The 72,089-nt window shown below is 39.0% G+C and overlaps 1 protein-coding gene across 1 annotated transcript; it reads right to left on the bottom strand.

Moving 5' to 3' along the window:
• Nucleotides 1-20,807: 20,807 nt before the first annotated feature.
• LOC140236197 (uncharacterized) lies at nucleotides 20,808-65,846 on the bottom strand. The gene is made up of 2 exons (XM_072316199.1): nucleotides 64,715-65,846; nucleotides 20,808-20,989 (listed from the first exon to the last, which is right to left on the bottom strand). The coding sequence occupies exons 1-2, from the start codon at nucleotides 65,844-65,846 to the stop codon at nucleotides 20,808-20,810; spliced, it is 1,314 nt and encodes a 437-aa protein (XP_072172300.1).
• Nucleotides 65,847-72,089: the final 6,243 nt, after the last annotated feature.

The following is a 72,089-nucleotide window of genomic DNA, read 5'->3' as shown; positions in this document are numbered from 1 at the left end:
AAAATAGTATGTCAATGTGGATATTGGCATGTCTAAGTGTACTGTTTTGGATATCTTCATGTTCTGCATTGCCCAGTAAAGGAACCGTGTGAAAGGAAAAACAAAATAAACCGAGCAAACACTTAATTAAGTCAAGTGAAGAAGAAAAAAATGATTTGATGTTAAGTTCAGGGCTGTATATTGCTATATTTTTATAGCGGATATACAATTTACATGCACTTCGTTGTTTAAGGAACATTGAATGACTATCAGCAGATTCGATCTATTCTTTTAAAAAGAAATACGTCTTCTCTAAAGACAGATAAAATTATATTCTATCCACTGATAGCTGGAAAAATAAAAACGGGTTATGTGATAGGTTCAGATATAGTTGTTCTTACGCCTGTGTTGGTAATTCGTAAGTATGTCACTTGTGCGTGCTTGCTTCGTTCAAAGACTACTGCTTTACAATGTAATTTTGAAGTTTCCCGGTTCATTCGTCTGAATTTCAGGCACGCGTTCCCTGATCTGTGTAACTCCGTCAATGAGTTAACGTTTTCATAGCCTGTTTGATCGCATATCTTACTTTTGTTTATACACACACACACACACACACACACACACATACACACACACACACACGCACATACACACAAACATACACGCATACATACATACACGCGCACACAGAGTGAATAGATATATACGTGTACATGGTTATGATGATATTGTTATTTTTTTTATAGTTATCCGCTCTGTTCTTTTTCTCTTATTTACTCGGTTATAGAAACTTTCCTGAATGGGAATGTGATTGTTGAAGTGACGCGTGCTAACTTTGCTCTGTTGGCGTCGAAATTGTTTTTATTTTTCCCATCCAAAGTTCATAACTATTGATGAGATCTGTGTATAGCAAACTGTCATTAATGTTATTAACAGAGGAACCGAATGTGGAACACAAAGAAATTCAAGTAAGTGCAAGGAGATATGAGGCTTTGCAAGTACATGTAGATTTCTTACGCTGTGTGATCACTTTAAAACTGAAAATCAGCATACAGCAGCTTCCACCATGTTTGTCCTAGTGATTCAATTGTCTTAAGCCCTCACATTTTTCTTTTTCTTTCACTTTTCGCATTTTTTTTTAGGGGGGGGGAGACTTTCCTTGTCAAAACCAAAAACTTTGCTCTTATACTCCTTTTTCGACGAACTATATCTGACGTTGCCTCTCTCTCTCTCTTTTTCCCCTCATGTTGGGTTCTTTTTCTCTCCAGTCTTGGACGTTTCTCAACTCACGTCCAAAACCCCGCATCAGACTGAACTTCGCACGACATCTGGCCGGTGGTGATCTATAACATTTAGTCCTGCCTGTTTATATATTAGCCTCAAAACCTATCGTGACATCTGTCACAAAGGAAGGCGGAGGGAGCGGGGGGGGGGGGGGGGGCGATGGGGCTAAAGAACTCTATATCGCAGTTCCCACCCGGGCACAGTTATTACAACAAAGTCTTCAGAAAAATAGAATAACATGGGTGGGCAGAGCAAATCATGTTGCTATTATACCAAGAGTCAGTGGTATTCATGCCATGTTGTTTAGTTTGCGCTCGTTTTACCGGCAATGTCATACAATCGCGGATCGGAGATTTAGAAAGAACAACACACAACGGCCACGCCATGGGCCGGCTTTTTTCAACCAAATAACGATGGTATAACGATAGTGTTGTTTTTGTATCATCGTTGTTGCTGTTCTCTTTTTTTTTTGTAAGCCTTTATCCCATACCTTTGTAGATTTTCGTTAAACATGAGAGTATGCAGGAAAGCCCCATTGAAACTGAGACCGTGTTTCGTTATATTTTGTGGAGCTTAGACCATTCATGGCGTCAAATTGAGAAGGGGGGACGAGGATGAATAATACCGCCATCATTCTAGATTAGTGTAAAAACTCCATCGAAGCACCGAGTTCATTCAACCATTTTAGGTGCGTATTCACGTATAAAGCGTGAGATATTATCGCATTCAAAGGGATCTTTCCAGTTTACTGTCGAAAAAAAAACAACAATTACTCCTTCATATATCGCTATTCAAGACGAGAAATGATGGAATACAGAAGACAATTTGGAAAAGATTTGATTTTATGATACAATTCTTCATCAAATCGTACGTTATACGATATGACTGAGAATGATCGTCGCCACGCCTTGGACTATTCCATTTGATTAGCCCTCAATCCCATTGCAAACGACAACCCTAGTTGTACACAACGTCAATGGCATTTTTTTTTTTATAGGCTACAGTCCTGTTCGGGGTGAAGGAGAACATTTTGTCTAAATGTTGACGATAGCAGAGTAGTGAACATTACGGTGTGTGTGTATCCTAACCTTATTTGATATGATTTATTTCAATTTCAATCTATTTCCATATTTCTCAGTGAAAAATACATCAAATATAACAAAATGAAATACAACTGTAATACATATAATCCAGCTATAGAAAGCATAATAGAATATTGCAAACTTAACAGAACATGGTGGTCAATCGGTGGTCAGTATGATGGAACCTACTTGAAAGGTACTGTTAACATAAAAGCCAAAACAACATACAACAGAACATGGTATTCTTTATTTTGCTAAAGTAATGAAAACCGGAAAGGCGAATCTGACTTAAACGAAATTCATACGGAATCCATGGGCAACTGTGTGAAACAAGCCAAAACTTAATAATATGATTAATAACCATATCTAAGATCACATAATTCACACCGACGAACTTTAAATAGTGCACTGCTCTGTTCGGTTAGCATTATTCATAACCAACCACATAGATTGTCTTTGAATTTAATTTAATTTATTACTCTGTTCAGTTCAGTTCATTTACTCAAATTCAACAACAACAACAACCAAATAAAAATACAATACATATTTCTGGACAAAACAATATAAAAATCATAAACATATACAATTCGATGACAGAACCAAAAAAAAAAAAGCAATGCATGTAAGTAAAAGACGATTTCTTCGCTTGAATGCGTCCTGATAGGGAACACGATTTTCACGAGATTTGTTATACACTTAAGTAAATATTTTTTGTGACGATGTAAGCTTTTGCTGATATCGCAAATACACACACACACACACACACACACACACACACACACACATACACACACACAAACGGAAAGAGAAGAAAAAATAAGAACATAATGTTTACATTACTTTAAAATGAGAGTTGAGGGAAAAAATTGTGCATTTTGGTTTCAGGTTAAAGCGCATAATATCCACTTTGATACTGTTACTCTTTAAGACTATCACGAAAGACAAGAAAGATGTTTAAGGGGTGGAACTTAATCGGTGCAGACAAAAAATAAGCAAGCAAACAAACAAACTAACAATGAATAAAATCCGTGATTAACATTTTGATCAATCATATCCAGAATTTATGATGTGTAGATCTATTCTATCAGTGGAAGCCAACATGGACGTGAGTATAGACAGGGGTCCTTTAAACACCAACCCACGAGCTTAAGCCCAGGCAGAAACACGCTTGCTGGTAAATGGAGCATCGCGAATTGCGTTGTCAAAAGACACATTTCGTTGCATTCCCTGCCATAAAGAAGCAGCCTGCATCGATGGATTAACGTGTGAATCCAACCAAAAACCTCATCAACGAACCTATCATACTGTCACTTCGTAATAAAATCAGCCATTAGATAGAAAATGTATGAATTATTTCACGATATCACACGACCTTAGACATGTTTAGGGAAGTAACGGCAACATTTGATATACATTCAAAAATTGCGTGTGTGTGTGTGTGTGTGTGTGTGTCTGTGTCTGTGTGTGTCTGTGTGACTGAAAGAGATGTAATGGAATATGCAAATTAATTCCACGCTTGTTGATTCACAAGTGGCTTCATCATCCTGTCATGGAGTTTATGCATGTGCAATTAAATACAAGCTGGAGATATGAGACAACAACAAAAACAACAACGTACGTGACACAGCTTGTCCGTTTCTATGCGACAGGTGGAGAGCTAATGAAATATTCATTCCACGCCCGTGTAGATTCACAAAGTGACTCCATCACGCTGGAAATGAGTCTGTGTAGCAAAAATTGATTAGAAAGCACACTGGCGGTATTCAATGAAGGATGGGGGGGAAATGATATGAAGTGAAGACATATTTGTTATCAGAGTAAGATTATCTTCCGAACAGAGTGACGTGTGGAGAGTTAACAGAGAGGCAGAGTTCAATTTCGTACAGAAGAAGTAGAGGTGTATCGAAATCGTAGTAGTATTGGCAGTAGTCAGGTAGTAAATGATAACAGGTAGTAGTAGTAGTAGTAGTAGTAGTAGTAGTAGTAGTAGTAGTAGTAGTAGTAGTAGTAGTAGTGGTAGTAGTAGTAGCAGTAGTAGTAGTAGTAGTAGTAGTAGTAGTAGTAGTATAGTAGTAGTAGTAGTAGTAGTAGTAGTAGTAGTAGTATAGTAGTAGTAATAGTAGTAGCAGCAGCAGTAGTAGTAGTAGTATAGTAGTAGTAATAATAGTAGTAGCAGCAGTAGTAGTAGTAGTAGTAGTAGTAGTAAGTAGTAGTAGTAGTAGTAGTAGAAGTAGTATAGTAGTAGTAGTAGTAATAGTAATAATGATAATAGTAGTAGTAGTAGTAGAAGTAGTAGTAGTAGTAGTAGTAGTAGTAGTAGTAGTAGTATAGTAGTAACAGTAATAGTAGCAACAGTAGTAGTGTAAGTAGTACACAAATATACTTTGCCTTGAGAGTCTCTGGTTAAAACTATGGGCAGAGGTATACAACATGACTCCAAAATACTAGTAGTCATGGTAGTAGGCCTACTACAGTTCGACCTCGATTATCCGGTCTCTTTTTATCCGGAAATCTCTATTATCCGGACGCGTTCACGCAGTGAAGGACTTTTTCATCCAAAAACTGAGAGTGACTTTCATGGATCTATTTCACTAATTTCATAAGATGTGCATGATAGGTTTCTCAATATCTAATGAGGTAAAACATGTATGATTTTCACATAAAGATATACTTTATTTTTGTGAAGAAGGGACTACAATTTTGCGCAGGCTAGCATAGATTACATCACCGTTGCGGGGTACGCTACCTGCCTAGCTGCCAGTGCACTGGGACGGCAGCTTGGACGGCAGCTATATACATTAACACTGTGTCTCCCATATCCGGCCAATTCGCTTATCCGGATGAGCGCTGGTCCCGACATGGCCGGATAATCGAGGTCGAACTGTACTCAGTATTCATTGAGGAGCTTCACATAGGGGCGCAGCCCTGTAGTGAATACCAGTACCTGTAGTTCTTTTGTAGACACCGATCGAGGCCCATATTATTCTCACCAGAAACTCGAAATTAGGCAGATTACATTTTGTTTTATATTTTAGATCAAAATTTAAGACAAAAGAAAGGGGAAATGTGAGGCGAGAAGTCGTGTGATGGATGCAATGTTGTTGAGAGATCCTACAGTGACAGTGTGAAACAGGGAGCGATGTCACGATTTTTTTTTTCATGTAAATGTGTCATTTCTCAAAGTGACCGACGAAGAAGTGCACAATGTCTGAATTCCTTTGTGATGTCACAATTGCTTTTGTTAGAAATTGTTTTTCACAATATTGTTTTCACAGAGCGACATACGAAACAGCGCGCAATGTCAGAACTGCTTTGTGATGTCACGATTGTCGTACAAAATGTAGCATACGAAGCAGCGCGCGATGTCAGAATTGCTTTGTGATGTCACAATTATTTAGTTAGAAATTGTTACTTTTTCACAGAGCGACCATACGAAGCAGAGCGCGATGTCAAGTTCGATTGCTTTGTGATGACGCAATTTCTTTTTGACATCGTTTCACAAAATAAAATAGTGCGTTATTTGGAAAGCGTCGTCATAAGCAGTGACGTCATTTTCCAAATAGTAATATAATGGAGTGTCAAACAGGCCAGCATAGAAAAATACCGAAATAGTTGAAAATGTATATAATCACGTGAAACTCTTTCGGCCAATCACTTGAGGATTAAGTTTTGATCCAAAATATAATAGTAAGACCTGGGCCCCGTTTCATGAAAGATGTTAGGATGTCAACTCTTGCTGGAATGGTAACTTCCCATAGCAACAGCCAATCAAGAAGCTCGGTTCTTGTCGTTACCATGACAATTGCCATTCCAGCAAGAGTTGCTATCATATATCAACTTTTTTTTTATGAAATGGGGCCCTGTTTAGCAGCAGCAGCACCAAGAAGTGGTAGTAATAGTGGTAGCAGCAGCAGCAGCAGTAATAGTAGAAGAAGGTCGTAATCCAATCAATGATACTTAGTAAACGAGGACATCATGCTGTATTGCTATGTCTTTAAATACAAGAAGAGAGAGATAGTAGAAAGGTAGATAGATAGATAGATAGATAGATAGATAGATAGATAGATAGATAGATTGATTGATAGATAGATAGATAGGTAGATACCGATAGACTACTCAGGGTCACCGCTCCCATTACGGCGTGCATACCACATTGCCAAGTCTAATGTCACACGAGCTGACGATAAGCCGACGCTGATACGAAATGAACAGTCACAAATTGCCTGATTTATTAGGACACGACCGCCTATCTGTCACCGTACATGCCGTCGACCTACAGAGAAACGGAATTATGACCACCCCCACAACAGCAATTACAACAGCAATGAAATGGAAAATAAGAACAATAACAACAACATAAAACGTGTACAATGTTCGTCGAACACATTTAACCTGCGACGTCTAGCCAAGATCAGATATAACATCTGTTGGAGATTCATCATGTTGAACTAGTTCTTTGGGATTTCTCGAATAAAAAAGGAGATAAAAAAAGGGTTTGGTCGACTTACCAGTGAGACAGCTGTATGTAGGCGAAGTAATACCGTCTGAGGACTCACGTATTCATCCGTTTCATTATTTTTTTCAAGATTTATAATTCTCCATTTTTTTTAATAAACTTGAAAAGAGAAAAAAGCAATTCCCAATAAACTCATTCGTCTTGCATTCACGTGGCAATCTCCGTGCATCAGCGAGTTATAAATTGCGTATTTATTAATGAATTTTTTTCAGCAATGAAGATTGAACCTCGATATATCAGAGAGTGTGCAGTTGACAAAACAACAACAACAATACGCGCAGAAAAGAAACCAATCATAGAGGGAGAATTGTCGGAGACACGTACTGGCCACACCCCTCCCCCCCCCCCCCCAAAAAAAAAGGAAAAGAAAAAATGCGTTCCTTTGTGAGGTAGTTGTTTAGTTTGTCCAATTGTTTGTTTAGCTGTTTACAGTGGAAAACCTGAGTAGGATGTTTCACTGAACAAATTTAGTTGGATGTCCGTAATCATTATGTTCATAAGAGAACAATCAAGGGTCGTATTTTAATGTAGACGTGCAGAATCATGATGACATAGGTATCGTAGTCAAAAATCTAATCGGCACCTGTCACTTGACTCATCTAAGTGAGATACGAAAGAAGTGAGTGAGAGAAAGAGAGAGAGAGAGAGTTTTCTTTCTTGCTTCCTTGCTTTTGAGGACCACACCCAACGCATGATGCCAAAATACTCGTCAATCTTCGCCATACATCTAAAGATATAGCGTATATAAGCATCACAATTAACGTCAAACATTAGCAGAACAGTACAAACTCTTCTACTCCATGCAGGTCTTCGATTCGTTAGTATATAATTTTCAATGATTTTCTTAGTATTTGTAAACCCTATAATTTTAGATTTAAAAAGCATATAGCTCATCAAACCGCTATTTGACAATAATGACTTTGTAAAACAAAGTTGAACGGAGTTGCTGTTGCTGATTGATGCTAAATGATTTAGATATATTAGATGATTTTAAACATATTGCGTGTAGTGCAGGCGGAGAGCTGAAAGACGATGACATCTTGGCTTGTCTTACTGGCATTATTATGTGATCATGACACGTATCACTGCTTCACGAAGACGTTTTACGCTCTGAAATTGCATCATATTTATCATTAATCCTGTCCGATTTTGCTAAATCTATTACCATCTTGTCGGTTAAATTTATTCTGTCATGAAAGTCAACTTGAACACTAAAACGAGATTCCCTGCTTGACAAAAGAAGGGAGATGAGTGATACATAGCTATCTCTTCTGCTTCAAATTAAATGATGTAACAATGATATCGCCACAGGATAAATACCTACAGCCGGCGGAAGGACGATTCATTCGTCTGACAAATTGGACCACTTTGGCGTCTCGGTGCCGCTATTAACCTCAAAGTTCGGGACTTTTACAAATCAGAAGCCGCTCATTGGATTCGAAGGCTGTTAAAGTTTGATGGGCTCATCCCTTTTATGCCCCGCCTTCGTTTGCCCTCGCACACCTTTTCTTACCCCCTTTGATCTTTCCAATCCTTTCGACCGTGGAGAGTTGTTCGCCCATTGATCATTTTGTTTGCCCTCAAATTGAGTTGAACACACAATGCCCCCGCTATAACTGGTCCTAATAAGAGGGTTATATAGTTTGCTTATATTCTCGCTCCAAGGCGGAGATTGGATTCGAGGCACGAAACACGCCCAGGTTAAAAAAAAAAAATAGAAAAGCTTACTGTGTGCATAAGTTGGTAAAAGGGGGACAGGGGATCAATTAGCGGTCAGTCGAAGAAACGAGGGTGTAAATCCACCTATTCACAGCTGAGCTGTGTACAGAAAGGTGCACGGTGCAAGTCACGTGATTCTGCTATGGGACCTTTCCCATTCAAGTATACACGAACGAGTACAATACAGTGTCGGGTAAATACAGTTCTATTTGCTCGACGAAAACTCCGCTGTTTACGAGCTACCGGAATTTTTTTCTTCCGGAAGAAGGAAATCATTTAATGCCGAATTTCTCTTAAATCCTTCATCAAAAGCGAAGTATTTCAGCATGGGCAAGTTTGTGAATAGATATAGTTTGTAATTGTAAATGTTCATGTTAAACGACTAATTTTATTATCATTCACATCACCGAAGTTTGAATATTGAATATTAATAGGAAAATTGTGTTAGAAATCAGACATGAAAATGGCTTCAACACTATGGTGATAGCAATATTTTTGACCTGTCTCAATCATTAAAAAAAAACACGAACGAATGATGCCGACCACATACTCGTGGTTCGCCCAAGGTGACAAGCAATAGTCAGCAAATGGTATCAACCACGCATGTTGTGCCATATACGCTTGAATGAAACCCATACTGTTATGTAAGTGTTTTAATGTTTTGATCGGAGATCTTGTAGAATGGTGAACAAAAGTTATCTTAAGATATCTTGGTTTGCTCTTTGTTCACATTTTGAAAGTTTAATGGTTTGAATACCTTGGTTCAAACATTCAAGCAACAACACGTCCCTTGGTCTATTCCCTGATTTCGATGTTCACAAGTACTCATGCCTCAAATTGTATTTCTATATTTTCTTTCAGCAGAGAGTTTAAATCACGTGCCATACTGCTTCAATACCTTTCTTAATAAAGGCTACATTTTTAATTAATTATTTTTCGTTTTGTTTTTGTTGTAAGTCTCTTTTTATGTGTGTGTGTTTTGCGCTCTTCTTTTTTTTTTTCTTTTCCTGCTTTTTTTCTCTCTTCTGAATCATTTCCCTCCTTTTTATTATGGAGAGACATTTTACTTTTTGAATCTCTCTCTTCTCCTTGCACTATACTGCAAAGCGATATATCCATCTCATTTGGACTAATTTTCTGCAGAAGAGTATATAGCCAAGCAAAGGGTGCAACACGACCACTCGTCGGGACGACGTAACCGGGATCATCTGAGGCCAGTTAAACAGAGCGCAGAGTCTGCGACAAAAAGGGGAACGTGGAGCGGTCTACAGCACCGCAGGAAAAGCGACCACTAAAAAAAAGTGCGCTCTCCCTCCAGCTCACGCTTTTCCCCCCATTGAAACTTGTGTGTCCGTCCGCCGATGGTTGGATGTCTCTGCGAAGGTGCGGGCGATTTTTTTCCCTTCCCTCGTCATTCGCAGGCGAGTGGTGGAGAGTGGCGGGTGCGTCGAGAAGGAAGGTACGGCTTTTCGGACTGATGGTATACGGCAGGCGATATACATCTGTAAGCTTTGCTTTTTCCGTCTTCACCGAGTCGCCTTCCCATACATTTTCGTTATTCCCCTTCGGCTCTCCAATATCTTGGGATATCTTACTGGATTTAACGACGACGTTTCATTCATTTGTTTTACGCCTCCGTAATTTGTGAAGTGATTTCTCTTTTGCAACAGCCAATTGGATGTTCTGGATGTGGAATAAGACCGCTGAAAGGTGAACATCCTTCTTGCAAAAGACTGATACGATTGAAATATTCGACCAATCACAGCTTGATCTATGTCGGTTTTGTTCTTTTACCCATCGAGAGGACACATCCTGACTGACAAAGAAAATGTTGAACTGATTTGGAGCTAGGTTTCTATCGCGAGGATTAACTGCAGCTTGGATTTTCTTTCCTTTTTCCCCCATTTCATTGATTTATTGCAGCTGCATGGAAATGATTAGATAGAAGGGAAGCCGTGTTGTTACTTGAAAAGAAGTTATTTGAGATCAAAAGGAACATATTTTCCTCCCTTTTTGTACCTTTCTACAGCTTGGTTTTCAGCACAACAGCTCTGGTGACCTCTACGTGAGGGGCTGAGAATCTGTGGGATTTGTATAAATCTTCATCCCCATTCAACAAGCCAAATCGCGGATAGAATTTCATATTTGTCTCGCCCTCAGTGTAATGAGCTGAGCAAAAAATATTGTCCCCTAGCTTCCTCACTCCCCCCCCCCCACACACACACACAACACACACATACAAACACCATATACAGTCTTACACACTCTAGAAAAAAAAAAGTAAGGAGAGACAAAACACGAGAGAGGATAGGTTTCAGAGCCAGTTTATGTGTCGAGACGTTCTCAGTCTCGTACTGTTGGATCAAGTTATTCTCCGAGTTTCTATGCTTCTCGCTCTTTAATATCCTGCAAGCCAAAGGCAGAGCGAACGCGAGAAGACTTCATATAAAAGAATCTCAGAGACATCACTGTGATACACGTTTTTACCATCCTGCATGACTTCATTTTAAAGAAAAACAACAGTTTGATGGTTGTCGACGAGTTTTGCACCAATCCCCTTCTGAAGATACTGTAAATAGACTATGACGAGCTTGTGACATGTAAGGAACATCTCTACTGGCAGAATTGCGATTGAATTGAGAAAAAGGGAAAATCGGTAAGAGATGGCTAATTTCCGGTACACCAGGAAGAGAAGGAGCAATGTTCTTCTCGATCTGGGATGGCTTGCCTGCATTTTCACCATCACATGTCTCTTCGTCGTCGTTATGGTCTTCTACGATTCGGGTGACGAGATGGTCGGCGGTACGGGCCCCGGCCGAAATCGTCAAGGGTCCGTGGTTTGGGAAAATGTTGGATTTGGTTCTCGAGAGGAGGAGCTGCTGCAGCTGGCCGACGAACTGGAAACGGAACTTCTAAAGTCGCAGGATCGGATTTCTCGTCGACTGGAGATCCTCCGTGGGAGGAGTAGAAAAGGGCAGATTTCCCAAGACCAGGCCAGCGAGGCCCGGGCGCGCAGCGGGGTAGCTCCCGAACAGCGCCTAAAGCGACGCTTGATGGACGCACGGTCAAGTCGCGTTGGACGTGGACCTGACTCTGGAGTGGGACCGGTTAGCTTCGGCAGCAGCAGCAGCAGCAGCAGCAATGCTTGGGGTGTCATTTACCGAGATCAGTCATCTATGCAAAGTGTCAAGGACCAGGAGAGCAACAAATTTCGCAGCATCCCAGAAAATGCCTCGAAACTTGGATCAACTTCTCGACTCCCAGCGGGGAGGAGAGCGCCGTCCGCTAATAATCTGATCAACTCGAACATGGCGCCCCAAAGCACAAACAGCACGCACCAAATCTCTGCCGAAGGAAATAAGTTCCATGAATTATATCGCACCTACCAGGAGGAAAAATCTCAAAGAAACTCTTCAGAACTATTACCGACTTCGAAAACAAAAGGATTAAGTTATCTTTTACGGAGACCACAGGTGGGAAAATCTCGTGTAGAGGATATAGAACAAGATGTATCGGAAATATTAAATGGGAATATGGTGGAATCGAACGGAAAGCGCAGATATATAGTGAAAATTACTAAGAAAACGTCGAATTCAGAGAGTCTCGCTTTGGAAGAGGCATCTCGGCCGGTGGTCAAAGTGGAGGCCGGGATGCCCTTGGACTCGCCCCTCTTGGGATGTCGGGATTTAGCTCGCGTGAACAGTCGCGAGCACGTCGGATCCGGCTACACCAAGCGGGTTGAGAGGGCGCGGCTGGGCGGGGGCGATGGTCGTCTGGTCGCCCTGAAATCGGTGTGGCGGGAGGGCAAGGATGTGACCGCATGCGTGGAGCTGGGTATGGCGGAGCGGGACTGCCTCCGGCTGGCTAGCTACAAGCTGCTGAAGGAGATTGCCCTTATGCAGCAGTTGAGACATCAGAACGTTCTAAAAGTAAGTTGATCCACATTTTCTCTTTATCTCCGCTTTGTACTCCATTAATCATCGATGTCTCCATTTTCTCTAACATTTATTTTTAGAGATCGATGCATTATCTGAAATCCTTCCGTTTCAATAGTACACTGTCTTCTCGCAATCACTCCACGACTAGGTCCATGACGATAAAAACAAAAACAAAACTTGGTCTCATGTAAGGCCAAATGGATACCATTCTGAGATTCGAAAGTAAACGAATGTGTGGAAATCAGCGTTAAAAGATGAAATGGGCACTGTTTGGTTTTATTCTGCATGCTTATAAGCTCATATCAATCCATCACCCCCCCCCCCGAACAAAAACATATTTTACTTTAACATGAAATCATATCTTTACAAAGATAAGCTAATAATGGCCTTTGTAAAAGTTTTCAGCGCGAGCCCAGTCAATACCAACACTCACAAATAATAGGCCTTCATGATATGATATTAATAACTGAAGTACTGAAAACTTCTGTTTAATTTTCGCAGTAATCGACCATTTACGTTGCAATTTTCGCGCGGATAATACCACTAATAATGCCACATTAGATTGTGTATATGAGTTATATCATCGTTATAATCGTGGGAGCACCTTGGTATAGTGGATAAGACCAAATATTTCTATACAAGGTCTAGGATTCGAATTCTACCCGGTGTGTGCATCCTTGGGCAAGATGCTTTGCCCACAAGATAGGGTCATTCACACTTTATACTCATCAAGAGTATAAATGGGTACCTGGCAAAACTGGGCTAATAATAATGACAGCGCCCAGTGGAAGACCAATGTCTCCAAGTCTAAAGAGTCCACTCTGGATAAGAACATCATAGTATTCTCATTATTGTCAATAAAGTGTCATCAATTTTTCTTTTATAAATGTTCGTCTTTTGCAAATAGGCCTACTTGAATACAATGATAAAACTGGAAATAATCACGATTAAAAAGAGTTCCTGTCTCCTAACAGACAAATCATTTCGCCCGACGAAGATTAAACTAACAGGAGATGATAATTATTATTTTGATAATGGAACTGTGCATACATCGGATGAAACAATGTATGTGTTGTAATGCTATAGTTTATTTTGCTTCAGTTTGATATGTCACACAATGGCTTTCCAATTTATATCATAATTCAAGAGGCATAGCGTGCAACATCCATTCTTCTTCCTCCCCAACTCCCCGAGGGAGATTGTAATGGGCTGGAGGGAGAAGAGGGGTTGGATGTCGGGTGCCACTGTATAAGCTGTTAAAGCTCGGGGATGCTTCCTCTCGCTACTCCTCTGTGCTCTCTCCTGCCTAATTGTGCATCTTCCAGCAAGCTTTATCTGGGAGACGGAATTCAAGGTTGATGTCATTGTTATAACTGTTGTTGTTGTTATTATTGTTGTTTTTGTTGATGTTGTTTTTGTCATTGTTGTGTGTGTGTGTGCGTGCTCGGTTTCTTTTTTTTTTTTTTCTTTTTGTACCTGCTTCCCAGACTAACACAAGGGATCCACTGGAGACAGAAAAAGTGCAGTTACCTTTAAGAGCGATCTATTTGTGGACCCTATTCAAAAGACACTGAGTGATGAAAAAGCTCCACGTAATTTGCGTGATGAAGTCGTGTTACCTTTTGAGTCAATCAGACAACCCTTATTCTTATCCTAGCAGTAAACAAAGTAGTGAAAACAGATCAAATTTTGTCCACTGACGAAGGGATAGTGTCGAACGAGCTGCTAGATGTTCGAAATTTGTAGGAAGAATTTATAGAGTCGTACAGTGGGCAAGAGTGGTCAGTTGAGCCCCCACCCTTATTTTTTCTTTTTCTTTTACGCATATGCCTTTTGGGAGAATAAATCAATACTACCCATTCATGTGATTTGAGAAGTGATCATGCTTTAAAGGAAGAATTATGAAATTGTTAAAAAAGAATATGGCATATGGAGGATGAGAACATCTCTGCCCATGTAACGAAGCCATGTTCATGCATAGTGCATTTCTTTTCGAGATTCCTCGTACACAGCAGCTTGGGCACACTGTGTTCACACTGAGGTGTTCACACCTACACGGACAGGTGTAGAATGTGTCATCTTTCTCTTTCTGTCTGTTTTTTTTTTTTTTTCGCCATTCCCTACAGGGAGTGCGCGCGCTGCCATGGCCTTTCAAGGCATGTTTCCGCAGATTTACCTCACCATTATTCAGGCTACGTCTTATAATACATTTATAGGCAAAAGACATACTTCATCCTTCATACAACCTCGACGAGGGTCCAGGGACTATAATTCCATCATCTTTTTGCTTTCTCTCCTTTTTTTATTTTTCTCAGACCTCTTCTTCTCTCCATCTGCCTCCCATCTTCCCTCAATCTTCCGTTCTACCCTCTCTTGCACTTTCTTCGGGGACACCGCGCTAACCTGTTGTCTTTTTCCTTCATGTCTGGTGTCTTCACGCCGCTGTGACCCGCAAAACTTCGTAGCTCTGGTGGCACAGTTTATTCAGTCGTGACATCATTGGTCGTCACATTAGTCATCCTAGACTCTCTCGTAACCACGCAGCCAAAAAGTGATGCATACCCCGAACACGTTCATGTTCATGCGAAAAATATACACTTTACTTACAGTATGTCATAATATAGACACAAACACACACACACACACACACACCCATACGGACAGTCAAGATGTATGATTATCATAATCATGTACATACATATAGGCCTATATATCAGCTATATATGTATGATATCCATGTGTGTGTGCGTGAGTGAATGTGTGTAAATATTATATATAAATACATGAACATATGGTATATATTTACACAAACTTATATATACAGAGAGACAGAGAGAGATGGATAAATATACTAGTAGACTGCATGGCGTATATTATGTGTCATAATAAAGAGTGAGACGTGCACGCGTCTTGTACTTTTAAATATGTTTATGATTAAGTGTGTCTTTCTCAATTTGTTATATTTCCCTCCCTCTCTCTCCCCGTCTCTCCCTCTCTTGGTGTGGGGTCTCCGTCTTATATCTTTAATTGATTTTCCAATATTTGCTGGTCTGACAACTCTGAATAGATAGGCGTCTGCATGAATGCAGTAAATGACGGGACAAAAGAGAAAAGGGAGAAAAAACGGGAAAAATTGTGAGGGAATGCCACATGGCCAAGCCAGCCGCGAATCGATTTGCGAAATGTAATATGAGGAAATTTCGTAATTACTTTGTGCCCAGCGCTCCGCGAACGAGGAAAGTGAAGTTATATACCACAGTTTTTGCATCATATGAGTGTTTTCATATTGGGTTGAGGAATGGAGTGGATATATGGGCATTTTCATGTTTGTTCATGCACGCATCACCTGGTGCCGTCTCCGCTCCCTTCCTCTATGTCGCCTTCTATTTCTCAGTATCTATCTCTCTCTCTCTCTCTCTTGTCTCTCTCTATATTTCCATCCTTCTCTTTCTCTTCTTTTCTCTTCGCCTTTCTACTTTCTCTTTATCTGTATATATCTTATTATGTATCTAATTCATTTGTTGAGAGCTTGTCATATCAATAGTTTCTATACTTTTTATTTCTATGTACTTTTTATATAATTAATTTTATATATGTAAAGCATATATATATATATATATATATATATATATATATATATATATATATATATGTATATATATATATGTATATCTTTCCTTTGATATGTTCTTTATTTTTGTGCCAGTTTCTTACCCCTTCATGTAATCATTCCGCCGTGCTCCATTCCCATATGTTACCCGTATATCTTAATTGATTAATCCGTTCTTTTATATTTGGTCTCTGTCCGACTTGTTTTAGTTTTCTCATCTTCTCTTCTCTTTCCTTTGCTTTATTTTCCTCTCTCTCTCTCTCTCCCTCTCTCTCTCTTTCTCTCTATCTCTGTCGTTTGTTCCCTCCTTCCTCTCTCTTTTCCTATTTTCAGTTTCCACCAGTGCTGGCAGCAGAAGGCACGATTCTTCAGGTCCTGAGCGCAATTGAATGAATCATGGAGTAATCCATGCGCAAATGTTTGCCTCTGATATTTCAATTTAATAAAAAATGGCGAGAAAGCGAGAGAGGGACAATAAAAAAATCGCATTATAGAGCAATGTACGGCGGTATCCCAATCCTATTACCCATCCCCAAGTGAAAATACGTTTTTTTTTTTTCAAGCTCTTTTCATATCACTTTTGAAAGCATTCAAAGGCAGACGTGTGGCCAACAAAAAAACCAACAACAACGGTAATCTCCTTCAAGGTTGAATGAATCATATCATCACGTTGGGGAGTCCCAGTAGAATTACATTCAAGCGTTTGTCACGTACAGACCCACACGTCCACTATCTTATTATTACTATTATTATCACAAGTCCAACCAACCTGCCGCAGAGTGTAGAGAGACACTACATTATGGGCTGGTATAGAACAGTAGGGACAATTTCACACTGTGTTCATATGCTCTCACCACAGTGTGATGCGCAGAGTTTCGGCACATGTCGAGAAAAATCCCAGTATACATCATTGTATTTCAAAAACACATTAGTATAGTGTGAACTTTCTGCCTCACACTGTACTACATATACACCTACAGCCGTTGTGTAGGTCACTGTACTGTTATCACCGAGGAATACATTTACCGCTGCTCCATGCCTTATACACTTACAGCATAGTGTAAAGTTGACGTGTTCACACTCCGTTACACAGTGTAATGATCTCACCTTGAGCAGAGACTATCACAATAGCCATGCGCAACAACAACAACAGCTCCTTTTACGGTGCCGACATAGAAGTACGATATTCTTCACACTCTTCACACTGTACGACACATCAATCTATTCATTTCTGCACTAAAAAGTCCACATTGTGGTTTAGCATGCAAACGTTCCCCCGCTTGCAAAATATATGAACATCCAGACACACGATCATGATATTGAACAAAAAAAAAAAAAAAATCAGCAGTTTTTTTTTTGCTACACTTAAAAAAAAAATAATGAAAAATGATTAGAAAATTAATGAAACAAAAGTTTCATCATAATTCGTAGTGAAAGCAATTCTCAGTTACAATCTGTTTATTTTCTGGGTTTTTTTTTCAGAATGATAAAAAAGTATGTTTACATAATACATAGTATTATGTACAATTTGCCTCATCAAAAGCGGATCACATTTGCACAATGATTCAAGAAATACAATGTAACATGTAACATGAAGTATATAATGTAATATAAACGGCATATACCACTTATTCGTATGTGGTTACAATCTATTTATCTATTCATTTCTTTTCTGTCTATCTAATTGTTTCTGCCAAAATACGTGTCCACAAAACAATAATTAGTTTGCGCCCCTTGTAGTTGAGGGAAGAGGTTGTCATTTTATGGTTGTTGTTGTTGTTGTTTTTTACTTCATTGTATCGCTCGTGTAAAAACAAATCCATCCCAGGAATCCAGTGATGCGTGATGACATATAAACTACAAATAACGCATATTTCCTCCCTTCTTCATCACCTCACCTACCCACCGCCTCCCCCCCCCCCCCATAGAAAAAAAAATACGCACACAACAACAACAGCAACAAAGAAAAGGAATAGGAAGAAGAAAAGAAGAAGAAAAGAAGAAGAAGAAGAAGAAGAAACTTCTTTGTAACCGCGACCAGCTCGAAGAATCCTTACGCATGAAAAGGGAAACATCTTCCATGTTAAGGGCATGTTAGAAAGGTTTCTGAAATACCAGACACAATGTCTAGTCATTATGGCTCATTGAGATGCTCGGAAGTGTGTGTAATCCTCGGGAGACTTCGCACGACATCATCCCTTGTAATTTCTCGCTTCCTATAGCGCGATCTAACACAGCGGATGAATCTATCTTACTGATGTGCAATTTACCGAACAACATACGCATACATAACTACGTAATTACATAGATTCATCATCAAAAAAAAAAAAGTCATGCTACACGATGACGAGTATTAGTTTAGGCACACGTACCTGTTGCCGATGTTTTTTCGAAGCAGAACTTGTCGAAACAGTTGTTTGATGGGCACAGGTAGTTTGTTTGTTTGTTTGTTTGTCATTTGTTTTCAAGATGGCTGGATAATCCATATTCAGCTGCTCTAGCTGGTCTTCAATGGGGTCCAGTTGTGAGCGCTTTGGCCGAAGATTCACTGGGTTATGATATTGGATGCTCTGCTCTTTGCGATGAATAAGCGGGATTTTTTACGTGCTAGGGCTGGGACTCTTTCACTTACAGGACCTCCATCCTATGTCCTGCCCGAGGAACAGAGTGCTTTTGCCTCTCACTAGAGAGGACGGCATGACAAGACACAACATTGCACGGTAAAATTTACTTATACTCGAACCCATGCACAAACCCAAACCATTCGATTGAAAGGCAGATACGCAACCGACGGAGCCACTTCGCCGCCCTCGATGTGGAGTGGTGCAAGAATATGGAAATTTCCGCATCAATCACAATGTTATATGCCTACTAAAATGATGTGCTTATCACCAATGCAACCCTCTTGCAAATATTGCAAGAAGGAACATTTAGAATTTACTGTGTCATTTGTACTTGTTGGTGTTTAAATTCTGAGTTGACTACATCCAATCAATCAAAGCATATCTTTATTTTCCAATAAATCATCCATGCACATCCAATCCAAGCATATCTTTATTTTCACCGATTGGCAAAACCGACTTGCTCGCTTAAAACTTGTCTTCATGGTAAGGAAATTCGGGTCTCTTTAAATTACGGGGTTTCATGAAATAGTATCACTCAAACTCAACAAGCGGCCTCATACGAGTAAAATAAATGGTGTGACAACATCGTTGATTATTCATCATCGTGGAGAGAAAAGTCACTCTAATTTCACCACCATAGAACAGGATGATGAATGGCGTCCGCTACCAAAGATCCTGTGGTCTGGGTAATATGATGTGACCACAGCATCATAGATCCCTGGCCAGCCATCAGCGTAGCGGCTCCACGTCTCTCCCCCACATGTCAAAAGTGCAACGATTTTGTTAGCTCCTTCGCCGCTTGGGAAGGTGGATGGAGGAGGAGGAGGAGAAGGAGGTACAAAAGTTGCATATTGATGGGAGAAAAGAGGGTAATTGTATACAGTTTACCAAGCAGGTTTTTTGATATCCATTGCATTTGCCACTGTTAGTGGTGATGCCGTTAGCTTCACTTCTGCTGCTATCGACTTCATATTGCTACGCCAACTTTTCCCATCCCAGTTTCTCATCCCCTCTTCTTCACCATCACCATCATCATCATCTTCTTCTTCTTCTTCTATCCTCCTCCTTCGTCTCCTCCTCCTCCTTATTTTCTCATGATCATCTTCCTCCTCCTAAATCTTCTTCTATTTTTCTTCTTCTTCTTAGTTGTGTCGTGAAAACCCTCACAGTATATCATAATCGACGTATATAGCGGCCCTTATCAACATCGGTATTGAACTCGGTAGTTCAGTGGATAAGACAACCGACTCTCAGCTGTGAGGTCGCTGGTTCGAATCCACTGGCAACCTCTAATAGACAAGGTCTTTTCCCATTCTTTGCATAGTCCTTCGAAGAAGACTTGAGCCGTTGGTTTCTAGTTAGATTTGCTCATAAGCATTTAAGTGATTCCCTTATAGTGGTCACATAAAACAGATTCGAACATACACACACACACGTACACGCACACACACACACATTACAGATAATAACATCCTGTGAATTTGGTTTAATTTTCCTTATCGTATAAGACGCCCCAACTTGACAATATTGAATTTCTTCTGGAAATAATTTCATGTTCATTTCATTTCATAAAATCAACTTGATTTAATGAATTTCAGTTCATTTATTTCATTAAATCAAGCTGATATATCTCTCTCACTCTCTTTCATATAAATATAGGCCTACATGCTTGTACATGTATATACTTGACTCGAATAACGGTTTATAATATATTGGTCACGTAATGGTCGCCGTATTCTTCCTGTTCAGGACTCTTGTAGTGGTAGTGATCAAGTGACCTATTTGTTTGCATTTTGCATTGTGTTACAAAAAAAAAAAGGTATTGGATATTTGAATTAATCATTCATATACTTTAACTGTCAGATTATACTGTGCTCAATTAGTTCGTTCATCTGACTTTGTATTACATTTATGTATGAAAAAGAAACTCAGAAATAAAATAAAATAAAATCTACATCTCCAAATTCATACGCACTAGCTGAAATCTCTTACCCCGATTTTTTGTCTCCTTTCCCTCATTCTCAAATTGACTTTGCCATTTCCTGACCTATTGCTCTAATTCAGTGTTAATTGAACCCTAAGCCCCCTCTTTTCTCCGAGTTCGTACCACTCGAAAAGGGTAATTGTTCCGATAATGAGCTCCTTTGCTCGACGGGGTGGTGGTACACCCCCGACTCCCCGGAGCGCACCGGAAATCGTTGCTGCCTTATCGACGTCGCGACCTATTATGAACACTCCTGGGAAATCAAAGCGTGGAAAATGGGATGGTTTGAATAACTTCCAGCATTTTCTGCATCTCCTTTATTTTTCTTCAATTGTTGAACTGCAATCCCACCATGAAAGCTGAAGCTTTGGTTTGAAGGGCGTGAGAACGATACAGCAAAATGACCTTATAGCTGGAGAATGTACACGTGTTCTCGAGTACATCGATTTCCACAGGGGCACGTAACGTTTTTAGAGAGTGTGAGTGTGTGTGTGTGTGTGTGTGTGTGTGTGTTGGGGGGGGGGGGGTTGTGCCCCGGGGTACCTCCCCCTCCCTCCTTTCAACGGGAATCTTTGTACGGAATCCTCGGAAAGTCATGACTGTTGTTGTGTGTGTGTGTTTTTTTTTTCGATTTTTTTCCTTGTTTTTTTTTTTCCAGAGCCAAAAGTACGTGTTGGTACGTGTGTATGCGCGCGCGCGTGTGTGTGTGTGTGTGTGTGCAATGGGGGGGGGGGGGTACAGCCTCCCTTCCGCGGCCCCTGTTCCCCACAAGTAACAAAACATCGAGGATGTAAATGTTCTGTGATGAATGTTAATTTAGCTCTGTGTACAGCGAACCATGAGTGATACCATCCTTATTAGGTTTGTCACCGCAATTGCTCATGGACTATTATGCGGAACAAAAGAGAATATATTTATGTTCAGAGGATTATAATCTAGTTCAGGTCGCAGGAGATGACTTTACTTGTATCATCTCTCATGCTTGTTCGTCGTTTATACGACCGTAAATGGGCATCACGACGCGTCTTGAATATTCTATCTCTACCTTTCCATTATTCGTATGATTATTCTGTAAGAGACAAGTTTGTTATTCATTCCTGTCAGTCAATCTGCCCCAGCGTAACTCCCCCCCCCCCCTCATAAACGGCAAAAAGAAATAATGGCAAAATGCTATCTTTTCCTTGAAACAATGTAAACTATGTTTGCCCTCAATCATCTGTTAATTTTCCTTATAGTAAACTCATTCAACAAGCACAGATGATGATTAGATAAATAACTTTATTGCGAATATATGCAACGATATCCTGGAAGAGGCCTTCTAACATTAATGTAAAGGAGGCATTTTATACGAGACAAAAAGAAAATGTAAAATTTAGAAGTCACGTGCAGTCATGAGAAGTGAATCGATAACTCGGTCATTTTAAAGCGGTTCCACAATACAATTCCCCTGTGCAATGACGCCACACACGATGAGCATGGCAAAGAGTTAAAGGGAAAGTCTGTTTATGTTTATGTGTATAGAAGCGAAAATATATATTATAAAAGCAAAATATGAAAACATGAAAGGAATAGGACAGTGAAAGTTTGAGCAAACTGTGATTAAAACTAAGAAAGTTATGAATTTTGAAGTTGAAGTTGAAGTTGAAGTTGTGATTAATCCAGCACAAATTGGTAACTCCGTGATGTAGCGTGTGAGCTCACCTTCCGTTTGTCCTGTGCATAGTATTCCACAAAATTTCTCTTATTTCGTTGTTAATGATTGAATACATTTTTTTTTTTGCATGTAGGAGTTGTATAGAGAAATGTATGCAATGATTGTATCAAGGGTGCAGGTACGATTCGAAATTTACTTCCTGGAAAGATGAAAATGTCTTATTTTACAGTACAGAGCAAATGGGGGTTGAGCTCATGATTACTATTTGACATCACAGAATTTCGAATTTGTGCATAATTGGTCACTACTTTAAGAAAAATCCCAACTTTCTGAGTTTTCATCAGAATTTGCTCTCTTTTCCATTGCCCTGTTCCAATAATTCTTTTGTTTCTGTTCACACAAACTGATTTTCAGGATGGATTTGCCCTTTAAATATAGTTGACGATATACGGTCATTGCCAGGTGGCTAACGTGTGAATCTCTTCGACAATGTCTTCAATATCATTCTCCGAGACCCGTGCCGCCGCGTCTCCTACTCTTTCTCCTGGTCCCCCTCTCCCCTCTCCCTCTCTTTATATCTTTCTCTCTCGCTATCCCTCTTTCCTTCTTCACGCAGTCTCCACCAAAGAATCGCACACAAATGCTCAAAGTAAATAAATGTCTTTCCCTCTCCGCCCATTAATGGAAGAAGGAAGCATTTAGAATGCTCGGCTTTTTTTTTTTCTACCAGGGTGAAAGAAAAACCGCATCTTCAAAAGGTACCGCTAGAAGGTAGTTTGGCATTCATTCTTCGCATTCGATAATTGTTGTGATTTAAAGGATTTTCGCTTTACAAAAGAAAGGATGACGAGTCGTAACAGAGAGGCGCTTCCATCAGTCGTTTAATCTTCCCGGAATTTACGAACTAAAAATGTTCTCTGTTCTGAACAAATGCGACGGGATGAAGTGGTTTAAGCTCTTTCAAGGGTACACTGTATCTAGAATTTCGTTTTTCTAAAAGTCAATGGGGTGTTATAGCGCCACATTCTATATTGCTCCCTATAATATACAACCATATTCTGACCTCGAAGTCTGGCATTTTGGTGAAATATTTAGATTTATGTGGAATCTAATGAGAATGTTTCATCTTCGATGGACCTAGAGTCAGGGTGACGAAATGATTCTAGGGGCAGTGGAGGGGAGAAAAAAGAAGTGGCATTTGAGTTGCCTTGGGTGCTTGAGTGGTTGTGTTGTATAACATGAATGTGTGCTTGTTAGGATGTGAAAGATGATTATCAACAGTAGGCGGGGGATTTATCTCTCTACATTGATCATGTTGAAGGATACATGTTAGTGTTATGAAATCCATATTGTCTACTACCATACGGGAAGGTGGTGGGTTATGTGTACAAATTCTGAGGGGTATAGGGAAGAGAGGGGGCGTCATAATACTGCGTGAAAGGGGTTAGTAAAAAGCATAAGTGAGACACTTTGTGCGACAAGTGCTTTTCTTGCCCTTTGCTTAATCTGGTGCTGTTTGAGACTCGGAAAATATGTTTATCTTGCCTTTATTTCACACGCGTATAGCTCGTGCATTGAGCATTCCACATCACCTAACATAATATCTTCCCCCTGCTGCCCATGCAATGTTTGCTGAAGCATGGATGTACATAATAACCGCCCTTGTTGTCACAAACTGGTTGCAGGGCTGCCAACATTGGAAACTACTTGAGAGTGAGACTCCCATAGGCCAATGCTATAATTTCGGAGTCAAAATGAGTGAGATCAATAGAAATGCATGCAAATGAGAAATAAAGTTTTAGAGTGAGAAAGGACCAAAATGAGTGAGTCTCACTCTCAATGAGTGAGAGTTGGCAGCCCTGTGGTTGTTTAACCTTCAATGCGCTTCTGTCTGAACCTCCTCCCCCATTCATCATCATGAATTACAAAACCGTACCATTCTTATCAATTGTGCTTCTATTTCTCCCTCTTCCCCTATCTCCACGTGTTTGTCTATCTCTATGTGTCCCACACTTCACATTATAGGCCTAATTATATACCATGATAATTATAGTGAGCCAACAAGGGAGACAATCGAGAGTACTTAATACTTGTTGTGCTTAAAGGACATGTCCACTTTCATATACATGTGGAATGAGTAAATGCATCAATATCTAGAACACATTAGTGAGAGTTTGGGGAAAATTGAACAATCCATTCACAAGTTATGAATTTTTAAAGTGTCTGCACAGTCACTGCTGGATGAGAAGACTACTACGTATGTATGATGTCACATGCGTACAACGTTATAAGGAAAATAATTATAAAGAGAATTTCACAAATTCTTATTTTTTTTGAAAAAAGTGCACATTTCCTCGACTTGTGGCTGATGTATGTTAAGGGTAATATTATTGCCCCTGCCTTCTGAAAGAGGCAAGTCAAGCGTTCTTTTATTATGCGAGAAAAGTGAAAATATGTTGATTTTTCTTCATCTTTTCTTAATATCGTTTAACAAATATGACATCACACGCTGTAGTAGTCTTCACATCCAGCAGTGACTGAGTAGAAACTTCAAAAATTCGTAACTTTTTAACGGGTTGTCCAATTTTCCTCAAACCCTCACTGAATATACGAATATTGCTGCATTCACTCAATCCACTTGTCTATGAAGGTGAACTTGTCCTTAAACGATACATACAAATACATAATTATTATGGACATGTCATCCCCCTCCATCTCCCCGCCCCTCTCCCTCTCCCCCTCTCCTTAAGCAACCCATTATGCTTTCATTGTTTTTACATGATGTCTACCTCTGAATATTTAATCGTTTTTAAACACATATTGGGCCAAATGACACGGGGTATTAACTCGGACACTCGGTGCACGTAACCTGCAACTTCACGCTCTTCCTCTTTCCCTCTCTCCTCCATACTCTGTGTGTCTGTTTCTCTGTCTGTCTGTCTGTCTCTTTCTCTTTCTATTTCTCTTCCTTTCTCTCTATTGTACTCCCTTGGTATGTGATATCCTCAGTAGATAGCAAATCCGCTTAATGGTGACCCTGTCAAAAACAAGACGGAGAGAGAGAGAGAGAGAGAGAGGAGGGGGGGGGGTGGAGGGAGGGTGAGAGAGAGAAAGAACACTTTAAATTCAAATCACCTACATCTGCGGCCAAAAAGCTGTACACCACATTCAACCAAAATTGCATCCAACACGCACGAGCTGAATACGATATTAGCCACTGTTACCCATGAATAGTTTCCACGTGGTCAACTGATGATGTGAAAAGCCATAAAATGTCTACTGGGAGGTTTTTGGCCAAAAAGTATGCAGAATTTTAGATTAATTTGTAGGTCTAAGTCCGTCTTCTGCTCTGCAGGCATTGACCAGAAGCTTAGATAAGGCTTGCTTCGAAATTCTACAATGATATTTATGGCTTCTTTTGAGGGTATGACCCCTCAGTAATGGGAAATCTTAAGAAGAAACAAATATAATTTTCACCCCCCAAAATACTCAAAAGTTGACATTTAGCATTAAAATTATGTGCATCTGCAATTATGGCAATCGCTGGGTTCAATCCCGGACAATTGTAATGAAGGCGAGTTGGAATAAGGCGAAGGGTGAGGCGACGCTTGGTAATAGTATTGGGCCTACCGATTGCCCAAAGTGTGAGAAAACCCGATGATCGAAAATGATGTTTCTATTTATAATCTTTGTCTTTTAGTCTTGTGGAACATTATATTGTGTTTTATTCATGTTTTTATTTAAGTGAGTGGATGTGGTGGTTAGTGTGATTGTGTGCGTGTATGTGTGTGTTTTTTGTGTGTGTTTTTTTTATATCACTTTTGTATACATGGTATGATTTGTATAAAATACTTTATTGTTTGTAATTAAAAAAAAAAGATTGTGATTCAGCAGCATAAGTGAGAAGAATACAGCTGCATATTTTGGTTCATACTTGTTTGTAAAAATTATTGCTATTGAATGCTTGATATTGAATGAAATTCAAATAAAGAATATCATTCTTTAAAGTGTATATGTGTGCGCGTATAATGTCTATATACATATGTGTGTTCGTACGAGTGTGTGTGTGTGTGTGTGTATACGCGCACCCGCAATAAAACTCACGAGTGTAGATGGTTTGAAAGAAAAGTATCTCTGCGACCTTTCAGTCTAAATCCCGTTTTCGTGCTCACGTTGCGCATGGCAATCGCCCAAGAAGCAACTAGTTCTTCCTGATGTGTTTTAGATCCGAAGACAGAGTACGGTCATATGACTCACCTAACGCAGTTGGTCTATTCATTTTCATAAATTGCAAATGTAAACAATTTGTCCAAGTTTAGCGGGAGCGGAATTCCAAATCGCGTCTCCAATCCACCCGGGGGTCACCAATACTCCGAGACTGAAGTTTTAACCACCTTTTCGTTCCCCCTCCCCCCCCCCCCCCACCCCCCGCCCCGTCTCCACAAACCATCACGTTTCGCCTACTGTTTTTCCCTTGATATTTCCCGGTGTATCTACTCCGCTTGAATGCGCATCGAATGTGACACACCGTGCGTTCGCTTCTCTACTCGGCCCGAACCGGCCCGGTAACCGAATGATGATGAATCACAAAACGGCGACCACACATCCACTTTATACTTCCTAAACAGTCCCACAAAAATGGGAACGGGCAAAGATGAATGGAAGTGAAAGACAAGAAGTAGAGAGAGAGAAAAAAAAAAACAAGAAAGGGAAGAAGAAGAAGAAAAAACTTCAGATGCTCGTCTTCGTTCTCCAGTGTGCCGTCCTATTTACATAATAGAATATGGCGATGAATCAAACTGCATTAACCCAGAAGTATCAATACACCGCTATCGCGGAGTCGCACATTATACGGCGGCTGTTGCAGTGGAGGGAGAGACATGTAGAGAGATAGGGATTGCGTGTATCGGGGTGGGGTGGGGTTCGGAGGATTTTTGCACGCCACGGCTGCTCTCCTGTGAGAATTCTAACACCGCCACCATTTTTTTTTTCTTTTTGTAATCATCTTCTTGTATCTTTTTCTCGAAAGTGGAGCGAGATTGGCGCACCTGCATTCAGACCGAGAGCAGGTTTTTTGACGCCAGTGCCAGGCGTCATACATTATTCCAAGCAGGCTATCGCAGGTCCACTCGAAATGCAGGTTTAGACAGCCTTTAACCGACTTCTCATTTCTTACGTGACACCCATGTAGCTAAATTGAAGTACTGTATTTGTTTGTTATTACAAAAACACTCGTTTAGTTTTGTTTTGCTCTGTTCTGTTTTTGTTTTGTTTTGTTTTGTTTTGTTTTGTTTTGTTTTGTTCTAACAACACGTGAGGTGGATGTAATCTCTAGCCTCCTTATTTTCAATTCAAATTCAAATTCAATTCAATTACAATAACATAATATACATCTCACTTTCTTCAGTGACAGAAATCATTAAAACAAAACAATGATAATTGTAAACCTATACAGTAAGGATACATTGTAATGGCGCTGAAGTAAAGTGAAATAAAGTGAAATATCAATGTGCACTTTGCGAAAAATGGAGGAACCCACTGAAAAGACAATGCTTGTAGAGTGTGGGCCCCTCTTGGAAGAAAAAAAAAGCAATGAAAATATTGGTAAAGGTCGACATCAAAACAACAACAAAAAAGTTTGGAACAAAAAAAAAAATCAGATCAAAAAAAATGTTTAAAAGAATTGGGGGAAAAAAGAATTGGAAGCCCACAAAGTGAACTTAAAAGAAGAGAAATTTATATAGTTATCCGGATGTCACAACACAAAGGTTGCACCAACAAAAACTTATCATCAAAACCTGAGATTTCTGACATGAGTAAGACTCGAACAAATTGTTGATGCACAAGTCTGTTCGATTTGCCTGAGGCACTCCTGACCTATAACATCAACAAGTACTTCAGAACAGCCAAGAGGCACTCGGAGAGCTCAAACCTCCGCCGTGGGAAATCGGGTCACTAGCGCGACAGAACTGTGCTGGCTTCCTTTCAGAAATCCTGCATTCGTGAGAAAATATTCATCCGTGTCCACCACAAAAGAATAATCACCAGTTACATAACATTTACATACCACGACAGAACTACACTAAAATTTCCATCAAACCTGAAAGTTCATAACTTTTGGATTTGATCGTGCTGAAAGAAAAAGAAAAAGGACATATAAGCAAAAGAGCAAGTAAACGCGGTAAAATTAATATAGGAAGAAGCAGGAATAAGTTACCATATTAATTGGACGACATTACAAACAAATGCATATCATGATACATATGTACCGCAATGTATACATTTTGAATATGTACACTGTAGCAGTTTGCATTGCTTCCCCACTCACCACACCCTTGTGATGCTCCTGTTCGCCGGGGAAAGTTTTCTATGAAGAAAAAAAAATTAACACACCCATCAGAATACTTGTTTTCCATGTGACAGAAAACAGCTTTGGGTATCTTGGTGTCCTCTTTCCATGTAACTTATAATATCTTAATTTCAAGACGGTCTCTTTGCCCCAAATCACATGTCACACGTCGAATATTCATGAGCCGTTACAGCTTGTATTCATTGCAAAGATAAGTGCTCGATGTGAATTAATGCATAAAATATATGCGGTATGAAGTATTCGAAAGGTGAAGACGATAGAGTAATTGACATTAATTTTGTTGGATATCCTGCGACACACTCTGAAGTGAGTAACGAGAGAAAATTACTTTGATGCCGCTGCAAATTCTTGGCAGCGATGCATGGCCTTTCATGTTTCTATCTTTTCTTGGTCCTGCCCGGTTCTGATACGAATGCCGACAGAATAAAGCGGACATCTCTTTTTTCTTTTCTGTATGACACAGCTTGCAATAGATAGCAAATTATGCCCAGACTTCTTCCTGTGTGGTATTACGTTTCCACTTTCAAACGGGAGGGAAATATCACATTTTCGTGTTAAAATGCCAATTATTCTGATCCGTAACGTGATCATTTCGACAATCGATTTTCATGTAAGACGCGCGAGGGGTGCGATCCGCTTTCCCCCAAATCCAGGTAACACAAATATGATGACAGTGTTAAGTTACGTCTGTGACCGCGACCCGAATTCATTTTAGTCCCTTTTCCACCAGACGATGTTCCTCCATTATTTGATATTCAGACAAATAAAAGCAACAAAAATGGGTTGACTTGTTCTTTTTCATTCTTTTTATTTGGTGGAGAGGAAGGGGTTGAAAAACACATAGAATTATTTCTTTGTCCGCCCACCACCTCCGCCTCTCTGAAAAAAAAAATACAAACTAGAGAGCGGTAACTTCAAACAATTCGCAACATTCGGCTTGTTCTCGAAGCTGCAGTGATGACAAACCCTTATACAGACACAATAAAAACACATGATATGTACTTCGAACATTTCGTCACAAGGCAGTTTTAACCACAAAAAAAGTTCTCACCTTTCACTTTGATGTCTTCGAGAGCAATGAATTAAGCCTCTCCAACGACTTTTTGCTTTTCCTTTCTTAATTTAAAGACAAAAGATGTATAAACCATCATTCAAATATCAACTACATTATTGACTTGGAAAATAAACATGTACCGTACACGCAATACTAGGACAACACATGAGATAACTTAAAAAAAAAAAAAAAAACACCTAACGGACATAAATTACAGAAATCAGAATGCGCATTTGAGAGGTATATGGTATTCCACGAGCCCGCATGATACAGAAAAGATTTCTTCTACAATGATAACATCTATCTTCCTGTAAATTGCAATACACTCTCACCAAGGTGAGTCTTAACATGACACTGTCGGCGAACGACTTTCCAGGTGGCGTGTGTTATGGTGCGTACACACATTTCTGTCTTATCTTCTGAAGATAGCAATGTAGTCCTTGAATAAAACATAAAATATCCTTGGGCGAGAAAAGACAACAGACTGACCTTTTCGTGCCCAACACTCAGCGCTCCTCACTTTCTTTTCTTCTCCTCTCCTCCCCTCCCCCCCCCCCCTTCATCCCTAAACCCCATCCCTTTGCCGCCATTTCCACAGCTTCCTTCATCCGCAGCTGTTTTGGCTTGTTTTCGAAGCGAAAACATAGCTGTTGGCGAGCCGGGCGTCCATGCGGAAAGGACAGGATTTGACCAAGATCCGAGAATGGGGGTAATGCATTCGGAGAGGATGTTCCGTCAGGAGTAAGCAATGTGTAAAGGGGGAGGGGGAGGGAGGGGGAAGTGATGAGCACGAGTTGGCAGGTTGCCATGGTAGATGTATGTCTCCCGCCATTTTTTTTTTTTTCTTCTTTGCATCTCACCGCATGTTTTGCCACGATAGAATCGATACCGGGGCAGTTGCCCACCGACCCGCCTTGCACATTATCATGCAATTTGCACGCTGCTCGTCCGCTTAGTGGATGGGAAGTCCAGAGTCTTATCGTATTCGTGATTATACGTTTGATCAATACAATAAACAGCTGATGTCGACCTATCTTCAGAGCAAATCTAATATGTTCTGCCCTCCCCCTAACACACACACACACACACACTAAAACAAAACAAAACAAAAAAGTGGTTCGGTTCAAAGGCACATGCCAGAATGGATCGAACTGATCGGCTTAAACGTATAAACGAGAGGTGGGGGTTTTCAGTGGCCAAGCTGATGTTAAAAGAAAACATGGTTATGCCAGCTAAGAAATTAGTGCCTGGAATCGAATTTTTGACCAGTCTGCAGAGATCCATGTGTATATGTGTTGGTTGTGATTGTCCAAAATGCCATGCATGCACTCACGTAATTTATGACGTCAAACAACCAGACTAATCCTTGAAATATCACAGACTTACACCGCGGTACAGTGGGTATTGTACGAATTGTATTGTTCAGAGGTCAGAACTGTATCTATATAGGATTTAGCACCTCTGCCGTCATAGAGAAGAAGCTGATCATGAAATGCCTTTTACCACTGGTATGTCGCTGTGAAATAATGCACTAATTTATGAAACAACAGCAGCAGAATTAGTGTACTATTCAGGTTCTGACCATATGAGCTTTGAGAATTAGGATGTTTCTGGGACGAACATCGAACTATAGGGCCTTCCATTTTAGTTCAGTCGATAACTGGTCTAGCAGTCCGGAGCTTTCGGGTACGAATTCCAGTGGAATCCAATTTTCTTCGCTCATTTTTTTTTTTCATTCAAGAACTTGAGAGACATGATGACAGAATAGATAGATTGTCAGAGGTGGATGAAAAGCATATAATAATAGTTTTGTTTTAATCGCCTTATTTGTGCCAGCGCACATTGACTCTTGTCTGTTAAAGCCACTGTTTACCTTTGGGAGCACTGATTGATTTTTTTTTCTTCTCCGAATTATCACATTTGATGCATATGGACAGTTCAGTTGTATCACAAAACATTTTACCATATAAAAAAAATGACAATAGAGCAACAAATATAGGGAGATATCACTATGGCAAGATTCCATACATGTGTTGTATAAAATTTTATAGACAGTTTATTCTAGAAGCATTTTATTGTTCACATTTCGTTTAGTCAACAGTACTTATGATTAGATTGTACTGATTAAATTCTTATGTTGGTTGTTTCCATCCCTAACTCACATTTTAGAACTTTTTTTGAGCTGTTTTTTTTTCTTTTAATCTGCAAATGATAGTGGTTTTTATAACATCTCTGTCTTTGCAGTAAAATAAGTAGCATAACGCCAAAATGTTAGACCCGTTGGGTCAAATAGTTAACACATTGAGTCCCATCGAGTCCCACCGAGTCCCACCAAGTCTGGTTAACGGTATCTGGCACTGAGGAATACACATATAATTTGCATCAAAATAAACTGTCTGTATGACTCACCTATCGTGCTTAAAGTTCTACCTCTCTTTAAATACTTCAAAGCACGAAGTTGCTCTTTACAAGAATTTGTATGTGATTGAAAAAAAAAATGGGGTGGGGGGGGGGAGGGACAAGCCGTGATCAGGTAATAATCCAGACGATGAAGAACCAGACAGGTAGACATACAATGGGATGAAAATAATGATAAATGCAATTTCTTCTGCCGGCTGCGCACAATCGCATGAATGTTAACAGAAAGCTGATAATCGTCCCCAAATACCTTTTATGTCCAACGTCGAAACGCAGTGCGCAATAAAACATCAAATCCATGTTTGACATCCATTTGTCATGGCACAATAAGATCTAGAAAATCTTTCTTCTGGGACTACTGATTCGTATTTGCACTCATCTCGATCTCACACGCAACAATATGCACCTCGAGGAAAATACTGCGAACCAATTTTCCACTCATCTATCATGTCTTTTTTTTTCCTTCTTTCTCTTCCTTTTTTTTTTTTTTTTTACAAAAAGCTTGGAACTCATTTTTCTAAAAGTGGGAAGGGCACACAGGTGAACTGGATAAAGTAGCCGCCAGATATATTCGTGAAAGGAATACTAGGATAGAAAGCAAGAGATAAACAGACAGAGTAGGAGACAGAGGAGGAGGAGGAGGAGAGAGAGAGAAATAATAATATATCAAAGAGAGATATGGAGAGAGATTGATAGAGATACAGAGGAAGAGAGATATAATATATATGGAGAGAAATTTAGAGAGATTGTTGGAGAGACAGGGAAAGAGTGATATATATAGAGAGAGGGAGAGAGGCTGATAGAGATACAGAGGAAGAGAGATATAATATATATGGAAAGAAATTTAGAGAGATGGTTGGAGAGACAGGAGAAGAGAGATATTATAGAGAGAGAGGGAGGGAGGTGGATAGAGATACAGAGGAGGAGAAATGCGATATGGAGAGATAAGGAGAGAGATTTGATAGAGAGATGGACGCAGAGAGATAATATGTATAGAGGGAGATAGTGAGAGAGATGGATAGAGATATAGAGGAAGAGAAATATGATATATGTATATAGAGATATAAGGATATATATGAGAAAGAGAGAGGGAGGGAGAGAAAGTGATGGGGCGATGCCGCTGTTGTTTCGTGCTGTAAAGTAGGTCATCGACTTTTATCATGAGCATTGCGTGTTGGCCGTGTGCCGAACTAGAGTGATGGAACACGATCTATGTCTCTTTCTATTTTGTTTCTTTTTTCCCTCGAATTTATGATATAACAAACGTGTTTACGATGCTTTTATGTCGCTGATAAAAATAAGTTGTCAGGCAGCTGCCTCCGTATAATGTACCCATGAATAAAGAATGACGAATTTGCATCGATCTCTACACCTTCCGTGCGTCCTCGACGAGCGTTCCATTAGTTCAAAGAGAAAGTATAATAAAGATAATGATAATAGAGTCTTCTTTATCCAGGGTAGCCTCTTCAGTGTTGCCACTGTTCTACCAGAGGGCCCTGCCATCATTATTACCCTATTACCTTGCCAGGTACCCATTTATACACCTGGGTCGAGAGGGACATGGTGGATAAAAACATCTTGTCCTTGGATGTAAGCACTGGGCGGGAATCGATCTCGGGTCTTCCGATTGGGAGTCGGGAGTCTTATCCACTATGTCACAGAGTAGAGTTTCGAAAGGTCCATATTTGTTTGTTGTTATTTGTTGTTTTTTAGTTGTTTTCTTTTGGAGGGGGATTCTTCATATCGCTTTTCCATTTAACGAGTGAGTCAATATAATTACCAGTTTGTACTACCATTTCAAGTCACACGAACGCCTTGAAGTCTGAGCGATCCAGATACTGAGTACGGGAATCAAAGAATGGACGTCAACCCACACACATCCAATTAGCACATGCTTGATACCGCCCACCAGAACTATACAACTATAGAGTCGTTAGCATACTCTTTCAATCAAAGTTCCATAAGTCTCATAAACAATGGCGTGGGGATCGGATATCTCGATTCTATTAAAAAAACAAAAACACGCACACACACACACACACACACACACACACACATACACACAAACGAATAAAACAAGAAGACAAACTATATATCCGTCAAATGTCATATAGTTTCAATTTATGCATGTACATAAGATATCGATGATATCGGCATCGGGCGAGAACAAACAGTGTAGTGAGGGTACATGGGGGAAATATATATTTACGTCAGTAGAAGAATTGCTCAAAATACTAGTAGTGTGATATTATTTCTAGATTAATACAGTACCGAGGCATTTTGATATTTCACATTCAGTTTTAAACGTCGACCTTTAAAGCAGCCATTCCTGATACCATCGCTGATACAGCTTTTTCTCACAATCGATCTACCTATGTCTTGATTTTATTAGGCTCCCATCCAGATCCTCCTTCTTTCTCTCCTTCTCCTTCTCCTCCCCCCCCCCCCCCCTCTGTTTCTCTCTGTCTGTTTGTCTGTCTGTCTGTCTCTCCGGCCGGACTCGATTTTTTCTGCCGAGGTTGTGGTAGGGAAAAATGGGAGGGAAAACGGATTAGGCAGAGAAATTGTCGGATGGCGGAAAATTGGTGCCACGGAAAACGCCAAGGTCGCCAGGGAAACACAAGACGTTTGGGGAGGCAAGTCTTGAAAACGAGAACAGGAAGACCGTGGCCAGCGCATTTCGGATCAGTTTCTCCACATAAAGGGAAGAATCACCCCTTTATAGAGAGCAAATATTTTGGGAGGATATGAAATGCAGCGGAAAGAATTGGCGGAAACAAAATTGTAAGTCTTAGCCTTACATCAATGAATGCTAGAGATTTATTTGAGAATACTTTGTTTAGAATAGCATGCGCGCATACAAATTAATCACTGCCATGCTAACCGTAAATATCGACATAAGATATCAAGCAAACAAGGCATTAGTTAACAAATGTCATCAGTGTCCTCTGTTCCAAATTTTCATTAGAGTTCATCTCTTACGTTTGTAACCCACTTTTCTCTAAAGTGGAAACGTTTCCCATGATACCAACTCATTTCCGGGATGAGTTGACTATATAGGCCTACATCCTGTCGTCCGTGAGGAGAGAAGCGAGTTAGATGGAACTCATGTACATTATTTCCTGCGCCGACGAATAGCAACAAGCCATTTGTTACGCCAGAGTTCCCCCGTGACAGTGGTCGGAGAGTGATGATAATGATTATTACTTTTGCCACCACCCCTATCGTGTTTATCTAAATTAAGCTTTTGTGGGGCTTTTGTCAACGATTCTTCTTGTTGTTTTCTTTTTCCCTTTACGCGTCTCACCAAAGACAAAGAAAAACGAGCTTTGCCGAGAACTAAATAGCACAAGCCAACCAGACTAATTAGAGAAATTGAAACTGAACATTAATGGCTAGCAATGATGAATCATGTAGGAATCGTAAAACAAGTATCTCCCGGGTTTAATGGCCCAGAGGGGGGAACTCCAGTGATTCGTTCAAAATTGACCAAGTGGAACGAGACGCCAAAATAAACCCAAGCCTTCGTAATTCCAGCTGAAATCATCTTTCATTCACTGGCAAGATGAATTATTTTCGACAGGTCGACCGTCTGTTCGGAGCAGCTCGTTGGTTGTACAAGCGTGAGTGTGTATACTTTGTCTTTACTATTTTTTTTTGGGGGGGGTGGGGGCATCAGATTCTCAAGCGCAAAGTGAATACCGGTTCCTCAAGTTCTACCCACTACTCTTTCGTTCTGAAAAAAAAAATGCTCCTTTTTTCCCGCTGTGTTCATTATGTCTGAAAGCACGTATGCATTTCATGAACAAAATGCATCATACTTGCCCTATTTCTCACCTAAAAACAGGTAGCAAATTACATAAATCACGTATTATTACACTACCGGTCCGTGAAAGAGAAGACGGATATTATCTTATCATGACAAGAATTAAGATTGACAGAAAGGAATCAAAATTCTCTTTTCGTCATAAATGCAGACGGAATGCTTATCCACACTGATGTGCTTGAGATTTTTGATCAATATTTGCTTTATCAAGAACTGGTTTCAGAAGCATGCCAACAGATAAATATAGGTCATGTTTCCAGACTCTAAACTTGATGTCCATCCATTTAGCCACATGCACACACACACACGAACACACACACACACACACACACACAAACATAATGTATGTTTTTATGCATCTATATGTATTTTATATACATGTATATGGTGAGAATGAGAGAGATTTAAAAAAAATTAAGATTGATGTCAGTCACAAAAAAAAAAGGTTACTGTAATTCGATTTCATCCTCTAGACCGTAAAAAAACATCCAAAACCAGGATCACAATCAGAGAAAGAAATAAAACATGATGTAAAATTTTTGGAAAAAAAAAAAAACACGGCGACTTTATAACCCAAGCATTTGATCACACAATATTCGTCGAAAAGCAATGATACGCACTACTCTCGCCTTTCACTGCAGACGTCTGTATCACTCTGTCTCATATTTATCATCTTCTTTTTTTTTTCATGCGGGAGGATGTGCAAGCTCGCTGTACAAACAGGGGGGGGGGTGGAAGAGCTTCCACCCCTCTATGCTGTTGACCGAATTGGTCCTCATTCTGCAGTATTTCCGAACTACAGCTTCCTCATTAAAACGTGACCCAGTGTAACTACATGTGTATAACACACGTTGATTACTTATGTCCAATAATGTACCATTACCATGGTCAATTTGTTGTGATGTCATTCTCTTTTTAGATATCTTTGAAACCACTGGTATTTTGAAGAAAACAAAAAGTTCTTCATTTCTATAGCCTTATTGTTCTTTAGTTATTGTCTTTTATCGCTCCTCTTGTTGCCAAAAGCGACGACAGTTTTCAAGACGATTGAAAGATATGAAATATGGCCAAATAAATATGTTTTCCACAAAAATTTATCTCAAAATATTCTTCTTCACACTCCTGAAACATCCTTGGCACTGCTTCTTTAGTGCCCTCTATGCATCTTTGCTTTGTTTTGTTTTGTTTTTTGATTATCAGTCAGGGTGTCATCTTGTGAACCGTTTATCACACAGGGTATCCTTGGTCACGTCGTAAAGTTATATGACGCTTTCACATTGCACACCAGTGATTTTTGAAGAACAATGATGCACTATCTCTCATGCCCTCTCTCCTTACACACACACATACACACACACACACACACACACACACAGACACACACACACACCCACACACACGCACACACTCTTTTCTCCCTTCAATTTCTCTACTTTGGTTCGAAACTAAAATCAATATCAGTGTAAACGTAAAAAATCAAAGCGTATTTGGATTATCAAAAACATATAGCCTTCCTGGAATAGAGTTGGTCAGAAAGAATAAATAATGGGCAGTTTTATTGGTGTTGTTGGTATATTCAAATCAAACAAGCAATTCAATATCGATGCAAGTTGAAAGACAATATCCGACTCGCCAGTTTCTTGATGATTTTATACGTGGTTGTATTTCTTAAGTAACAAATGTGGGTCACTGACTTCTGCACTCAGTCAACATCTTATTCTAAAGTTAGGACTGAGACATGTTCGGAATTTTAATGAAGTCCGTTACCACCAGCGTCGGTCACGAGGTTGAGAAAGCATGCATTATGTATTTTTAGTTGAGTCATAATATCGTTGGGGAATGGTTGAGCAGCATGCAAGATTTACAAGCCATTAAGGAGACACACACACTTTTACATGTTTTGAGTCATCGGTCGTTTGGACGCCATGTAATGTTGCAATTAACGGGGCAGAAAAAGGAACGGCACTATCAGCTCACATTGGAAATTATCATTCGTCACTTGTCATCGTCTAGTGGAGTCCGCACTTCGAGTTTTAATGACATTGTCTAGACTTTGAGTCTTCCCATGACACTTATGATATTTTGGAGAAAGACATTTTCATCAGTCCAGGAGTACGAATCGTATCTGGTAGAGGAAGCTGACCACCAATGTGATCGAATGAATACGACATGAAACATACGACAAAGAGCGAGTACCTCTTCTGGGGTGCTAATCATTGGGAGGAGAAAGTGCATTGTCTGCTCGCGGATTCGATTTCAGCGATTTCGGTAACAACATGTAATAAAGCACTTTGGGCACCACCAAATCCCCCCCCCCCCACCAAAAAAAAAGGCAGGCTCTTCACTAGTAGCAGTACTTTGCTTATATCGATTTCCTTCATACTGCTCATTAATCAGAACATGATTTGAGGGTGACAGTCATTGCTTGAGGCAAATTTCGTCTGGAGATGACAGGGTTTTTTTCACGACAGAGTTCATTTTTGGTTCTACTTACACCTTGTGAGTAATGAAGTCGGCGAATTTCGTGCTGTTTTGTGGGCTGTGCTAAATACATTTTGCAGTCAATTTCAGGTAAAAAAGAAGAAAAGTTCCATCCTTCTAAGAAATAATCATAGCATGTCTGTGAACACTAAAATCGGTGTTGTAACACGAATAGGGAGTTTGGACTGAAAACAACCCGTTGTTTCACGATCACAAGAATAGTACCACGCAAGTACTGTAAGTACTGATTAAGGTTAACTCCGTCTGGTCCAGAGGGATTTTTCTTTTCTCTAGATCTCAACAGCCATGTCAGTAATGAGTGCTGCTAACTTTTATACAATCTAGATACTGGAGGAGCTTAGTATTATAGAGCTCAGTCAAGTTCAAACTGTTCACATTTGCATAGTCATCTGAGATCCCCCTTAGATGCTCTTCTGCCTGTAAAATGATCGTTCTGGAGCATTTTTCATGATGGATTATCACGTCTTCTTATTTTCAATCTCAGCTACGGTGCTAAAAAGACTCTTACTAGATCTTTCACGCGGTGCAGCTCCGAAGGACAGTCACAAAAGCCAAATCGCGTTTCAAAAATTCGTCTCGACCTGGAAAAAAAAAATAATTCAAAAAAAAAAAAAAATCTGGCAAGCTCGGCTGAGTGCTATATAGATGTCGAGATTATTCCGAATCCACTAGCGCCATCAAACACCGTAAATACTTGATGTCAACAGACCGGGAAAGCAAACTTAAGATTTTGACATTTAGTATCCTCGCCGGAATTGATGATCGTTCATGGCCGTTCCTGACCCGCCCCATGTGCTTTGAACGTCATCTATAATGTCCTGAAAGAGAACTAAGAAAAAAGAAAAACCGTCATTGTTGATCACGAATGAGGCTTCAAAATACGATGATAAATCATTATTTTTCTCTCGAGTCCCAGTCCTCCCAGTTTTATTGTCTTTTATAAGGTTGTCTTTATTTTGTCTGGATCGTCTGCATTCTAAAGTGATAATGAAAGGAGTGAATGGGTACCGTAGACAGAATTAAAAAAAGAACTCTATTGCAATACAGCGCACCATAAAACGGTCCCTGTATTTATAAACGAAGCTGGCTTTTGTGGCGTCGTAAAGCGCGGTTTACGACTGTAAGATCATTTTCTATTTACAAGGCGAGACTTCTAAATGCACCCATACTGCCAACCAAAGAATTGAATTTTGCACCCGTATCCAGACTTGCTCAATGCGAGCGTAAATTATACAGGATTGTTAATGTCTCAGGACTCTCAGGTCAGGTTTTGCAGCCGTTGAATTATGGAAAGCTGTATCATTTTTCATTATTTTTCTTACCCCGACTGTCAGTTGATTTAGTGGACAGTTAGTCTCATTGCACAGTTACGCAAGCAATACTTGGGACATTGGGTTATGAAAGGTTCTCATCTGATTGGGATAGTACGAATGTGTTGTATGCATTGCGTGTGTGTGTGTGTGTGTGTGTGTGTGTGTGTGTGTGTGTGTGTGTGTGTGTGTGTGTTCGTGTGTGTGTGTGTGTGTGTGTGTGCGTGTGTGTTTGTGTGTGTGTGTGTGTGTGTGTGTGTGTGTGTGTGTATGTCTCTGTTACCCGTCGTCTTTCTTGTGTTTCTCTCTCTTTCAGTGGATAAAGGGATGGTGCATATATACTTCTGATGGATGAATCAGATTTTTTTGGGCAAAATAATTAGAAACCACTTATGAAATATGAAAGAGCAGACATTAATTTCCCAGTAAAACAAAGTGGTCCTCATAAAAGGTGGGTCCCACCTTTTAGCAGCAGGACCTCTTTGTTTTTGGATATCTCAGTCATTTCAAAACTAATTTTCATCAAATGAACTTTGAATTCCTCTTAGAATTGTATAATCTCTAATATTTCGTAAAAGGTTTTTCATTATCTCACAAAAATTTGGAAACCTGAAACCCCCTTTCAACCAAAACTGTACCATTCGTTTAACTCTTAACATTTATGAACTGTCCATTCATCTGCCTGTCTGTCTATTTATCTGTCTGTCTATTTACCTAACAATCTACAGTTAATTACCTATCTATTTATCTTTCTATCTATCTCTCTGCAAGGACGTTATGTTAATGCGTTGCGCGTCGAGCTCTTTCAAGAAAAACAAAACATGGCATGTTCTATCCTTGATGAGAACATGGCGGGGGAAATTAGGTCTTTACTTCGCCAAGTTTCGGAATCATCGTGACATTCAACACCCCCATCCTCGCCGTAGGGGAGCAAATTACGGTTCACTTAACCCCAGCTTCGTGGGAGTGTCTTTATCGCGGCATGCTCCGCTCTTCCACTTCTTGACTTCTTCTTCTTTTTCCCCCCTTCACCTCGCCACCCTTCTCATCACCCAATCACCGGCTTGTAACGAGCCGAAAATTACTCGATAATTCACCCTCTCTCGATGACAATCAGGCCGTGTTGTCATGGTGATGGTTGAAAAAAAGAAGAAGCAAGACTCGGAGTAAGAACATAATAAATGTATGAACATTCATCATGCTGTACATGCACTGTTAGTATGGTTTTGTTATATCGCAATACAAAACGAAAAGTTAACGCTGATTGGAAACCGTGACAACACAAGCAGAGGATAACTCTCCGCCCCCCCTCCAAAAAAAAAAAAAAAAGTCAAACAGCAAATGTCCTCTTGCTTAGGTAAACTGTAAAATGTCATCTAGATTTCAGTCATGAATTGAACATGGAGTGGCTCCATCCTTTGAAGTAGCAGGTTATTGACAACAAAGTGATTATTGTTACACAACAAATTTCATGTTATGCTAATCAGCAAAGGAGAACGAGGTTGTTCTATGAGTATTATTATCATCATTATAAGAAAAGGGTATTGAAGTCATAAATCCGCCTTGTGTGTGTAACTGTGTGTGTTATGCGTCTATCCGAGCTGATTCGTGCCTGTTTCTCCTCTTTGATGTGCGTTCCTATTGCTGGAATTTGCATTATTTCGACTGTGATTTATTATCATATTATTTCATTGAACAACATTCATTTGACATATTGGTCGTGACATGACCTCGATTCGGCATCCCATCCAACATCCTCGCCTCGCCAGATCGCGACCGACCGGGCTAGCCTCGGGCAAACTTCGTGATGGAAACTGGCGTAAATCATGTCTCACTGAAAACGCAATTGAATTAATGCTCATTTTGCCGAAATGTGATGTTTGGCTAGAAACACATACGTGCATTGCCGGGATTCAAAAGATCGCAATCTCGATTTTTTGCGGAATGTGTGTTGTTCTTGTGTTTGCTAATGTAGTTTTTGCTTGTTTGATTCTGAAGACGTGACACTGCGTAGGATTTTGTTATCTCCTCCTGGCGATGGCAATTGGTTGCTGTGTGATGGATCGTCTGCGTCTATTGTTTGGCGGGCTAATTATTTTGAGTGATTTGAGCTGTTTAGTGAGATGGGTTAAACCAACCTCCTGCAAATGCAGCATTGTAGCTACACGATGTACAGCTAGGGTATTGCATAAATTCAAATAGAACGAGGCAGGAGGACAGAGAGAGGGGAAATAGAAAGGAAAGAGAAACAATTCTTATGATGGAAAATACGAACTGTCGAGCGTATTAAAATTATAAAAAAAAATATTGGCAATACGTGCAACTTTAGCACCTTCTTTTCGAGAATTAATCGTCAGATTTAAGTGAACACAATTATCAAGACAATAAGTTTTCGTTTCTGATTTCTCGGTAAGAGTAAAGATGGAACGTATTCATTGTTTATGCCTTCGATGTTTTTGTGTCAGTATTAATATCCTTTCCATTAGCAACAACAAAACATGAGGGAACATTCGTTGAATATCTGTGTTGCTGTACCTGGTTGATTGTCTGTTTTTCATGGTTTGTGTGTCTGAATGATAAGTCAGGTATGCATACCATGAGTGTGAATATAACAGTTACCCAAGAGTGAGATGCTAACATAATATAACCATGCCATTCATTGTTAACACCAACTCTGTAACGCGTTGTCGGTAGTGAACAAATCAGGCCTTTGTTCATAACCATCTTTAGATAAAAATGATAATGATAATGATAATGATTTTATGATCTTGTGTCAAACCCTTTAACCAAGGATGCTGCAAGTCATTTTTCTTCTATGTGATGAATCGCAAATCATTAGCATTTCTTTTATCGGTTGGTGTTCTTAAACTAGGATGGTAATTCTGAGTGTGTGTATGGGGGTGCTTCTCATCTAAGAGTTCAACATCTCGGTAAGACGTACATACTAGAATCAATAAAATCAATCACTGTTACCGCTCGGCTTGAACTCCTGAAATATCGCCACTTTGTCATTTTCTAGAAAGAAATTGTTATGTGCGTTCCAATAAAAAAAAAAAAAAAATTGAAGGCATCACCATGGAGCTATAGCTCCACTGCATCACTGAGCGGTGTTTCGGGGCAGATAGAAACGTAAAGAGCATTCCCTGAATCCGAGCATAGCTTTTGATGTTATCTTGTGACTCAGGAGTGTCGCGATTATCTCGTAACTCTCATTTATTCACTGTAAGCCAATGTTCACGCAGATACACGGACCGGTTCAGCACCACAGCCCACACGTCGGCAACGACAAAGGAAGATCTTCCTCAAACTATTCAATTCAGGTCATAATCACCGGACGTTTTTGGAACGAGGCAAAATCGGAAGAAAGCCGCTCACAAAGTCGACTTCGTACCTTTACGGTGAAGAAACCACCTCACTTCATTTTCCCTTATTTGACTTGGCTCCCATTTCAGCCGGTTACCATGGTGACCGGTATCCTATTTTCCAATTATTGTCTTACAGATCTCATCAAACGTTTTTCCTTGCAATATCAAATCGCCTCTTTTCTCGCCCGGCTCTCGCCCGCGATGTTTTTTTAACCCGTCGTTTTTTACCATTTTACTCTCCTAAGTTTACCGACCGGATATTGAAGATCTAACGTCATCATGAAAGGGGCTAAAGTTGCCGCCTGCGAAATATTGGAAAATCCCTCCAAGGGTTTCATCCTCCGCCTCACCCAACCTGTGTGGCCCTATGAAAGATTACAGTCTTCCTTATGAGACATTTTCAGAGTTGTTGTTGTTTTTTCTTTCTTTTTCTCTTGCTGGCGTCATGTTTAATATCGCCATCTATTGAGCAACAATAACATGCCAAGGAGAATGTGGATCAAGGCACGCAATAAACCTGTAGGTCTTTAACGAGCACTGGGATTTGTTTTGCGTGACATTAATAGGGAAGTTAAAGTTCTTTAACTCGCGCCTGAAGAGTTTTGTGTGGGTCACCTTCCCGCCAATTCTCTCTCTCTCTCTCTCTTCTTCTTTAATCTGAAACAATAGACACGTTTGCACATTGCAAACAATATGTCTGATAATCCAATAAATCAGTATATTGCATACGACGAGGAATATGACGTTGTGGGATTGATGGCGAGCCACCGTCTGGTGTACCTGCGTCCTTTACCGACTCAAGAAAATCGAGACACTACGTCTGTCGTATTCCACGCTGCGTTTGGAAACTGGAGTCATTTTGTTTAGACTACGCAGACTGCGATAAGTTGATGGGCGCGTCCGGAATATCACGCTGGAAAGAATAAAAGGTAGACGGAGATTTATCTGACATTGATTCTGTTTTGCCAGCCTTTCATTACGGTTCACGGTCAATTTCGCTGCGCCCTGAGAGCCAGCATCCCCTCCTCTTCCACTCGCGAGGAAACCGACCAGACCTCGGACACAAACATACGGATCTGACTCCCTATGTTAAGTTGAGCTCAAATACGGCATTTGTTTTCCTAAGTAAAAAACGCCGGATTTATCTTTGAAAAAACATGATTGATGTCCTTTAGCCGACCTCGGGATCGTCCAAATGAATGTCAAGGGTCTGCCGGCGCCATCATTTCCATGGCAACGATTGTTGGCATCCATTAATTAGGACAGACGGTCCATGACGTATTCGTCGTCTGAGCAAAGAGAAAAGAAATGGGACGAAATCCAAGGTTCGAGGGTTGAGTTTCGCGGTATTTTTGGCACGAATCCATCTTAGCATTCTCGGCATGTGCAAACTCTTAAAGGAAGCATCGATCTGGCTTTCTTTTTTTTTCTCCCTCCCTTTCTCTCTCTCTGCTTCAAGAAGCAGAACGACAAATTACTTCATCTAGTTTGACCAATGAGCAGATGGTCAAGAGAAGTCATACGTCCTTGACTCGTTCTTTTTTTTATTGATTTGATTTCAAAGACACTGCAAGCAGATGTTTGGGTGTTATGCGAAGACTGGCAAATATTTGGTTTTGTTTTTGTTTTTTTGGTAAAATGATTCACATCACATTGTGCATCATAATGTTTTGTCGAGCTATATGCTGATAACCATGATCAATGTTGTGAATCGCGTAGAGTAAAACTAGAACACTATGATAAAATGCATCTAATGGGAAATTGTGAGGAAATTTTGTTGATTTTCTGCGAATTGATTGGTAATATGCAATAGATAGTCAGTTCAGTTGTACTACATCACACTCATTACAGCTTACGAAATAACATCATTTTTCAGAAGACCTGTTAAATCTTAAGCTCACCCCTTGCTTTCTTTTTTTTTCTCGAAGAACTCCATCTATTTTGCGCACGCACTGTATATTTATGATGTAAATTACTCTCTTAAAGATTCAACATACATTTTGGTATCATACTTTCTCATGTCACATCAGCTATCCATATACAGAGATCATTGTACAATGTAAGCTACATTCCGTGTCCCTTATTTCATATCTGGCTCTCTATCCGTCTATTCTATGCTCGTATGTAGTGAGGGTCAGGGGAAAGTGTTAAAATTCCCTTGCTGCTGCAGGTGCAGACGACAGGTCTCTTCGCTTCGTTTCGAAAGACCGCCAAACACGCATCACCGTAGCCAATCGCGTTTACCTTTAACCATGCCAGCAACCTATAGTCGCGAAAGGCAATGTGGCAATGGTAATGATAAACCTCGCCGTCACTAAGTACTTTTGAATGTCATGGGATCAAATCCCAACAGGCTTTCCGGGGGTTGAGGAGATTATGTGTCGCAAATCTGTTATAATTCTTATCCGTAGCTTGCACTGTCTATATCCGTAGTAATCCAATGGGCTTGTCGGCAAAAAATACGATTAGTGATAGAGGTGCTGTATATTTGGCATTGTGTATCTGGTTTTGTCGTACTAAGATGCGCTTATGGAAATCATGGAATCATGTTTGGTACATACTAAGAAGACTGATCGAAAATAGTGCAATAGTTTTAATATTGTAGCCTTGACACATTCCAGAATGAAAGATCTTTCAAGTTTCTTTTCATTTCATCAGATCATTTGATATATTTGACATGACATTCTTGTTGGCGAAGAACTGTAAAATCAATGTAATGGCACTTCTTTACTTCACCATAGACAAATGAGATTGCAATATCCCTGTAAAAGTCTCATCCTAAAATTCGACGCATCCTCCATGACCCCCCCCCCTCCCAACAAATCAAGTCTCATACATCGATACCCCCGTACTGCTTTCCAAATGTCCAAGTACACGATATGATAAAAACTCATAACCAATTGTTCATTGCGTTTCCACCCCACCCCAATATGATAGAGACGTCACAGTTGCCAAATAAATCCCCTTTCCTCAGTCAGAGAATGAATGTGAAGTAGATACACCCCGCACGATGGAAGATATAGGAAGGGTTCGTAGTCCCGCACAATTTTGATCAGTTTTCTCCATATCCCGATATTGTATAATAATTACAAGGATGTGGGAAAAGAAGAGGGAAAATCAATCTTTAAACAAAAAATACTATGGTTATTTTTCACTGTTTTAAAATTATTTGACGTAAGATGTGTGTTTAGATTAAAGAGTTGAAATAATTACATTTTGCAGATTCGGGTTCAAATTCTAATAGTTTGGAATGAGGCTAGCAGAAGTTTTTTTTTTTTTTTTTTCTGTAACCTGTCATGGCAGACGAAGGCGCCACCCAGCGCTCACGTGTTTTGGCTGGATTTAGCTCTCACCAAGTTTGATTGTTTCCTGTCCTGGGGGAGGGGATCAGCTAAATCAGCATTGGCTCCCTAGTCGCGGGATGATAGACTCGGATAAATACACCGTCAGTCTAAATGTTTGTTTTTCAGCGCGCTTGATACCCGGCCGCTATGGCACACCGGGTACATGTACAGGGGTGGCCAAAGTCTGCAAAATGGAGTTTCCCCTACAACTATAATATAATTCCACCAAGGAGCTTCTTGGTTCTTTATAGTCTTTTCATATACTATAGCCTTTGCGGAGGCAAGCTGTAGTAAAACGCTTGAAAATGTACATGAATCTCATTCGGTTACCTGATAGTACTTTTGTTAGGTCTCTGTACATTCTCTGACTTCGGGGGATTGAAATGGGTCACTTCTTCAGTGGTATTTTTTTTTTTTTTGGACAATTTAATACAAGATGATATACACTACAGAATCTTGATATCTTACAACTTTAACGCCCGTTGCTGTCCATAATTGATTTCACTTTACCACACACTCATCCTTTGTCCCCCACTGGAAATACAGTCCTTGCAAATGTTAAAACAGCAAATTTATCTTCTTTATTTATCTTCTTCGTAAATGTTACTGCACAAGAGATTATGACAGACGCGAGATGCACACATATTTTAGGTAATATGCCATACACATAACAATTATACTTTTGAAATCTACTTCTGATCAAGTCAAAATAAACCTTTCGATCCCAATAAAGATGCAAAGGCGAAAGCTTGAAGAATTTTTAAACATTGAATTCTTGCTCATTCTTTAAAGCATTTCGAAGCATCTCTCGATTAAAGACATTAACAGTTCCTCTCGTTTGTTGGCCGTCGTCATGGCAACCAAACTCACAAGCCTGAGATGAAGACTCTCAGACGGTGTTGACAGAATAATATTGTCTTCATCTGATGTGAACACATAATCTCCCAGCAAGACGTGGCGTATAAAGATAACAATTATCGAGAGTGGTATCCTGGTGGAAATGTGCTGGCGTTAATCTCTTCCACTCCTCTCAGCGTCACATTTTATCCGTCGCCACAAATCTCCCGCTTTATACAGCTTCCTGACTCCTCCCATTCCGCGCAGCTATACGGACAGAAGTGATGCTTTTAACGGCTTAACATCAGGATCAATGGGTCGACCCGTACGGTTTCAAGTCGATTCTCTATTTCTCCCCCTCCTCCTCTTTTCTTCTTTTTTTTTTTTTTTACTGACTTGCTTTCTTGTTCCTTAAAGTGCTTTAATCCCTCTTTTGATTGGCTTCATATACTGGCCATCTAATAGCTAGTGATTGCCCCTTTTCTTACCATACTTTGCAGGACTTGACAATATTGTCCACACGGATCTTGACAGTGTTGCCAGGGATATTTTCTTTGCCTATAATCTCGCCTTTCAGATAGTAGATCGAAATCCAGAGAGCTAACGGGGGAAAAAAGAAAATAGCTGAAAGTCCCTTCTTCTCCTTCGTTGTCATATGAGTTCTGACACCTTAAATCTCAAATTCTTCCCCATCTGTCTATCTATTATATATCTCTTTAAAATATCTTACATTGTGACACTTCTGTCAGACTCTCCTCACGTCCAGCTTGTTAGCGTACATTATACCTGATGTGTGTGTGTGTTTTCGTGAAAGAGTATAGAGTAACGATACAGGTTATCTAGAAGATTTTGATAGCTTAGAATTGTCTCCTTAACAACCGAAATGATGAACTTTTGGCAATATATATCTTTGAGATTGTAGGAATGATACAATCAATGTAAAAACTGACAGTATACAATGATCACGCATGCTCGTAGCCCATAATATCTGAATTGATTATTCTATACTACTTTGTATGCATGTGCAATGTTTTATTATTAGGGCCTACATGATTGGTCACAAAACATGACCGAACCACGAGCAATCATGTTATGATGATGTTGTTATTGTGTTTTAAAGAAAAGAAGAGAGAGAAAATGTGATGATAAAAAATGAGTATATATGATGATGTCTTCAGACTGACAGCTGCTCAATTCTGATCTTGCACTGAGGAGACTTAATACGCCAATATTCCAAAGCGATCAAAATGAAACGAGAACGAATAAGAATTTGAAAAACATTTTGTTCCATGCAACTGTCTGCAAAATGAACACGTTAGGTGTTGGGTCGGCAAAATCCCCACTACTAACACTATCACTATATTATAAAGGTAGCCAGTAACCCGCAGAGCATTTGGCACCGATTAACATTTTCGTTCAGCCGGCCGCCCGCTCCTGTAATTCAATCAGACAAATCTCACGTATTAGGTTTCATTAAAACTGAATTATGGCTGGAATAATCCGATTATATGACTCTAACTCGCCCTCTTTTCACCCTCCTTTATTCTCTCCTTCTCTTCCTCGACCCATCTTCGGCTCCGCTTTGGCCAGAAATCTGATATTTTGTGACAATGACGGCCACGCGTGAGGCCACGAACAGAAGGTGTTAGAGTATGGTGTCCTCGAACTCGCAGGAGAATTGGATTTTTTGGGGGAAAGGAGAAAAGGACAAAAATGAAGTGTAATGCGAATTTCGAGAGCTGCTAAAGCGCCATTAGCATTTTTCTATTTCATCTCTGTGTATGTGTCGCGGACGGAGGAAAGAGAAAAATGAAAGGTATTATAATTATGTTACCATATCTCACAAATCTCGCAAATAGTTCGCGACACGGTGGGACCAACCATAATCATGGCATAACATATAAATTCTGTCACCCAAGCTCATTTTCCTTTCACTTCTTTCACCCTCTATATCCTCTCTTTCTTACTTTCTTTCTCTCTCTCTCTCCCTCTCTTTATTTATTTATTTCTTTATCCATGCATCTTACTTCGATGTTCAGATTATTATTAACATGATGGCATATGATCGTTCAACACACACATACCCACACAGATGTGTGAATCATATATATATATATATATATATATATATATATATATATATATATATATATATATACATAATCACATACATGGAATATTCTTATATTACATAAATATCCTCTCTAGATGCCAGATTTATGACTCAGCTCTGAGTTGATAACTGGTGCTGTTAACTTAAAACACTCATTGATCAGAATTTTGAAGGATTTTCTTATCACATAAAAATAATCATAATATTCACTTTTCGTCTACAACCCTCTAAACTCGACTCCCGCAGACGAGAAATGCTAGAACAGGCAGTCCGTACAAAGAAGTTTGAAAGACCTGTTTGGAGAAATCATAAAAGGCGCTAATGAATCCTCAAACTCAGATATCCCATCGTGCCCCCGCCCTTCTGCTGGTTTCAGCATGCGAACCTGTTTTCTTTGACCTTGGAGTAGGAGGAGCTCATAAACTCCTAAGGCACGTAACGAAGGTCACGTTTATACTGTCGTAGGACGTTCAGACCGCATTGCCAAAGAAACAACATCATGAACATGCTAAAAGGCAGACAGATGATGTAGAGCGCATTACGGCTGGAGGCGTCTTTTCATCAATAGCGACAGAACAGGATGGGACATCTCAATTCCAGGCAAAATGTTACCTGATGGAGTATGAAATCACAGGGACACGGAATGTGATGGAAAAGGAGTTTTTTCTGATAGCTTGTAAAGTCGTAGATCCCGTGTAGTCTTCAGCTCTTCTCTCCGTTTGTTCTCTCTCTTCTTCTCTCTCCATCTCACCACTTTCTCTCTTTCTCTCACTTTCTTTCTCCCTTTCTTGATCTAATCTACTTTAAACGCTTTGAAACCACAAGCGGTTTTCTGCTGATCGGCATTTTACCGTCGCAAACTGGCAGGGTGTGAAATTGCGCCCATTGATCGTGAGACGAGCACATTATACGGAATGTAATTTCACCAGCATCGATTTTTAACACCCCTTTTCTTTCGTATTCGTGGTTATGCTTTATAGTGTTATTGTTGTTGTCATTGTGGTTATACTCTTGTTGTTGTTTTTTTCGGGGAAATACCTTGCAAGTCATTTTTTCTCTTTAATGTATAATGTTACGTATGTTGGAGATCATTAAGTACGACACACAATATTGATTGATCTTGTATATCTTAATCCATGTTAACATTTACTGTAATCCCATACGCTCCAGCCACAACTTCTCTTTCACTCATCTATATATGTTTTGTAGGTAAGATGTAATCTGCATAAGACCATCATAGCATAACGACATTGATACCTAGTGTAGAACGCAGATCGCCAAATGCAGCGTAAGAGTTTGTAGTAGCTCCGTGTTGATCCCATGGAGCTACTTTATGTTGATACGTTGGTATACATTGTTTTATGCACAGTATAAAAGTGCGAGTTTTTCACCATCGATTTGTTTAGACAAGCGTTGTATGCTTCCGATTTGTACGGAAAAGCTACCGCGTATAGTAAGTTGCTTTGAAGCAAGAGGAATGAACAGTGGCAAATCAGGGTTTGTACTGACGGGATATACGATAAGAATAAAATTGGCTTTTTGATAGCAACATAAAAGTCGGTAACAACAACATTTCTGCATGTGGGGAAACTCGCTATCAGGCTTGGTGGTTGTTTGGCTGTAAAAATCGTTATCATGTTTCTTCATGGAAACGCATCGTCTCATTATATAGTGGAGAATGCCTTTCTTTTTTTTAACTATGAATTCTTCTTTTGATCAGTGACTGCATAACTCAGCAGTATATCGGCTATCACCGACCTCAGTTTCGCCTTACATTCGCTTTGCACACAGCACAAACACTAGTTTCTTTCACTTTTTTATAATATCGCCAAATCCCTGATGCGAAGGACTGTAGTGGATCTAGTATAACGCCATCACTAGCTGTTGTCGAGTAAATCATTTTTCCTTTCTATTTCAGTGGAAATGGCTGACATAGCATTTGCAAACATAACAGAGTTCATGGCATTTTTTTTTTATATAACCATTGCAAATTAGTTTGATCAATGATACACAATTCTACGCTGCTTTTATGTACTGCAGTTCAGCAATTTGATTCGTCGTGTAACTCCATCCCATTATGTACTTATATAACTTGAAGCTCCAGGGATTTCAACTCTTGTGTGAGTTAATAAAAACGAAATATCTTACTTCGCATAATGAACTCAGTGATGTTTTTCGCTCTCGGTCACCAACAATGTATCGAGAAACTCCAAAAAGCATTAGTCACCCTCAAAATTAGGAAGGCGATCGAAATTCCACGTCTTGGAAACTATGTTTGTACAGTATTCGTTTTGGAGTGGAAGAGTGGTGGGTGACTTACTTTGGCCCCCCAAAGACTTGCCAAAATTCATTGAAAATAAATTATTCAGATTGAGCGTTCTGGCGGCGCGTCACGGAACGGAATCAGCGCCCGTACCGCGGAGGACCAGACGTGACTCAGACGTCCAAATATACGCCTATCACGCAAAAATTCTTTCTGCAAACCATTCACGAAGAGAACTGAGGAGGGGGGGGGGGGGAAATGGCGAGTTTTATTTAAGGATATTGCATGCGCAGGACACAAGTGTCGATCAAACAACCGCGATTGACAGCCAATTTCTATCTTAGACCAGAAATGGCGGTGGCGCAAGCGTAAAAAGGGAGTCGCAACCCTCACCCTGATCAGATCGGCCGGCTGCAATGCCGGACCGCTAGCGATCGTGCCTCTGCCGCTGGGCGCGATGAACAGAACGTGAATTGTAGTGCAATTTGTCACTGTTGACTTTGCGTGATGTTCCCGCCAAAGGAAAGGAAGGTGGATTCGAGCGCCGTTCAATTTGAATGCATTCCCTTTTCTTTCTCGCTCAATCTACTTTTTCCCCTTCCCCTCCTCTCTCTCTTATCCTGTCTAATTTTGAGCGCGGTAACATGCTTTTTTCTTGCTTATTCCATGTCCTTTTTTTTTCTTTTCTGATGACTGCGCATCTGTATGTTTGAATAGACTGATGAGATTGATCGATTCGAAGTTATGATAAATAGGTCGGTGTGGAGGGGGTACATGAACGGGAGGGGGGAAAAGGAGTTCTGTCACTACAGGGGCATTACAAGGAGAGGAAATTAAGGGAATGCGAAGCGGCCGGATAGGGGGTAGAGAGCCAGCGGGTAATACGAGCCATTGGTGAGAAGGGGTTAGAGCGAAGTGTACCGGGGGTGACGGAGCAGCGATCCTCTGAAGTTCAAAGGGGACAAAGTGGGAGTTGAAGGGCACGGCGTAGCAAGATGATATGAAGGAAAAAAAAAACAGATGCCAATTAAGAAAAGTGGAGCCGAGTACAGAGAGAGAGAAGGAGAGGAGAGGAATAAACACACACACACACACACACACACACACACACACGGAAGAGAAAGAGAGACAATAATGCCGATATGGATCAACAACAAGGAAACGGGTTGTTGAGAGAAATACAGAAAAATACAAGGTTCCAACAACCGTTCCATAAATTTCGTGGATGTTTTCATTTTTATGGACTTGAAAAGAACAAATGTTCGAGCGCAATAATTTTCTAAGTTGTGTTTGTTACGAAGTGGAGAAAATCCTGTCAGGAAAAGTATAGTGTTTTTTATGATCTCCTGATAGGGTAAAACCTTTTGACACACCGTATATGACTTCTTAAGAAGAGTTAAACGCCCGGTCAGTTTTAAACAAAACTTCACACGGAAAGCAAATGGTTGACCATCTTTTTTGAACACATTCATTTTTAGTGAGACGTTAAATTGGAACAATAATTCGACTTCGCGTCGTCGGTACATGACAATGTACCCTGCCTGACTTAAAAATGTGAATATCTAAGTCTCCGAAGAGACTATAGAGTTTCCCAAGATACGACCAGTCTTTTAGCACATATTACAGCATATATGTGTCCAAGACTGCCTATACCAGAAAAGTGTAAAAAGTGATTATGTATATGATAGTTAATTGAACTCAAAGCATCAATACTTCGAGCTAATTCTCCCCCTCTGCCCATTCTATCCACCCTCTCTTTCTCTTCTCCGTCTTGAGGAGATAATCTGAACCCTCATTTCCCCCATTCTCCATTAAGAAGCTCTCTCTCTTTTGGAGCGACGAATATTGCATCTACAGTTCGACCTCGATTATCCGGCCATGTCGGGACCGGCGCTCATCCGGATAAGCGAATTGGCCGGATATGGGAGACACAATGTTAATGTATATAGCGACCGTCAAAGCTGCCGTCCCAGTGCACTGGCAGCTAGGTAGGTAGCGTACCCCGCAACGGTGGTGCAATCTATGGTAGCCTGCGCAAAATTGTAGTCCCTTCTTCACAAAAATAAAGTATATCCTTATGTGAAAAATATACATGTTTTACCTCATTAGATATTGAGAAACCCATCATGCACATCTTATGAAATTAGTGAAATAGATCCATAGAAGTCACTGTTTTTTTTTTTTCTCAATTTTTGGATGAAAAAAAAAAAAAGTCCTTCACTGCGTGAACGCGTCCGGGTAATAGAGATTTCCGGATAAAAGGAGGCCGGATAATCGAGGTCGAACTGTACTTGCATCTTGTTTGCGAGGGAGAAATGAATGCTACAAAGGGATTAAAGAGAAAGAGGTCCCCTTTTTGCCTGTGTCATGATGCTAATTCTATTCTCCCATTCTCTTTTGTTCTGAATAATCTCAAACGGTAATATAATGACCATTGTCTCGTCTTGGGAGGTATAAATATCCCATCTACGTCATTCCCGTGTCTCCTTCTAAGAATCCCAAACAAAAGTATACCCGGGATAGTGCTTGCTTGCGGTAACAAAACCGATGAAGCGAGGGAAAATGGGACATTGATTTGAGTTTTCCTCCGGAAGGGCATGAAACACGCAGCTCATAGGTGAGAAAAGAGGGAGAGATTTTGCTCTGAAGGCAAACACATCGCTGAAGTTATGAGACCAGCATCGGAAGACGGAAAATATGCAAAACAGGACACACGCAGAAAGAAATGAAGAAAAAAACAGTAACAACAACAACCTCGCTGTAAATGACAAATGATGTCGAACCACCAAGCTAATCGATCAAAATCATATTGATATGTGAATGTTTATTGATATTTATAAATACAAATGGATATACATGAATAGGAAGATACATATAAGTACCTTGGTCCATATATCTATTGATAGATTAATGTGTTGATAACTCGACTTATAACCCATTAATTGAAAATAATGTTGATGAAAAGGGGGCAGAAACAATGAACTCAACCAAATCTGATGCAAGGAAAAACCTTGGCATTTTGATCATGAAAGTGATTTATATGCCCTCCTTTCTTGAAATGCATTTTACTCATATTCGATATCGATTCTCGAGTCATTTGTATTATACGTACTATAATTCGAATCCTTGTCGGATAACAAAATGACGTCACTATACTTCGTTGTATTTATTTATTTATTTATTCATTTCCGTTTTATTTCAATAGGGTAGCCCTTTCAGTTAAAAAACTGCTCTACCAAGGGGCCCTGCACAATAAAAAGATACAAAACATATATTCAAATGCACAACGTTACAATCAATCAAAACAAACGTAAACATATCAACCAGACAGAAAAAAGGGTGTGTTACAAAATTATACTATGATAAAAATACAACATGAATAAGAATGAAAGAAACCGAGAGAATATAACGCGAGTTAACAAACAACTATAACAACAACAACAAAACAAATGATATCTCAGTTCCCGGTGTCATAGAAATAAACATAATATGTATTGCACTCTGTTCTTCCTCGTAAAATATCACAATAGGGTTAAAACTTGAGAGATAAGATTCTACTCTGCTTTTTAAATATAGAAAAAGATGACAAAACTTGCATAAAACGAGGTAAGTCGTTCCAAAGGTTTGACCCTTGATAATGCAGAGATCTCTTATAATATTCCGTACGGGGTGTATTGATTTTTAGTGGGCAAGAAGAGTGCATATCGAGTTCGCAAATTGACATGACGAAAAACAACTATTTCTTTTAAATACACTGGCACCATATCATTGATCAATTTATACATAATAAGATACGTTTGGTATTGCCTCCTTTGTATAATCTTTTGCCAGTTTAATTGTCTTAAAAGAGTAGTACTGGATATTGAAAAATCAGCATTTAAAACCAAACGAGCATATCTATTTTGCAATTTTTGTAATTTCTTGATATTGCACTTTGAACTTCTGCCCCAGATTACAAGACCATAATCAATATGCGGCAAGATTAATGCATTATATAACGTAATCAAAATATTTCGTGGAATGTTCTTTCTTAACTGTCGGTTAAGTGTAACGTCCGATTCGTCAATTTTCTCCCCCAGGTGAGCATCGCCTAATAATAAAAGCTCTCCGTAAATGCCAAATTGGCTCATCCAATGAAGAGGTTCAATAAGCTCACACAACAGAGAGGCCTTGGTTATCTTCACATCGGCTTAATCCGTCCTGTGACGGCGATGTGATTGCACGTTATAAAAGCGTATTAAAGAGCCAATTAAAATCCGTCACAGAGAGTCTATCTATTCAGTTGCTTTCGTTTTTTTAGTGGTTTATTGGTACGTGAAAGAGTAAGTAGTCAAACATTCAAAAACTTGCCGCGATCGGGAGAGGACTCAAGTTGTGCCCGCACGCTTTGCGAACGCAGCAACGCGACGTCTTCAATTTGCTCATAACACCAATCTCAGAGCCTGCTTATCCCACTATACGACTTACGCCACAGAAATGCATGGACAGACAGGAATCAGGGATGCATGTGACGTTGGTTTGGAGTGTAACATATTCAAAATCATATCAAACACACGTGCGCAAACACACGCTCACTCAACTGGGGTCCGTTTCATTAAAATCTTATGAGAGACTTATCGCTCATAAGACACACTTATGAGAGACTTCATGAAATGGATTTTACTTCTCTTCCAGTGTCTCTCATAGCTACATAATATTATTATGGAAGACTTTGGCCATTCTGATATTCATGTAAAGACTTTTATGCGATGACTTCATGAAACGGACCCCATGTTGATTTAAGCGTCCCTTAAAAAAAAATGATATAAGCCGTACTTCCAAATGAACTGTTTTGTTTCTATATCATTATGATTTCACAATCACATTCTTTTGCTTTCTTCGCTGTGGGGAGGTTTTCACATCAAGAATATACAGTCCCGGATTCGAATCCTGCCTGTTTAATATACGTAGGTGGAAAAGATGTTTTGTCAGCTATGTTTCTCATGAAACGGGTGTTTAAATTGATGTTGTACAATGCTGGAGTAATTGTGCCAGTATGAGGAGTAAACCTGGAGTACACACGACACTTGTATCAATTCGTAATTCAGTTCAAATAATTTTATTTCCATATAGAGTAATACAAGGTAATATACATAACGCAATAACAGTAGTCACTGTTAATATGTAACATCCACCTTTTCTGAAGTCAGACTTTTTTATAGACATTTTGTTTATACCTTCAGTATCTTATGGTTATTCGCAATACACGCTTTCTTATCACTATACAAACACAATGTAAATGTATGCATGTGTGCGGTGTCTCAATGTGTGCGTATGTAAGTGTACATATTTCTATGTCTCTTCACGTGTTCATTATATAGAATGTTGATTAGGTAGATTATAGCTATCAAGATTGTTTATGATGTATAGCGAAATTAGCATGATGATGGAGATGTACATACTTAACGATGTCTGTGCTTGTGTTTGAGGAGACCAATACACACACTTACACCACAAGCGCCATAACTCACCCAATGTATCAATCATTATTATTTTTTTTTTTTGCTCCCAGTTTGATAGCACTGATGTCACGTAAAACGGTCGTCCGTGCCATATGCACATTTCGTAAAATATTGATACCTAATAACCGCTGATGAAATTGCTTTGGTAGACGGAAGTTGCGCCATAATCTATCATGTGGTATTTGTATGTGCCTTAGTTGTGATGTTGCCTAGTTCCCATGTGTGATCCCATAGTGACTGAATGTGTTGGATACGCGCGCGTGCATGTAATATATAATTAAACGTGTATGTGTCGCGGGAACATGAGCATGCACGTTCTTTATCAAGTATGTAAATGTAGCGTTAACAAGAACGGAACAACGATAAAATTACGGCCAAAAATAAAGCAGAAGAAAAAGGGCGAAAAAATAAAACAGAAGGAAAAGGAGAAAGTTATATTGAATTGAGACAATGCAATTATGGAATTCTAAAATTTTCATGTTTTCAGAAAAGTTGTAGTGTTCAATGGGGTTATTGGTCAGAATCACGTTATATGAAAATTACTTAAGGTGATGTAGGTTGGCCTGACAAGCCTCCCGAAGAGCCGCTAACAGATTCGAAGTAGATACACTGTGATAAAAAGACATACTTGTGAATATTATCTGATATTTCTGTCATGAAAATCACTGCAAAGTTGTAGTAACTCGGCAATGATGATTTACACAGGGAGGGAATGTAACTGGTTAAGGATGGCTTCCGATTATCTCTCTCTCTCTCTCTTTTAATCTTCTAATTTGCATAATTGTGGTTGCTATCAAATTCTGTCTAGTAAAAGCATATGCAACTCCACAAATTCATGCCTTTTATTTGATGAACGATTTCATTGAAACTTATACTATTTCATTTTATACACTTTATAACACACAATAGATGAAAAAAGATAGATAGATAAGTAAATAGATAGAAAGAGAGATAGATGAATGCATAGATAGATAAATAAATAAATAAATAGCTGAATAGATAGATAGATAGATAGACAAACAGACAGATATTACTTTATCCATAGAAGTCAACTCGAACAAAGAGTGCATTTCTGTGCCGAAAAAACGCCCGGCGCTTTGCACAACACGTCTTGGGTGAAATACGTGCATAAACGTATCATGCTGCAACATTTTGGGGCACTGGAGGCTAGAAACTGGCTAGCCCGAATAGGTCATGTTTGTTCTCCTATAGGGTTTCCCATTTCTCGACACCCAGCGATTTCAATTCGCCCTTTTCCCTCTTTTTCTATTCCTTTGACTGCCGAAATGCACTGCTCATCAGTTTTCCTATAGGTGCGACATAATATGCCGCTCTCGCCGAATCGGGCTATTCTTCTTTTGGTGAGCTCAGTACATGGAGAGATCTCCATGGTATGGATTTACTCAAATTTGATTTTGATTGGTTGATTCTTTTTCTCCATTTCTTTTTCATACAGAAATTTGATACAAAGTCAATTGGATAAAGAAATTGAGTATAATATTAAATGAATCTAACAGTTGAAACAGGTAAGTGATTAATTCAAATATAATTCCATGATAAAAATGCAAAATGAGGACGAGGTGTTATTTTGTGCATTATTATATGCAAACTTAAGAATCACATTGTACCTGCCGTTCAAAAGACAATAAAGCAACTCTAAAATATAATAGAAATACAGGAGACCATCATCATATAAGTAAATGCTTGACAAGGCCTCAGAAATAGTTGTCTAAACAATACAACAAAGTAAGGGGATATACTCAAGTCACCAATCACTGGGTAGAGATAAAGAGAGAGAGAGAGAAAAAAAAATGAAAACAAAAAAGTCCAGTGGTGCATTGTACATTGTGTCCCTCTGAAGTTCATCGATTTTCTTCTGAACATAGCAACTTATGCAAGTTCATGAGGTTTCAATTCTAAAGATAGAAAACCGTATAGTATTTTGTAGATAGGACACATTTTCAAATTGTGTATGTGAATGTGTCGTTCGTCTCGTAGTCGTATTAGGTAGATCATGGAGCTACGTAGCTCCATGAGTAGATGCATCCTTACTTGAATATGCATCAATTGTTAATTATCATACTTAGGGGAGATTTGTTACAGTACTTGATGCTGTAATAGTATCATGAAGGTAATGTGTCCGTCGGAAAACAATCGGGCTTATTATCGAAATTCCACGCGATGCATTGTAAATCAGAGACGCTCCAACAAAAAGAATTACATTACACACCGTGGCTTGATACTGTCAATGGCTGCAAGATGTCTTCCACCCTCTCCCCCTCCCCATCTCCTTTCTCTCTCTATCTATAGGTTTCTTTTTCTTTATATAATACCTCTCTTCCTCTTCTTCCGTCTTTCTTCCCTGTAGGCCGCCTGCCAACCACACTCTCCTGGACATGTATCTTCTTGGAGAAAATGCTTTGTCCGATCGTGCCACCCAATCTGTAACATGCTTTGCAATCTACCCGGCGCCCCTTTCCCTACTTTCTTTTTTTTTTCTTCTACTCCCTCTTCCTCTCCCTCTGATATATACCTGGGATTACAAGGTGCATGACTTGAATGCGTTCTGTCGAGTTTGCAGGTGAGAACTCCGAAGAGCGGCGAAGCCGGCGCTGGTGTTTACCTGCCGCCCATGAATTCAAAGAAGATCTATAAGAGAGTGAGAGAAAAAGGGGGGGGGGGGAGGACAGAACGCAGAAAGAGGGGATGGTGATACTGTATACAAAGACACGAGAGGGGAGTTTAATCGAAGGCGTTCGGGGAAAGGTAGGATGAGGACAGAATGCTAGCGAGGGAAGGGCGCGATGGGGGATTTTAATTTGATTTGGGGTTGATCATGTAAACAGGGTATAAGAATACTGGCCGAAAGACGGGGGCGAATTCTCGACTTGGAGGTGATGAGGTGAGAGGATGAGATGAGGCGTGTTGTATACATGATCCTGGAATATATTGGATTTTCTAAAATTATACAACAACATGGCTTTTATCCACAAAGAAGAATGAGTTTTATACTTTATAAAGCTACCCTTAAAATAAAAATTCAAACACAATGGTTATAGCGATATACGTTGACCATCTTGATCAGAATTTACAGTATCAATGTTTTTACAACAGAAATAGGCCTATTCGATAGTAGATAATGCAGTGCAGCGTTAAGTCAGTGTAAGTGGTGATAATGATTAATTTTAGAAGCAAATCAAACTAGAAAAAATAAAGAGAAAGAGAGGAAAAGGGAATGATCAGACTGAAAACATATTACGCCCCCTATACTTTACGACTTATTCTTCTCATACAAACAAATATTGTTAAAACAATACAATTTGTCGATTAGTGCATTTTTATTACCCTTTATTAAATGAGGTACATATGTCTCTGAAATTAGATTAAATTGAATTAAATTCAGAATAGGAGGTCGTTTCTCACTTAATAACGCAAGGGTAACTCCACCGAATGTGCACTGAGCAACACATACACTGTAGCTGTAATGGGCTATTACGAGGCCACGCGTACTTAGCCATTTATAATGAGCGTGTGTTCACCTTCTATACATAGTGAGCTACATAGATATACTGGTCATGATTGTGCTATTGATGATAGCCGTAAGTGTGCCGTAAGCGTTGGGGCCGACAGGACATGGACGAATGCAAGGCATCAATTAATAACGGGGGAAAGATCCCATCAAAAAAGGCTAATCGCCAATACCCAAATGTATTCGGTCCCAAAGCAGGACCGTGTCTGCAACAGCAGAGTTGCAATTAGCGACGAATGATTGGAAAGAAAGTACAGTACTGACCCACTCCGCTGATGTAAAAAGCACTAAAATTATAATGTTCATGGACGCATAGCATGGCCAGAGAAACAATGATTCATGAATACTAATCTCTTATCCTATCAGGCGGCTGCGTGTTTTAATGGAAGTAGGGTTTGTTGTTGTTGTTGTGTGTTCGTTTACCTTTATTTTTCTTCAGGGACCTCAATCGAAGAGCAATTTTTAGTGTGGGACGACCTTCACGACTGTTATGCCGTGTTGACGTTCACTTCTCACTCGGACCCTGAAAATAGCATCGTGTACTTGAAGTCAAACTGGTAATGTAGAGACTAAATTAAGTGGATGTACTGTGGGTGCGTGTATGAAAGAGCATGCACTTCCCATTTGTTGTGTATAAGGTAGGATCTGAATGTGTATAATTGGTTTGCGAGGAGCTCTATTCCGTATTTAAGTTGATGCTTTATGTAAATCTAGGTTTTCCCATTCATTTTCAAACTTTTTTCATTCAATTTCACAAATTTTTACTTCAATTTCGTCCCGGAATGTCGGGAGTAGGCCAATCTTACTTTCAAATTCGTCTTTCATCGTTCATTTTCAAATAAAGTCCATTCAATTTAGTCATTTGGCATACATTTTCCTCATTTACAGTTCAAATTCGTCAGTCTCACTCGCAGCACTCAAAACAGCAAGATCGATTTCCTCTTTTGTCGATCATTTTCGTTAAATTTTCATTCATATTCGTCTCATATCTCTACCCGGTGTGATTTTCCAGTCATTAATGTATTGTGGGTTTTTTTTTTCTGTAACCGTTCACATTTTACATTCAGGAGTTAACATACACACAAGTGCCCCCCCCCCCCCCACACACACACACAGAACCACAGATAAAGACACACACACACAAGCAATCCGAGTACACACTGATACAAACAGACGTATACCGTCTCGCAAACGAAAACACTGACAAACGATTTCTAGGCAAACATGATTAAAGACAAAATTTAAGTGTAGAATTGTCGCCTGTTTAATGTCAAAGAATGGACAACATAATTATGTTTGCTGCTTTCCAGGGTACAAAATTTAAACTTTGCTTCATGGATTATGATGCGAAAACCTGAACATTACGAGTTAAAATTCAAAATGTGACACTTACATACTGTCCTGCGGTTATGACTTTTAACTGTCGTTTATCCTTCAATCATTTTCGTTGGCAGTCTTGTTTTTCGTTTGTATTGTTAAAGATAATGGTTAGGGAATAATGTGTAACGATACAGTTTACGAGAGAAAGTAAGAATATGTCGGCTTAAAGTTGGTTCACCATCAAAATAAAGAATCGACAGCATCTGACTAATTTGAATGAAAAAATCATGAAATTGTGTGAACAAAGACGAATTTTTGTTTGTTTTTTGTTTGTTTGCTTTTATTTCTGCATTCAATCAAATGCAATTTGAATGCAAACTTCAAAAAGTACAAAGACAAAGAATAACAAGTGCAATGAAATGAATCGATAACAGTACATAAATAGATTCACATAGGTGATTGCATTGAGCAATGTTGATACACAGAAACATGAAATAAAATATACAGTATTTTTCAGTAAACAACAGAGATAATTGAATGCAGGAGACCACCATCATAAGCGATTAAACTTGAAATGGATGGAGGCCTCATAAAATGACTATCCAACGACATAACTCTCTTGGAGGAAGGTGATCAGGTGAGTGCAGTGCAGTTGCAGGTGAGAGTGCAAGATGCAGTTGAAGGAAGAAAATAGAGATTGACAATAAGATGACAATCTATACTATAAATATTTGTTAGCTCAATTGGTTTGGAGAATATAATTGTATCAAATATCGTTTAAGTGAAGCTTTCAAAGAATAAATACTTGAACAAGACTTTATATTATCCGGGAGATTATTCCAAATATCCGGACCCGAATATCTTATAGATTTATGTGTCACTAATAATTTGGGATTCAAAAGATGGAAATTTCTACATATACGAGTAGGGTACGAATGGACAGAAGTATTGAACCTAAACATGTTATCAAACGATGATGGAAGTTGATGATGTATATATTTGAACATAATTACTGCTACTTGAATAATATTCAAATCAAAAACCTTCAATGTTTTAAGCTCATGAAATAAAGAATCAGTATGAGCCAGAAAATGCGATCCTGTACAAATACGTATAACTTTCTTTTGTAATTTAAATATAGAATTTATTTTGGTAGAGCCGCAAGTACCCCATACAACATTGCAATAACTTATATATGGGAGAATTAAGGAATTATATAATAGAAATAAAGTTGAACGAGGAAGAAAGAACTTCAGCTTGGAAATTATCCCTATATTTCTAGAAATACACGTTGTAACATGATGTAAATGCTCATTCCAAGTCAAACTTTCATCTATATATACTCCTAGAAATTTTGAATTCATTTTCTTTTCTAATGGGATATCATCAATGTTAATATGTATCAACGTATCTTCATTATGAGAATGAAGTTTGAAATGAATAAAATGAGTCTTTTTTATATTCAAAGAAAGTTTATTAGACTTAAACCAATTTGATACTTTACTAATTTCAATATTTAGAGTGTCATTTAAAATCTTAAGATCTTTATGAGAATAAAATATATTCGTATCGTCAGCAAATAGAACAAAAGAGAGAAGAGAGGATGTATTTATAATATCATTAACATAAAGAAGGAATAATAATGGGCCTAGAATTGAGCCTTGAGGAACACCACATTTAATCAAAAGGGGGTCAGATTCACAACCATTAAAAATAACATATTGTCTTCTATTAGTTAGATAATCTTTAAGCCATAAATGTGCTTGTCCTCGAATACCATAATGACTAAGTTTCGTGAGTAAAATAGAATGATCAAGAGTATCAAATGCTTTACTCAAATCACAAAATATACCTGCAACATGTTCTTTGTTTGCAAAAGCACTCGTAATTTTGTCATAAATTTGTGTTAGTGCTAAATCAGTTGAATAATTTTTTCTGAAACCATATTGATTGGGAATAAGTAAATCATACTTATTAATAAATTTAAGAAGTCTATTATAAACAATTTTTTCTAAGATTTTGGATATACTAGGCAATAAAGAAATAGGACGATAATTGCTAATTTCATGAGGATCATCTTTTTTATGTACAGGATTTACTTTCGCTATTTTCAGCAGATCAGGGAAAATACCTTGTGATAAAGAAAGATTAAATATATAACTTAACGGTTCTGCGAGTGGATAAACTATTTCTTTCAATAACATCATACTTATTTTATCAGAGCCACAAGATTTAGAGCTATTTAAAGATTTAGTGATACTAATGATTTCACTGGGACTTGTTGGATTAAGATAAATAGACTCTTGATTTTGGTCAAAAAGATAATCTGTAAAATGAGCAGAAGTATTGCTAATTTTAGTAGCAAGTTCCGGACCGATATTAACGAAAAATGAGTTAAATGAATTAGCATACATATTGGGATCATTTATTTTAATACCGTTTAATGTGATATCATTCGCTGGCGGAGAATCAGGCTTTTTACCTAGGACCTCTTTAATAATTTTCCATGTTGCATTAATATTCGAAGAAACCTTTTTCATTCTGTCAGAAAAATATAATCTGCGGGATAAACGAATCAATTTTGTCAATTTATTTCGATAAACTTTATACATATTCAAATTATATTCAGTTGGGTTACGAATGTGTAACTTATACAAAAAATTACGAGTTTTTATGGATTTCAAAATACCTTTTGTAATCCAAGGATTTCTTGGTTTATTTCGGTTAATTCTTATTCTGCATAAAGGAATATTATTTTCATAATAATATAATAATTTATCATTAAAACATTTATATGCCAAATTAACATTGTTAATACTATAAATATCTGTCCATTCCTCTAAAAATAAATTCTGTTTCAATAATTCCACATTACGTTTTGACTCTTTATAATACCATATTTTATCATGTAATTTATTACGACCCACTTTACATTCACAAATTGAAAATATTGGTAAATGATCAGAAACTTCAGAACATAATATACCCCCCATAATTGTATTATTATACACATTCGAAAATATATTATCAATCTGAGTTGACGAGTGTGGATTTATCCTGGTGGGTTTATTGATAATTGACATAAACCCATATGAATACATTAAATGCATAAAATTAAGGGAATTATTGTTATCGGATGTGGGCGAAAAGTTAATGTTGAAATCACCAAAAATAAAAACATGTTTACTTTCATTACCTATCTTATGGAGATATAAATCCAATTCATCACAAAATAATTCACAATTCAGATCAGGAGGTCGATAGATTAAACCTATAATAACATTTTTAGAGAGTGGGTTCTCAATTTCAATAAATAACGTTTCTGCATATCTTAACGTGATTTCAGAACGGATTTTGAACTGTAAATTTTGCGCAATATAAAACGCAACACCGCCACCCCTTTTTCCTTGACGATCAGCCCTAACTAATTTATGATTGGGTAAATTAAAGATATCTGGGGAGTTTTGATGTAACCAAGTTTCACTTATTCCAATAACAGAAAATTCAAAATTGTTTAAAGAGTGCAAAAGATTTTCCAAATATTCAAAATTTTTATTCAAACTCCTAGAGTTTATATGAAGAAGTGAAATATTATCTGAACTATACGATACAATATCATTGAATTCAAGGGGTGTGTAATATTTACTGTCGCGCACAGGCATAACGTCATCAGGAATATCGGGGGTATTCATATGTGACGCCATTCTGTAATACAGAAATGTAAATTACCGGAGATTTGAGAGACAACAACTGCATAGGTGCTAATGTGCATTTTGCAAGTGCATACTACTGTGCAGGTGTGTGTACAAAGTGCAAATGTGTGTGGGGTTTCAATATACAATACAAAATTTGGTACAATTAGACCCATCTTGGTCACACTTACAATAATTACTAGTACGCAATTACAACAGATCACCAGGGGATAGCCGGACCACTCAGTATAAAGGTGTTGTGCTTTAAAACACGTACAGACAGAGAATTCAAGGACCGTGACAATTGCTCAGTTAAAGTTCAGGGAGACTTTCCCGTATACAGGGGGGGGGGGGGGGGGAGGGGAGTAAAGGGGAGTAAACAGTAAAGGTTCATTTCTTGCAACATCTGTATTGGCTATTGAATGTGGGACTTTTAACCATGCACCCATTAACACACGTATCAGAGGAAAAAAACAGTACAAATACTGAATGGAAATCAGGGTGTTGATAGCAACCCGTTTAACATGCGTCAAACGCAGGTGCTACTTGCAGTGGCTTAATTACCATTGGAGATCAGTCGGTCGTGGCGCGAAAAAGCAGCCACGCCTCGTGTCGACACACAACATGTGAACGATTATACATTCATGGAAACTGCTTACTGTACATGTATAATACGGACGTCTTATCAATGGGTTCGGAGTTTCAACAGGTGATTCGTAGAACAAAGGGATTTTTTTTCGGACAGTTCACAGTAGGATAAATATCTGCCAAAGCGGTGAGGGATGTGCTGTACTAAAAATAATAATAATAATAAAAAAAATCGGAGTTCAATACCAAAAAGTGTGGGAGGTTTAAAAGAACCATTTACCAGTTATAAATTAAAAGAGATTAGTGACTTTCTTTAAAAATTTAAAGTTGTGGGTTCAAAAACATTTTGAAACTATGAAGTGAAATATGTGGGTAGAAATGTCTGGCTTCAATCAATACGTGAAAAAATGAGGTACTATGAACTGTCACCATACTTGAGAATGACCAGGTGGTGGATGAGCATAACCTTGCAAAATTGGACCGTGTATCCCTAAAATGATGACCGAAAAAGGTTTTCTTTTTTTCCCGTTAAACTTTTTTGATAACCGCCATCAAAAAAAAAAAAAAAAAAAAAAAAAAAAAAAAAAAAAAAAAAAAAAAATATATATATATATATATATATATATATATATATATATACATATGAATGTATATACACTGTAATAGGAAATAAAAATGGTTGAAACAAGCCATGGTTCTATCATTCATTACACTCAGCGTTGGGAGTCACAGTGGATCAACAAGGAGGTCAGATAGCAGAGGTGTGGAGGGGAAACCTCGCCCTGACATTGGTTTACGCACAAGACACGTAATTAACAACACATATATTTGTAGTGATGTTACAAGGTACAATTGAGTTTTACGGTTGAATATCGAAAAAGGAAAAATGTATGGAAGCTTAGTTGACAATTGGTTGACTTAAGATGTTCTTGCTCAATAACAATAAGTTGTAAGAAAAAGGAAAACTGTCAACCAGAGAGCTCCGGATGGGAATGTGCTTTGACATTCCCATTCCCAGTAATGGTGGACTTGGCAATCGAAGACAACCATTTTCAATCAAAGATTCCGTAACTTATTTACGAGTCAAAGGGCGATGCCCGTCAATAAATCCAACAGGGTAGATAAAATCTTCCTGAATGGTAGGGCTCCTGGAAGGTAGTGACAAACATACATTCTTTTCGTGGCTAATGTGTTAAATGATTTTTTTTTCTTTATTTGTTTGTTTTTGTTTTTTTTTTGCTCAACCAACGCCATTGTGCCTTACATGATCCTTAATAGCCACAATAAAACCAATACAAGTTGATCATGAGAGTCAAAGTGTCGAAGTATTTGACCCTTCCATACGAACAGGAAAGATGGCTCAAAAGACCGATATAAAATATTGGATATAATTTTACCGTGGTGAGGAAGGGGAGCCACGCCCTGTGTCTATATGTTAGACGTGTGTGGACAACTATAAAGACTACATATTTGTTTGTTTTTTATATATAATTATGGTTACGTTGCAGAAATAACTGAATAAAATCATTGGTTGACACAAATTCATTATACAAATTCATTACAAACTTAGAGTTCCTTTATATAAAAAACCAAAGGACCGTGGCCCTTGTCCAGTTAGGGAGGGGAGGGGGAGTAAAGGGGGAGTGAAGGTACATTTCTTGTAATCTCTGTATTGACTATCAAATACGAGACTTTTAACCATGTACCCATTAAAAGACGCGTCGAAGAAAAAAAAATACTGTACAAATATTGAATGGAAATCAGGGTGTACAAACAGGAACCCGTTCAACACGCGTCAAACACAGGTGCCACTTGCAGTGGCTTGATTAACATATAGAGATATAAGTAGGCCGTGGTGTGAAAGAGTAGCCATGCTCAGTGTCTATACACTAACATGTGAACGATTACACATTCTTACAAAATTCTGATAGTACACATGCATAGAATAAGAATGTTACGTCAGTGGGAACACCTGACTTTCACAAAGATGATTTGCAAAACAAAATAATTTTGTTGGGCAAGTACAGGGATAAATGGGATAAATGCCTGCCAAAGCAGTGCAGGGGATACTATACTGAGAAAATCGAGGTTCAATAACAGGAAGTATGGAGGTTTGTAAAAACCGTTTGCCAGTTATCAGAAAACTTAAAATTGATTAGTAACTTTCATTCAGAAAGTTGGAGATATGGGTTCAAAAAAGTTTTGAAACTTAGAGCGAAACAGGCAGGTGAACATTTCTGGCTTTGCAATTAATACCTGAAAACATAAGGTACTAATTGTCACCATTCAGCTCGCAGGCTGGTGGCGGATGAACATATACCTTGCCGATTTGAACTGTGTACCCCTACAGTGATGACAGAAATTGATTTCCCTCTTTTCTCGTTAGGTTTTTCAGATTACCGGTCATCAAAATCTTTACAATATAATGTGATTTCTTTAAATATAATAATTTATGAATTGAATCTCTATACATTCACAGTGGATCAACGAAGAGGTCAGATAGCAGAGGCGTGGAGGGGAAACCTCGCCCTGACTTTGGTTTACGCATGCACAAGGCACGTAATTGGCCACATGTGGTGAGGCTAATACACAATTGAGTTCCATGGTTGAATATCAAAACAAGGAAAAATGTATGGAAGCTTAGCTGACATAATTGGTTGACTTCAGATGTTCTTGCTCAGTAACAATAAGTTGTAAGAAAAAGGAAAATTATCAACCAAAGAGCTCCGGGTTGGAATGTGTTTTGACATACCCGGCCGCAGTGATGGTGGATTTGACAATTGAAAGCAGCCCATTTTCAATCAGATATTATGTAACTCTCTTTATTTATCAAAGGATAATGCCCGCCACTAAATCCAACGGGCAAGACGGGGTATAAAATGGAACATTTGCATTCCTGCATGCATGGCAGCCTTATTTAGCTGCTGAAGGGTGGTGACAAACATACATTCCTTTCGACGCTAAATCGTCAAATGTTGTTATTTCTTTTTCTTTAATTATCATTTTTTTCTTAACCAGCTAACGCAGTTGTGCCTTTCATTTGTTCTTCGTCACAATAAAACCAATACAGACTGATCGTGAAAGTCCAGGTGTCAAGGTATTTGACCCTTCCGAACGAACAGCAAAAATAGCCCAGAAGACCGATGTAAAATATTGACTATTAGCTTTACCGTGGTGAGGAGAAGGAGCCACGCACTGTCTATATTTTAGACGTGTGTGAACAACAAATACAGGGGTTTCACGTTTATTTTGTTTGTTTTTTATACAAAAGTATAGGTATACTACAGACATTATCTGGATCATCGGTTGATACAGAGGATATACAAAATTCAGAAGGTAGTTAAATTAAGCTCAACGTAATTCATCAATAACAATTCACAACAAATGAATAGATAATTTGTGATTTTAAGAAGTACTTTTGAATGCAATGTATCGTAGTAAGAAAAGAAAGGAATGGAAGGTCATGCCAGTAGAGGAAGAAGATTCACGCATGTGGTTCAACATTTTTGAAGGCGAAGGACTACCTTACATTCGCCAAAAGGAAAAAGACAACAAAAATAGAAAGAGAAAAAAAAAAAGGACCAGAGTTATCAGACAAACCTTTCTCAAAACGACTGGACAGAATTTCACTACGAAAAATAAGACAACACAAAAAGCAAATATCTAAGCAGTCGTTAAAGTCAGATTACTACTGTAGTGAATGCATGCTTTGAACAAACCAATCTAACCTTGGAAATATTTCGGTGCTATAAATTTGTTGTTGTAGTAACAAATATACATTCCTTTCAAGGCTCATGTGTTTGAGTTTTTTATTTTCTGTTAGTCAACATGAATGTGCCTTGGGTAGTTCTTAATCATGATGAAAGTCAAGGTATCGAAATAGTTGACCCCTCCATACGGCCAGTGTGCCTAGAAGATATTAAGCAGCCGTGGCGTGGAAGAGAAACAGCATCCTGTGTCTGTTTTAGAAGTGTGTGAACATTTATGACTACATGTTTTAAGCTGTGGGTATAAGCTGTGGGGATAAGATTATTGATTGATACAGGGGATATACAAGACTCAGAAATGGGGTGATACATGCTCGAAGTTCAAATAACAATTCACAGAGAATAAATAAATGACAAATACAATTGTGATGTTGAGCTGTATTTTAGAATAAAATGTATAGTATTCACCTTTTACAAGGAGTGATGGGTCGTCCCAATAGAGGGAGAACTTTCACGCATGACATTTAACGTGTTCGGAAGTAAATGGGATCTTACGTTTGCCGATAGAAAAAAAAAAGGCAAACTAGTAGAAAAAATGAGAATTTTACTCATCAGATAGACCTTTCTCATATGAAGCAAATTGGACACTATATATATAAAAAGAGGTATTATAAACATCAGTACCACAATCACTAAAGTGAGTGTAATGAATGCATGCCTCCAATCGATCTGAGGTGGAAGTATTTCTCTGCTACATCAAACATTGCATTCCATTTTTTCTTTCGTTATAAATTTTCTTGGGTGTAATAACGTAACAAGCAATGCATAGTACACCAGTAAAAATTCGTTTCGCGGGGATTGTCAAGAGTGTGGAATAGGGTCATCATTGATGACAAATAAGTTCAGATTTAAAACGACAAATAAGACTGTACATCCCTCACTCTGACCCAGTGTTCAGTATGTTCGGCTAACATGAGCTTGTACGTGAAAATCACAGCCGTGGTGTACAGGAAAAGTAAAGCTCTGCTTATATTTTGCGTTGAGAGCATGTGTACCTGGTACCAGTACTGAAGATCGTTTTTATTCTGTTTAGTTTTTTTTTTTTTTGATCTTCACATTCTGCGATCCGTCAGCGGGAGGGACGAATTTGAATGACAATTGACGATTCTGAATGCTATGTCTTCGAAAATGTTTGACGAAAACGAATTACAGTGACAATTGACGAAATTGAAGTTAGGATTTGCGTTCCACCTGCTTCTCGGGACGAAATCGAATAATAAATCTTTAAAATTGAATGACAAAAGTGCGAAAATGGATGGGAAAACCTATATCATTATCAAACAAACCAAATGGGGATAAAAATGACTAATGTCGGCAAAGTAGGAAAATTTACAGATTTTTTGAAGCCTTTTAATCATTTTTGTAATCGTGAAGTTTCAATACACATTCCGCTTTACTTAACTTTAAAACAAAGGAGCGAGTTGACTTTTATTTATACACCCTGACCGTTATGTACATACACTCTTATTATCTATCTGCACTTTCTGTATAAGATATTATACAAGGAAAAACGCATATACCGAATAAGTTGCACACTCTTGGGATATTTTTATCGGGCACTTCCTCGATATATCTTTCTTTGCTATGATAAATGAATTTATAAACGCAAATGTGTAAACGCGTAAATGAATGCTTTGAATCTGCGTATATGTGGTGATCGGTTGATGATTATGGTCTCACTTCTTTTTTGCTGTTGCCTATGAAGTGAGTGTGATTCAAATGTATACTTGGTGACAAACTGACCACAAATGACAATCTATAAGGAGAGGAATTCCATCTATTTCATCCGGGGACAGCATGCTTGCCAGACAATTCATCAGTCTCTCCGCTGTCCTGTTCTTCTTCTGTGAGCTTACCAAGAGGAGAGCTGGCGGAGTCAAATGATCGGCCGTAATCCTCG

This window comes from Diadema setosum, chromosome 1 (genome assembly GCF_964275005.1).
Source record: "Diadema setosum chromosome 1, eeDiaSeto1, whole genome shotgun sequence".
Taxonomy (NCBI): domain Eukaryota; kingdom Metazoa; phylum Echinodermata; class Echinoidea; order Diadematoida; family Diadematidae; genus Diadema; species Diadema setosum.
The sequence above is the reverse complement of the archived record's forward strand: the minus strand, read 5'-3'. Positions and strand labels throughout refer to the sequence as shown.

Excerpts from the sequence above, each read along its gene's own strand:
- LOC140236197 (XM_072316199.1), bottom strand. The coding sequence starts at position 65,846 with ATGGCGTCACATATGAATACCCCCGATATTCCTGATGACGTTATGCCT. Across the intron at positions 20,990-64,714 it reads TAAATTGACAAAATTGATTC|GAGTGTTCATAATAGGTCGC; the intron begins GTTTATCCCGCA and ends TTGATTTCCCAG.